This window comes from Schistocerca americana, unplaced genomic scaffold (assembly GCF_021461395.2).
Source record: "Schistocerca americana isolate TAMUIC-IGC-003095 unplaced genomic scaffold, iqSchAmer2.1 HiC_scaffold_16, whole genome shotgun sequence".
Taxonomy (NCBI): domain Eukaryota; kingdom Metazoa; phylum Arthropoda; class Insecta; order Orthoptera; family Acrididae; genus Schistocerca; species Schistocerca americana.
This window is the reverse complement of record NW_025725687.1, coordinates 403,427-475,515: the sequence shown is the minus strand read 5'-3', so window position 1 is coordinate 475,515 and position 72,089 is coordinate 403,427.

Here is a 72,089-nt window from a genome sequence, read left to right as displayed (position 1 = left end):
ACTAAACACAGAAATTGCATCCGAATTTAGTACAATTGGCACAATGCCGACTTAAGTACAAGAGGACTGACACTCTAACTTTCTATGATTTGAACCTCTCCAGCGAGTCCAGTTTTAGATTCCAATGCTTCACTTCAGGTTTACTGTATCCCTTGGACCTTCTTATTGACGATGAAACACAGATATTGCATCCAAATTTAATAGAAAAGGCACAATGCCGACTTAAGTACAAGAGGATTGACACTCTAACTTTCTATGAGTTGAACCTCTCCAGTGAGACCAGTTATAGGTTCCGATGCTTCACTTCAGGTTTACTGTATACCTTAGACCTTCTTATTGTCTTTAATACAAAAGGCACAATGCTGACTTAAGTACAAGGGGACTGACACTCTAACTTTGTATGAGTTGAACCTCTCCTGTGAGTCCAGTATTAGATTCCGATCCTTCACTTCAGGTTTACTGTATCTCTTATACCTTCTTATTGACGATGAAACACAGAAATTGCATCCGAATTTAATACAAAAGGTACAATGCCGACTTAAGTACAAGAGGACTGTCACACTAATTTTCTATGATTTGAAACTCTCCAGAGAGTCCAGTTTTAGATTCCGATGCTTCACTTCAGGTTTACTCAATACCTTGGACCTTCTATTTGACTTTAATACAAGAGGCACAATGCCGACTTAAGTACAAGAGGACTGACACTCTAACATTCTATGAGTTGAACCTCTCCTGTGAGTCCAGTTTTAGATTCCGATGCTTCACTTCACGTTTACTGTATACCTTGGACCTTCTTATTGACGATGAAACACAGAAATTGATTCCGAATTTAATACAAAAGGCACAATGCCGACTTAAGTAAAAGAGAACTGACACCCTAACTTTCTATGATTTTAAACTCTCATGTGAGTCCAGTTTTGCATTCCAATGCTATACTTCAGGTTTACTGTATACCTTGGACCTTCTAACTGACGTTGAAACCCAGAAATTGCATCCGAATTCAATACAAAAGGCACAATGCCGACTTAAGTACAAGAGGACTGACACTCTAACTTTCTATGATTTGAACCTCTCCTTTGAGTCCAGTTTTAGAATCCGATGCTTTACTTCAGGTTTACTGTATCCTTTGGACCATCTTATTGACGATGAAACACAGAAATTGCATAAGAATTTAATAGAAAAGGCACAATGCCGACTTAAGTACAAGAGGACTGACACTCTAACCTTCTATGAGTTGAATCTCTCCTGTGAGTCCAGTTTTAGATTCCGATGCTTCACTTCAGGTTTACTGTATCCCTTGGACCTTCTTATTGACGATGAAACACAGAAATTGCATTCGAATTTAATACAAAAGGCTTAATGCCGACTTAAGTACAAGAGGACTGACACTCAAACTTTCTATGATTAGACCCACTCCTGTGAGTCCAATATCATATTCTGATGCTTCAACCTTGGTTTACTGGATCCCTTGGACCTTCTTATTGACGATGAAACAAAGATATTGCATCCGAATTTAATACAAAAGGCACAAAGCCGACATAAGTACAAGAGGACTGACACTGTAACTTTCTATGATTTGAACCGCTCCTGCGAGTGAAGTTTTAGATTCCGATGCTTTACTTCAGGTTTACTGTATACCTTGGACATTCTTACTGACGATGAAACAGAGAATTTGCATCCGAATTTAATACAAAGGGCACAATGCCGACTTAAGTACAAGAGGACTGACACTCTAACATTCAATGAGTTGAACCTCTCCTGTTAGTCCAGTTTGTATTCCGATCTTTCACCTTAGGTTCACTGTGTACCTTGGACCTTCTTATTGACGATGAAACACAGAAAATTCATCCGAATTTAATACAAAAGGCACAATGCCGACTTAAGTACAAGAGGACTGACACTCTAACTTTCTATGATTTGACCTCTCCTTTGAGTCCAGTTTTAGATTCCGATGCTTTACTTCAGGTTTACTGTATCCCTTGGACCTTCTTATTGACGATGAAACACAGAAATAGCATCCGAATTGAATACAAAAGGCACAATGCCGACTTAAGTACAGGAGGACTGACACTCTAACTTTCTATGATTTGAACCTCTCCTTTGAGTCCAGTTTTAGATTCCGATGCTTTACTTCAGGTTTACTGTATCCCTTGGACCTTCTTATTGACGATGAAACACAGAAAATGCATCCGAATTTAATACAAAAGGCACAATGCCGACTTAAGTACAAGAGGACTGACACTCTAACATTCAATGAGTTGAACCTCTCCTGTGAGTCCAGTTTATATTCCGATCTTTCACCTTAGGTTTACTGTGTACCTTGGACCTTCTTGTTGACGATGAAACACAGAAAATTCATCCGAATTTAATACAAAAGGCACAATGCCGACTTAAGTACAAGAGGACTGACACTCTAACTTTCTATGATTTGAACCTCTCCTTTGAGTCCAGTTTTAGATTCCGATGCTTTACTTCAGGTTTACTGTATCCCTTGGACCTTCTTATTGACGATGAAACACAGAAAATGCATCCGAATTTAAGACAAAAGGCACAATGCGGACTTAAGTACAAGAGTACTGACACTCTAACCTTCTATGAGTTGAACCTCTCCTGTGAGTCCAGTTTTAGATTCCGATGCTTCACTTCAGGTTTACTGTATCCCTTGGACCTTCTTATTGACGATGAAACACAGAAATTGCATTCGAATTTAATACAAAAGGCTTAATGCCGGCTTAAGTACAAGTGGACTGACACTCTAACTTTCTATGAGTTGAACATCTCCTGTGAGTCCAGTTTTAGATTCCGATGCTTCACTTCAGATTTACGTTCTACCTTGGTCCTTCTTATTGCCGATGAAACACAGAAATTGCATCCGTATTTAATACAAAAGGCACAATGCCGACTTAAGTACAAGCGGACTGACACTCAAACTTTCTATGATTAGAACCACTCCTGTGAGTCCAATTTTATATTGTGATGCTTTAACCTTGGTTTACTGGATCCCTTGGACCTTCTTATTGACGATGAAACACAGAAATTGCATCCGAATTTAATACAAAAGGCACAAAGCCGACATAAGTACAAGAGGACTGACACTGTAACATTCTATGATTTGAACCGCTCCAGTGAGTCCAGTTATAGATTCCCATGCTTCACTTCAGGTTTACTGTATACCTTGGACCTTCTTACTGACGATGAAACACAGAAATTGCATCCGAATCAATACAAAAGTCACAATGCCGACTTAAGTACAAGAGGACTGAGACTCTATCTTTCTAAGATTTGAACCTCTCCTGTGAGTCCAGTTTTAGATTCCGATGCTTTACTTCAGGTATACTGTATACCTTGGACCTTCTTACTGACGATGAAACAGAGAATTTGCATCCGAATTTAATACAAAGGGCACAATGCCGACTTAAGTACAAGAGGACTGACACTCTAACATTCAATGAGTTGAACCTCTCCTGTCAGTCCAGTTTATATTCCGATCTTTCACCTTAGGTTCACTGTATACCTTGGACCTTCTTATTGACAAATAAACACAGAATATTCATCCGTATTTAATACAAAAGGCACAATGCCGACTTAAGTACAAGAGGACTGACACTCTAACTTTCTATGATTTGAACCTCTCCTTTGAGTCCAGTTTTAGATTCCGATGCTTTACTTCAGGTTTACTGTATCCCTTGGACCTTCTTATTGACGATGAAACACAGAAATAGCATCCGAATTGAATACAAAAGGCACAATGCCGACTTAAGTACAGGAGGACTGACACTCTAACTTTCTATGAGTTGAACCTCTCCTGGCAGTCTAGTTTTAGATTTCGATGCTTCACTTCAGGTTTACTGTATCCCTTGGACCTTCTTATTGACGATGAAACACAGAAATTGCATCCGAATTTAATACAAAAGGCATAATGCCGACTTAAGTACAAGAGGACTGACACTCTAACTTTCTATGATTTGAACCTCAAAAGTAAGTCCAGTTTTAGATTCCGATGCTTCACGTCAGGTTTACTCTATCCCTTGGACCATCTTATTGACAATGAAACACAGAAATTGCATCCCAAATTAATACAGAAGTCACAATGCCGACCTAAGTACAAGAGGACTGACACTCTAACTTTCTATGAGTTCAACCTCTCCTGTGAGTCCAGTTTTAGATTCCTATGCTTCACTTCACGTTTACTGTATACCTTGGACCTTCTTATTGACGATGAAACACAGAAATTGATTCCGAATTTAATACAAAAGGCACAATGCCGACTTAAGTACAAGAGTACTGACACCCTAACTTTCCATGACTTTAAACTCTCCAGTGAGTCCAGTTTTAGATTCCAATGCTATACTTCAGGTTTACTGTATACCTTGGACCTTCCTATTGACGATGAAACACAGAAATTGCATCCAAACTTAATACAAAAGGCACAATGCCAACATAAGTACAAGAGGACTGACACTGTACCTTTCTATGATTTGAACCGCTCTTGTGAGTCCAGTTTTAGATTCCGATGCTTCACTTCAGGTTTACTGTATACCTTGGACCTTCTTACTGACGATGAAACACAGAAATTGGATCCGAATTCAATACAAAAGGGACAATGCCGACTTAAGTACAAGAGGACTGAGACTCTAACTTTCTATGATTTGAACCTCTCCTGTGAGTCCAGTTTTAGATTTCGATGCTTTACTTCAGGTTTACTGTATACCTTGGGCCTTCTTACTAACGATGAAACAGAATAATTGCTTCCGAATTGAATACAAAAGGCACAATGCCGACTTAAGTACAAGAGGACTGACACTCTAACATTCAATGAGTTGAATCTCTCCTGTGAGTCTAGTTTTAGATTTCTATGCTTCACTTCAGGTTTACTGTATCCCTTGGACCTTCTGATTGACGATGAAACACAGAAATTGCATCCGAATTTAATACAAAAGGTATAATGCCGATTGAGTACAAGAGGACTGACACTCTAACTTTCTATGATTTGAACCTCACCAGTGAGTCCAGTTTTAGATTCCGATGCTTCACTTCAGGTTTACTGTATACCATGGACCTTCTTATTGTCTTTAATACAAAAGGCACAATGCTGACTTAAGTACAAGGGGACTGACACTCTAACTTTGTATGAGTTGAACCTCTCCTGTGAGTCCAGTTTTAGATTCCGATCCTTCACTTCAGGTTTACTGTATCTCTTGTACCTTCTTATTGTCGATGAAACACAGAAATTGCATCCGAATTTAATACAAAAGGCACAATGCCGACTTAAGTACAAGAGGACTGACACAGTAATTTTCTATGATTTGAAACTCTCCAGTGAGTCCAGTTTTAGATTCCGATGCTTCACTTTAGGTTTACTCTATACCATGGACCTTCTTTTTGTCTTTAATACAAAAGGCACAATGCCGACTTAAGTACAAGAGGACTGACACTCTAACTTTCTATGAGTTGAACCTCTCCTGTGACTCTAGTTTTAGATTCCGATGCTTCACTTCAGGTTTACTGTATCCCTTGGACCTTCTTATTGACGATGAAACACAGAAATTGCATCCGAATTTAATACAAAAGGCATAATGCCGACTTAAGTACAAGAGGACTGACACTCCAACTTTCTACGATTTGAACCTCACCAGTGAGTCCAGTTTTAGATTCCGATGCTTCACGTCAGATTTACTGTATCCCTTGGACCTTCTTATTGACAATGAAACACAGACATTGCATCCAAAATTAATACAAAAGGCACAATGCCGACTTAAGTACAAGAGGACTGACACTCTAACTTTCTATGTTTTGAACCTCTCTTGTGAGTCCAGTTTTAGATTCCGATCCTTCACTTCAGGTTTACTGTATCTCTTATACCTTCTTATTGACGATGAAACACAGTAATTGCATCCGAACTTAATACAAAAGGCAGAATGCCGTCTTAGGTACAAGAGGACTGACACTCTCACTTTGTATGATTTGAACCTCTCACGTGAGTTGAGTTTTAGATTCCGATGCTTTACTTCAGGTTTACTGTATACCTTGGACCTTCTTATTGACGATTAAACACAGAAATTGCATCCGAATTTAATACAAAAGGCACAATGCCGACTTAAGTACAAGAGGACTGACACTCTAACTTTCTATGATTTGAACCTCTCCAGTGAGTCCAGTTTTAGATCCCGATGCTTCACTTCAGGTTTACTGTATCCCTTGGACCTTCTTATTGACGATGAAACACAGAAATTGCATCCAAATTTAATAGAAAAGGCACAATGCCGACATAAGTACAAGAGGACTGACACTCTAACTATCTATGAGTTGAACCTCTCCTGTGTGTCCAGTTTTAGGTTCCGATGCTTCGCTTCAGGTTTACTGTATACCTTGGACCTTCTTATTGTCTTAAATACAAAATTCACAGTGCTGACTTAAGTACAAGGGGACTGTCACTCTAACTTGTTATGAGTTGAACCACTCCTGTGAGTCCAGTTTTAGATTCCAATCATTCACTTCAGGTTTACTGTATCTCTTATATCTTCTTATTGACGATGAAACACAGAAATTGCATCCGAATTTAATACAAAAGGCGCAATGCCGACTTAAGTACAAGAGGACTGACACACTAATTTTCTATGATTTGAAACTCTCCAGTGAGTCCAGTTTTAGATTCCGATGCTTCACTTCAGGTGTTCTCTATACCTTGGACCTTCTTTTTGTCTTTAATACAAGAGGCACACTGCCGACTTAAGTACAAGAGGACTGACACTCTAACTTTCAATGAGTTGAACCTCTCCTGTGAGTCCAGTTTTAGATTCCGATGCTTTACTTCAGGTTTACTGTATCCCTTGGACCTTCTTAATGACGATGAAACACAGAAATTGCATCCGAATTTAATACAAAAGGCACAATGCAGACTTAAGTACAAGAGGACTGACACTCTAACTTTCTATGAGTTGAACCTCTCCTGTTAGTCCAGTTTTAGATTCCGATCTTTCACCGTAGGTTTACTGTGTACCTTGGACCTTCTTATTGACAATGAAACACAGAAATTGCATCCAAATTTAATACGAAAGGCATAATGCCGACTTAAGTACAAGAGGACTGGCACTCTAAATTTCTATGATTTGAACCTCACCAGTGAGTCCAGTTTTAGATTCCGATGCTTCACTTCAGGTTTACTGTATCCCTTGGACCTTCTTATTGACAATGAAACACAGAAATTGCATCCAAATTTAATACGAAAGTCATAATGCCGACTTAAGTACAAGAGGACTGGCACTCTAAATTTCTATGATTTGAACCTCACCAGTGAGTCCAGTTTTAGATTCCGATGCTTCACTTCAGGTTTACTGTATCCCTTGGACCGTCTTATTGACAATGAAACACAGAAATTGCATCAGAATTTAATACAAAAGGCACAATGCCGACTTCAGTACAAGAGAACTGACACTCTAACTTTCTATGATTTGAAACTCTCTTGTGAGTCCAGTTTTAGACTCCGAACCTTCACTTCAGGATTACTGTATCTCTTATACCTTCGTATTGACGATGAAACACAGTAACTTTATCCAAATTTGATACAAAAGGCACAATGCAGACTTAGGTACAAGAGGACTGACACTCTCACTTTCTATGATTTGAACCTCTCACGTGAGTTGAGTTTTAGATTCCGATGCTTTACTTCAGGTTTACTGTATACCTCGGACCTTCTTATTGACGATTAAACACAGAAATTGCATCTGAATTTAATACAAAAGGCACAATGCCGACTTAAGTACATAAGGACTGACACTCTAACTTTGTATGATTTGAACCTCTCCAGTGAGTCCAGTTTTAGATTCCGATGCTTCACTTCAGGTTTACTGTATCCCTTGGACCTTCTTATTGACGATGAAACACAGAAATTGCATCCGAATTTAATACAAAAGGCATAATGCCGACTTAAGTACAAGAGGACTGACACTCTAACTTTCTATGATTTGAACCTCAAAAGTAAGTCCAGTTTTAGATTCCGATGCTTCACGTCAGGTTTACTCTATCCCTTGGACCATCTTATTGACAATGAAACACAGAAATTGCATCCCAAATTAATACAAAAGTCACAATGCCGACTTAAGTACAAGAGGACTGACACTCTAACTTTCTATGAGATCAACCTCTCCTGTGAGTCCAGTTTTAGATTCCTATGCTTCACTTCACGTTTACTGTATACCTTGGACCTTCTTATTGACGATGAAACACAGAAATTGATTCCGAATTTAATACAAAAGGCACAATGCCGACTTAAGTACAAGAGTACTGACACCCTAACTTTCCATGACTTTAAACTCTCCAGTGAGTCCAGTTTTAGATTCCAATGCTATACTTCAGGTTTACTGTATACCTTGGACCTTCCTATTGACGATGAAACACAGAAATTGCATCCAAACTTAATACAAAAGGCACAATGCCAACATAAGTACAAGAGGACTGACACTGTACCTTTCTATGATTTGAACTGCTCTTGTGAGTCCAGTTTTAGATTCCGATGCTTCACTTCAGGTTTACTGTATACCTTGGACCTTCTTACTGACGATGAAACACAGAAATTGGATCCGAATTCAATACAAAAGGGACAATGCCGACTTAAGTACAAGAGGACTGAGACTCTAACTTTCTGTGATTTGAACCTCTCCTGTGAGTCCAGTTTTAGATTTCGATGCTTTACTTCAGGTTTACTGTATACCTTGGGCCTTCTTACTAACGATGAAACAGAATAATTGCATCCGAATTGAATACAAAAGGCACAATGCCGACTTAAGTACAAGAGGACTGACACTCTAACATTCAATGAGTTGAATCTCTCCTGTGAGTCTAGTTTTAGATTTCGATGCTTCACTTCAGGTTTACTGTATCCCTTGGACCTTCTTATTGACGATGAAACACAGAAATTGCATCCGAATTTAATACAAAAGGTATAGTGCCGATTGAGTACAAGAGGACTGACACTCTAACTTTCTATGATTTGAACCTCACCAGTGAGTCCAGTTTTAGATTCCGATGCTTCACTTCAGGTTTACTGTATACCTTGGACCTTCTTATTGTCTTTAATACAAAAGGCACAATGCTGACTTAAGTACAAGGGGACTGACACTCTAACTTTGTATGAGTTGAACCTCTCCTGTGAGTCCAGTTTTAGATTCCGATCCTTCACTTCAGGTTTACTGTATCTCTTATACCTTCTTATTGACGATGAAACACAGAAATTGCATCCGAATTTAATACAAAAGGCACAATGCCGACTTAAGTACAAGAGGACTGACACAGTAATTTTCTATGATTTGAAACTCTCCAGTGAGTCCAGTTTTAGATTCCGATGCTTCACTTTAGGTTTACTCTATACCATGGACCTTCTTTTTGTCTTTAATACAAAAGGCACAATGCCGACTTAAGGACAAGAGGACTGACACTCTAACTTTCTATGAGTTGAACCTCTCCTGTGAGTCTAGTTTTAGATTCCGATGCTTCACTTCAGGTTTACTGTATCCCTTGGACCTTCTTATTGACGATGAAACACAGAAATTGCATCCGAATTTAATACAAAAGGCATAATGCCGACTTAAGTACAAGAGGACTGACACTCCAACTTTCTACGATTTGAACCTCACCAGTGAGTCCAGTTTTAGATTCCGATGCTGCACGTCAGATTTACTGTATACCTTGGACCTTCTTATTGACAATGAAACACAGACATTGCACCCAAAATTAATACAAAAGGCACAATGCCGACTTAAGTACAAGAGGACTGACACTCTAACTTTCTATGTTTTGAACCTCTCTTGTGAGTCCAGTTTTAGATTCCGATCCTTCACTTCAGGTTTACTGTATCTCTTATACCTTCTTATTGACGATGAAACACAGTAATTGCATCCGAACTTAATACAAAAGGCAGAATGCCGACTTAGGTACAAGAGGACTGACACTCTCACTTTGTATGATTTGAACCTCTCACGTGAGTTGAGTTTTAGATTCCGATGCTTTACTTCAGGTTTACTGTATACCTTGGACCTTCTTATTGACAATGAAACACAGACATTGCACCCAAAATTAATACAAAAGGCACAATGCCGACTTAAGTACAAAGGACAGACACTCTAACATTCTATGATTTGAACCTCTTAAGTGAGTCCAGTTTTTGATTCCGATGCTTCACTTCAGGTTTACTGTATACCTTGGACATTGTTATTGACGATGAAACACAGTTGTTGCATCCGAATTTAAAACAAAAGGCACAATGCCGACTAAAGTGCAAGAGGAATGACACTCCAACTCTCTATGATTTGAATCTCTACTGTGAGTACGGTTGTAGATTCCGATGCTTCACTTCAGGTTTACTGTATCCCTTGGACCTTCTTATTGACGATGAAACACAGAAATTGCATCCAAATTTAATAGAAAAGGCACAATGCCGACATAAGTACAAGAGGACTGACACTCTAACTATCTATGAGTTGAACCTCTCCTGTGTGTCCAGTTTTAGGTTCCGATGCTTCGCTTCAGGTTTACTGTATACCTTGGACCTTCTTATTGTCTTAAATACAAAATTCACAGTGCTGACTTAAGTACAAGGGGACTGTCACTCTAACTTGGTATGAGTTGAACCTCTCCTGTGAGTCCAGTTTTATTTTCCAATCATTCACTTCAGGTTTACTGTATCTCTTATACCTTCTTATTGACGATGAAACACAGAAATTGCATCCGAATTTAATACAAAAGGCACAATGCCGACTAAAGTACAAGAGGACTGACACACTAATTTTCTATGATTTGAAACTCTCCAGTGAGTCCAGTTTTAGATTCCGATGCTTCACTTCAGGTGTTCTCTATACCTTGGACCTTCTTTTTGTCTTTAATACAAGAGGCACACTGCCGACTTAAGTACAAGAGGACTGACACTCTAACTTTCAATGAGTTGAACCTCTCCTGTGAGTCCAGTTTTAGATTCCGATGCTTTACTTCAGGTTTACAGTATCCCTTGGACCTTCTTATTGACGATGAAACACAGAAATTGCATCCGAATTTAATACAAAAGGCACAATGCAGACTTAAGTACAAGAGGACTGACACTCTAACTTTCTATGAGTTGAACCTCTCCTGTTAGTCCAGTTTTAGATTCCGATCTTTCACCGTAGGTTTACTGTGTACCTTGGACCTTCTTATTGACGATGAAACACAGAAATTGCATCCAAATTTAATACGAAAGGCATAATGCCGACTTAAGTACAAGAGGACTGGCACTCTAAATTTCTATGATTTGAACCTCACCAGTGAGTCCAGTTTTAGATTCCGATGCTTCACTTCAGGTTTACTGTATCCCTTGGACCGTCTTATTGACAATGAAACACAGAAATTGCATCAGAATTTAATACAAAAGGCACAATGCCGACTTCAGTACAAGAGAACTGACACTCTAACTTTCTATGATTTGAACCTCTCTTGTGAGTCCAGTTTTAGACTCCGAACCTTCACTTCAGGTTTACTGTATCTCTTATACCTTCGTATTGACGATGAAACACAGTAATTTCATCCAAATTTGATACAAAATGCACAATGCAGACTTAGGTACAAGAGGACTGACACTCTCACTTTCTATGATTTGAACCTCTCACGTGAGTTGAGTTTTAGATTCCGATGCTTTACTTCAGGTTTACTGTATACCTTGGACCTTCTTATTGACGATTAAACACAGATATTGCATCTGAATTTAATACAAATGTCACAATGCCGACTTAAGTACATAAGGACTGACACTCTAACTTTGTATGATTTGAACCTCTCCAGTGAGTCCAGTTTTAGATTCCGATGCTTCACTTCAGGTTTACTGTATCCCTTGGACCTTCTTATTGACGATGAAACACAGAAATTGCATCCGAATTTAATACAAAAGGCACAATGCCGACTTAAGTACAAGAGGACTGACACACCAAATTTTCTATGATTTGAAACTCTCCAGTGAGTCCAGTTTTAGATTCCGATGCTTCACTTCAGGTGTTCTCTATACCTTGGACCTTCTTTTTGTCTTTAATACAAGAGGCACAAAGCCGACTTAAGAACAAGAGGACTGACACTCTAACTTTCAGTGAGTTGAACCTCTCCTGTTAGTCCAGTTTTAGATTCCGATCTTTCACCGTAGGTTTACTGTGTACCTTGGACCTTCTTATTGACGATGAAACACAGAAATTGCATCCGAATTTAATACAAAAGGCACAATGCCGACTTAAGTACAAGAGGACTGACACTCTAACTTTCTATGAGTTGAACCTCTCCTGTGAGTCCAGTTTTAGATTCCGATGCCTCACTTCAGGTTTACTGTATCCCTTGGACCTTCTTATTAACGATGAAACACAGAAATTGCATCCGAATTTAATACAAAAGGCATAATGCCGACATAAGTACAAGAGGACTGACACTCTAACTTTCTATGATACGAACCTCACCAGTGAGACCAGTTTTAGATTCCGATGCTTCACTTCAGGTTAACTGTATCCCTTGGACCTTCTTATTGACAATGAAACAAAGAAATTGCATCCAAATTTAATACGAAAGGCATAATGCCGACTTAAGTACAAGAGGACTGGCACTCTAACTTTCTATGATTTGAACCTCACCAGTGAGTCCAGTTTTAGATTCCGATGCTTCACTTCAGGTTTACTGTATCCCTTGGACCGTCTTATTGACAATGAAACCCAGAAATTGCATCCAAATTTAATACAAAAGGCACAATGATGACTTCAGTACAAGAGGACTGGCAATCTAACTTTCTCTGATTTGAACCTCTCTTGTGAGTCCAGTTTTAGGCTCCGAACCTTCACTTCAGGTTTACTGTATCTCTTATTCCTTCGTATTGACGATGAAACACAGTAATTTCATCCGAATTTAATACAAAAGGCACAATGCAGACTTAGGCACAAGAGGACTGATACTCTCACTTTCTATGATTTGAACCTCTCACGTGAGTTGAGTTTTAGATTCCGATGCTTTACTTCAGGTTTACTGTATACCTTGGACCTTCTTATTGACGATTAAACACAGAAATTGCATCTGAATTTAATACAAAAGGCACAATGCCGACTTAAGTACATATGGACTGACACTCTAACTTTGTACGATTTGAACCTCTCCAGTGAGTCCAGTTTTAGATTCCGATGCTTCACTTCAGGTTTACTGTATCCCTTGGACCTTCTTAATGACGATGAAACACAGAAAATGCATCCAAATTTAATAGAAAAGGCACAATGCCGACTTAAGTACAAGAGGACTGACACTCTAACTTTCTATGAGTTGAACCTCTCCTGTGAGTCCAGTTTTAGGTTCCGATGCTTCACTTCAGGTTTACTGTATACCTTGGACCTTCTTATTGCCTTTAATACAAAGGGCACAATGCTGACTTAAGTACAAGGTGACTGACACTCTAACTTTGTATGAGTTGAACTTATCCTGTGAGTCCAGTTTTAGATTCCGATCCTTCACTTCAGGTTTACTGTATCTCTTATACCTTCTTATTGACGATGAAAGACAGAAATTGCATCCGAATTTAATACAAAAGGCACAATGAAGACTTAAGTACAAGAGGACTGACACACTAATTTTCTATGATTTGAAACTCTCCTGTGAGTACAGTTTTAGATTCCGATGCTTTACTTCTGGTTTACTGTATACCTTGGACCTTCTTACTGACGATGAAACACAGAAATTGCATCCGAATTTAATACAAAAGGCATACTGCCGAATAAGTACAAGAGGACTGACACTCAATAACTTTCTATGATTTGAACCTCTCTTGTGAGTCCAGTTTTAGATTCCGATCCTTCTGTTCAGGTTTACTGTATCTCTTATACCTTCTTATTGACGATGAAACACAGTAATTGCATCCGAATTTAATACAAAAGGCACAATGCCGACTTAGGTACAAGAGGACTGACGCTCTCACTTTCTATTATTTGAACCGCTCACGTGAGTTGAGTTTTAGATTCTGATGCTTTACCTCATGTTTACTGTATACCTTGGACCTTCTTATTGACGACTAAACACAGAAATTGCATCCGAATTTAGTACAATAGGCACAAAGCCGACTTAAGTACAAGAGGACTGACACTCTAACTTTCTATGATTTGAACCTCTCCAGCGAATCCAGTTTTAGATTCCAATGCTTCACTTCAGGTTTACTGTATACCTTACACCTTCTTATTGTCTTTATTACAAAAGGCACAATGCTGACTTAAGTACAAGGGGACTGACACTCTAACTTTGTATGAGCTGAACCTCTCCTGTGAGTCCAGTTTTAGATTCCGATCCTTCACTTCACGTTTACTGTATCTCTTATACCTTTTTATTGACGATGAAACACGGAAATTGCATCCGAATTTAATACAAAAGGCACAATGCTGACTTAAGTACAAGGGGAATGACACTCTAACTTTCTATGAGTTGAACCTCTCCTGTGAGTCCAGTTTTAGATTCCGATACTTCACTTCACGTTTACTGTATACCTTGGACCTTCTTATTGACGATGAAACACAGAAATTGATTCCGAATTTAATACAAAAGGCACAATGCCGACATAAGTACAAGAGAACTGACAATCTAACGTTCCATGATTTTAAACTCTCCTGTGAGTCCAGTTTTAGATTCCGATGCTTTACTTCAGGTTTACTGTATCCCTTGGACCTTCCTATTGACGATGAAACACAGAAATAGCATCCGAATTTAATACAAACCTCACAATGCCGACTTAAGTACAAGAGGACTGACACTCTAACTTTCCATGAGTTGAACCTCTCGTGTGAGTCCGGTTTTAGATTCCGATGCTTCACTTCAGGTTTACTGTATCCCTTGGACGTTCTTATTGACGATGAAACACAGAAATTGCATCCGAATTTAATACAAAAGGCATACTGCCGAATAAGTACCAGAGGACTGACACTCAATAACTTTCTATGATTTGAACCTCTCCAGCGAGTCCAGTTTTAGATTCCAATGCTTCACTTCAGGTTTACTGTATACCTTAGACCTTCTTATTGTCTTTATTACAAAAGGCACAATGCTGACTTAAGTACAAGGGGAATGACACACTAACTTTCTATGAGTTGAACCTCTCCTGTGAGTCCAGTTTTAGATTCCGATACTTCACTTCACGTTTACTGTATACCTTGGACCTTCTTATTGACGATGAAACACAGAAATTGATTCCCAATTTAATACAAAAGTCACAATGCCGACTTAAGTACAAGAGAACTGACACCCTAACTTTCCATGATTTTAAACTCTCCTGTGAGTCCAGTTTTAGATTCCAATGCTATACTTCAGGTTTACTGTATACCTTGGACCTTCCTATTGACGATGAAACACAGAAATTGCATCCAAATTAAATACAAAAGGCACAATGCCAACATAAGTACAAGTGGACTGACACTGTACCTTTCTATGATTTGAACCGCTCTTGTGAGTCCAGTTTTAGATTCCGATGCTTCACTTCAGGTTTACTGTATACCTTGGACCTTCTTACTGACGATGAGACACAGAAATTGGATCCGAATTCAATACAAAAGGGACAATGCCGACTTCAGTACAAGAGGACTGAGACTCTATCTTTCTATGATTTGAACCTCTCCTGTGAGTCCAGTTTTAGATTTCGATGCTTTACTTCAGGTTTACTGTATACCTTGGACCTTCTTACTAACGATGAAACACAGTAATTGCATCCGAACTTAATACAAAAGGCAGAATGCCGTCTTAGGTACAAGAGGACTGACACTCTCACTTTGTATGATTTGAACCTCTCACGTGAGTTGAGTTTTAGATTCCGATGCTTTACTTTAGGTTTACTCTATACCATGGACCTTCTTTTTGTCTTTAATACAAAAGGCACAATGCCGACTTAAGTACAAGAGGACTGACACTCTAACTTTCTATGAGTTGAACCTCTCCTGTGACTCTAGTTTTAGATTCCGATGCTTCACTTCAGGTTTACTGTATCCCTTGGACCTTCTTATTGACGATGAAACACAGAAATTGCATCCGAATTTAATACAAAAGGCATAATGCCGACTTAAGTACAAGAGGACTGACACTCCAACTTTCTACGATTTGAACCTCACCAGTGAGTCCAGTTTTAGATTCCGATGCTTCACGTCAGATTTACTGTATCCCTTGGACCTTCTTATTGACAATGAAACACAGACATTGCATCCAAAATTAATACAAAAGGCACAATGCCGACTTAGGTACAAGAGGACTGACACAGTAATTTTCTATGATTTGAAACTCTCCAGTGAGTCCAGTTTTAGATTCCGATGCTTCACTTTAGGTTTACTCTATACCATGGACCTTCTTTTTGTCTTTAATACAAAAGGCACAATGCCGACTTAAGTACAAGAGGACTGACACTCTAACTTTCTATGAGTTGAACCTCTCCTGTGACTCTAGTTTTAGATTCCGATGCTTCACTTCAGGTTTACTGTATCTCTTGGACCTTCTTATTGACGATGAAACACAGAAATTGCATCCGAATTTAATACAAAAGGCATAATGCCGACTTAAGTACAAGAGGACTGACACTCCAACTTTCTACGATTTGAACCTCACCAGTGAGTCCAGTTTTAGATTCCGATGCTTCACGTCAGATTTACTGTATCCCTTGGACCTTCTTATTGACAATGAAACACAGACATTGCATCCAAAATTAATACAAAAGGCACAATGCCGACTTAAGTACAAGAGGACTGACACTCTAACTTTCTATGTTTTGAACCTCTCTTGTGAGTCCAGTTTTAGATTCCGATCCTTCACTTCAGGTTTACTGAATCTCTTATACCTTCTTATTGACGATGAAACACAGTAATTGCATCCGAACTTAATACAAAAGGCAGAATGCCGTCTTAGGTACAAGAGGACTGACACTCTCACTTTGTATGATTTGAACCTCTCACGTGAGTTGAGTTTTAGATTCCGATGCTTTACTTCAGGTTTACTGTATACCTTGGACCTTCTTATTGACGATTAAACACAGAAATTGCATCCGAATTTAATACAAAAGGCACAATGCCGACTTAAGTACAAGAGGACTGACACTCTAACTTTCTATGATTTGAACCTCTCCAGTGAGTCCAGTTTTAGATCCCGATGCTTCACTTCAGGTTTACTGTATCCCTTGGACCTTCTTATTGACGATGAAACACAGAAATTGCATCCAAATTTAATAGAAAAGGCACAATGCCGACATAAGTACAAGAGGACTGACACTCTAACTATCTATGAGTTGAACCTCTCCTGTGTGTCCAGTTTTAGGTTCCGATGCTTCGCTTCAGGTTTACTGTATACCTTGGACCTTCTTATTGTCTTAAATACAAAATTCACAGTGCTGACTTAAGTACAAGGGGACTGTCACTCTAACTTGTTATGAGTTGAACCTCTCCTGTGAGTCCAGTTTTAGATTCCAATCATTCACTTCAGGTTTACTGTATCTCTTATACCTTCTTATTGACGATGAAACACAGAAATTGCATCCGAATTTAATACAAAAGGCACAATGCCGACTTAAGTACAAGAGGACTGACACACTAATTTTCTATGATTTGAAACTCTCCAGTGAGTCCAGTTTTAGATTCCGATGCTTCACTTCAGGTGTTCTCTATACCTTGGACCTTCTTTTTGTCTTTAATACAAGAGGCACACTGCCGACTTAAGTACAAGAGGACTGACACTCTAACTTTCAATGAGTTGAACCTCTCCTGTGAGTCCAGTTTTAGATTCCGATGCTTTACTTCAGGTTTACTGTATCCCTTGGACCTTCTTAATGACGATGAAACACAGAAATTGCATCCGAATTTAATACAAAAGGCACAATGCCAACATAAGTACAAGAGGACTGACACTGTACCTTTCTATGATTTGAACCGCTCTTGTGAGTCCAGTTTTAGATTCCGATGCTTCACTTCAGGTTTACTGTATACCTTGGACCTTCTTGCTGACGATGAGACACAGAAATTGGATCCGAATTCAATACAAAAGGAACAATGCCGACTTCAGTACAAGAGGACTGAGACTCTATCTTTCTATGATTTGAACCTCTCCTGTGAGTCCAGTTTTAGATTTCGATGCTTTACTTCAGGTTTACTGTATACCTTGGACCTTCTTACTAACGATGAAACACAGTAATTGCATCCGAACTTAATACAAAAGGCAGAATGCCGTCTTAGGTACAAGAGGACTGACACTCTCACTTTGTATGATTTGAACCTCTCACGTGAGTTGAGTTTTAGATTCCGATGCTTTACTTTAGGTTTACTCTATACCATGGACCTTCTTTTTGTCTTTAATACAAAAGGCACAATGCCGACTTAAGTACAAGAGGACTGACACTCTAACTTTCTATGAGTTGAACCTCTCCTGTGACTCTAGTTTTAGATTCCGATGCTTCACTTCAGGTTTACTGTATCCCTTGGACCTTCTTATTGACGATGAAACACAGAAATTGCATCCGAATTTAATACAAAAGGCATAATGCCGACTTAAGTACAAGAGGACTGACACTCCAACTTTCTACGATTTGAACCTCACCAGTGAGTCCAGTTTTAGATTCCGATGCTTCACGTCAGATTTACTGTATCCCTTGGACCTTCTTATTGACAATGAAACACAGACATTGCATCCAAAATTAATACAAAAGGCACAATGCCGACTTAAGTACAAGAGGACTGACACAGTAATTTTCTATGATTTGAAACTCTCCAGTGAGTCCAGTTTTAGATTCCGATGCTTCACTTTAGGTTTACTCTATACCATGGACCTTCTTTTTGTCTTTAATACAAAAGGCACAATGCCGACTTAAGTACAAGAGGACTGACACTCTAACTTTCTATGAGTTGAACCTCTCCTGTGACTCTAGTTTTAGATTCCGATGCTTCACTTCAGGTTTACTGTATCCCTTGGACCTTCTTATTGACGATGAAACACAGAAATTGCATCCGAATTTAATACAAAAGGCATAATGCCGACTTAAGTACAAGAGGACTGACACTCCAACTTTCTACGATTTGAACCTCACCAGTGAGTCCAGTTTTAGATTCCGATGCTTCACGTCAGATTTACTGTATCCCTTGGACCTTCTTATTGACAATGAAACACAGACATTGCATCCAAAATTAATACAAAAGGCACAATGCCGACTTAAGTACAAGAGGACTGACACTCTAACTTTCTATGTTTTGAACCTCTCTTGTGAGTCCAGTTTTAGATTCCGATCCTTCACTTCAGGTTTACTGTATCTCTTATACCTTCTTATTGACGATGAAACACAGTAATTGCATCCGAACTTAATACAAAAGGCAGAATGCCGTCTTAGGTACAAGAGGACTGACACTCTCACTTTGTATGATTTGAACCTCTCACGTGAGTTGAGTTTTAGATTCCGATGCTTTACTTCAGGTTTACTGTATACCTTGGACCTTCTTATTGACGATTAAACACAGAAATTGCATCCAAATTTAATACAAAAGGCACAATGCCGACTTAAGTACAAGAGGACTGACACTCTAACTTTCTATGATTTGAACCTCTCCAGTGAGTCCAGTTTTAGATCCCGATGCTTCACTTCAGGTTTACTGTATCCCTTGGACCTTCTTATTGACGATGAAACACAGAAATTGCATCCAAATTTAATAGAAAAGGCACAATGCCGACATAAGTACAAGAGGACTGACACTCTAACTATCTATGAGTTGAACCTCTCCTGTGCGTCCAGTTTTAGGTTCCGATGCTTCGCTTCAGGTTTACTGTATACCTTGGACCTTCTTATTGTCTTAAATACAAAATTCACAGTGCTGACTTAAGTACAAGGGGACTGTCACTCTAACTTGTTATGAGTTGAACCTCTCCTGTGAGTCCAGTTTTAGATTCCAATCATTCACTTCAGGTTTACTGTAACTCTTATACCTTCTTATTGACGATGAAACACAGAAATTGCATCCGAATTTAATACAAAAGGCACAATGCCGACTTAAGTACAAGAGGACTGACACACTAATTTTCTATGATTTGAAACTCTCCAGTGAGTCCAGTTTTAGATTCCGATGCTTCACTTCAGGTGTTCTCTATACCTTGGACCTTCTTTTTGTCTTTAATACAAGAGGCACACTGCCGACTTAAGTACAAGAGGACTGACACTCTAACTTTCAATGAGTTGAACCTCTCCTGTGAGTCCAGTTTTAGATTCCGATGCTTTACTTCAGGTTTACTGTATCCCTTGGACCTTCTTAATGACGATGAAACACAGAAATTGCATCCGAATTTAATACAAAAGGCACAATGCAGACTTAAGTACAAGAGGACTGACACTCTAACTTTCTATGAGTTGAACCTCTCCTGTTAGTCCAGTTTTAGATTCCGATCTTTCACCGTAGGTTTACTGTGTACCTTGGACCTTCTTATTGACAATGAAACACAGAAATTGCATCCAAATTTAATACGAAAGGCATAATGCCGACTTAAGTACAAGAGGACTGGCACTCTAAATTTCTATGATTTGAACCTCACCAGTGAGTCCAGTTTTAGATTCCGATGCTTCACTTCAGGTTTACTGTATCCCTTGGACCTTCTTATTGACAATGAAACACAGAAATTGCATCCAAATTTAATACGAAAGGCATAATGCCGACTTAAGTACAAGAGGACTGGCACTCTAAATTTCTATGATTTGAACCACACCAGTGAGTCCAGTTTTAGATTCCGATGCTTCACTTCAGGTTTACTGTATCCCTTGGACCGTCTTATTGACAATGAAACACAGAAATTGCATCAGAATTTAATACAAAAGGCACAATGCCGACTTCAGTACAAGAGAACTGACACTCTAACTTTCTATGATTTGAAACTCTCTTGTGAGTCCAGTTTTAGACTCCGAACCTTCACTTCAGGATTACTGTATCTCTTATACCTTCGTATTGACGATGAAACACAGTAATTTCATCCAAATTTGATACAAAAGGCACAATGCAGACTTAGGTACAAGAGGACTGACACTCTCACTTTCTATGATTTGAACCTCTCACGTGAGTTGAGTTTTAGATTCCGATGCTTTACTTCAGGTTTACTGTATACCTCGGACCTTCTTATTGACGATTAAACACAGAAATTGCATCTGAATTTAATACAAAAGGCACAATGCCGACTTAAGTACATAAGGACTGACACTCTAACTTTGTATGATTTGAACCTCTCCAGTGAGTCCAGTTTTAGATTCCGATGCTTCACTTCAGGTTTACTGTATCCCTTGGACCTTCTTATTGACGATGAAACACAGAAATTGCATCCGAATTTAATACAAAAGGCATAATGCCGACTTAAGTACAAGAGGACTGACACTCTAACTTTCTATGATTTGAACCTCAAAAGTAAGTCCAGTTTTAGATTCCGATGCTTCACGTCAGGTTTACTCTATCCCTTGGACCATCTTATTGACAATGAAACACAGAAATTGCATCCCAAATTAATACAAAAGTCACAATGCCGACTTAAGTACAAGAGGACTGACACTCTAACTTTCTATGAGATCAACCTCTCCTGTGAGTCCAGTTTTAGATTCCTATGCTTCACTTCACGTTTACTGTATACCTTGGACCTTCTTATTGACGATGAAACACAGAAATTGATTCCGAATTTAATACAAAAGGCACAATGCCCACTTAAGTACAAGAGTACTGACACCCTAACTTTCCATGACTTTAAACTCTCCAGTGAGTCCAGTTTTAGATTCCAATGCTATACTTCAGGTTTACTGTATACCTTGGACCTTCCTATTGACGATGAAACACAGAAATTGCATCCAAACTTAATACAAAAGGCACAATGCCAACATAAGTACAAGAGGACTGACACTGTACCTTTCTATGATTTGAACTGCTCTTGTGAGTCCAGTTTTAGATTCCGATGCTTCACTTCAGGTTTACTGTATACCTTGGACCTTCTTACTGACGATGAAACACAGAAATTGGATCCGAATTCAATACAAAAGGGACAATGCCGACTTAAGTACAAGAGGACTGAGACTCTAACTTTCTGTGATTTGAACCTCTCCTGTGAGTCCAGTTTTAGATTTCGATGCTTTACTTCAGGTTTACTGTATACCTTGGGCCTTCTTACTAACGATGAAACAGAATAATTGCATCCGAATTGAATACAAAAGGCACAATGCCGACTTAAGTACAAGAGGACTGACACTCTAACATTCAATGAGTTGAATCTCTCCTGTGAGTCTAGTTTTAGATTTCGATGCTTCACTTCAGGTTTACTGTATCCCTTGGACCTTCTTATTGACGATGAAACACAGAAATTGCATCCGAATTTAATACAAAAGGTATAGTGCCGATTGAGTACAAGAGGACTGACACTCTAACTTTCTATGATTTGAACCTCACCAGTGAGTCCAGTTTTAGATTCCGATGCTTCACTTCAGGTTTACTGTATACCTTGGACCTTCTTATTGTCTTTAATACAAAAGGCACAATGCTGACTTAAGTACAAGGGGACTGACACTCTAACTTTGTATGAGTTGAACCTCTCCTGTGAGTCCAGTTTTAGATTCCGATCCTTCACTTCAGGTTTACTGTATCTCTTATACCTTCTTATTGACGATGAAACACAGAAATTGCATCCGAATTTAATACAAAAGGCACAATGCCGACTTAAGTACAAGAGGACTGACACAGTAATTTTCTATGATTTGAAACTCTCCAGTGAGTCCAGTTTTAGATTCCGATGCTTCACTTTAGGTTTACTCTATACCATGGACCTTCTTTTTGTCTTTAATACAAAAGGCACAATGCCGACTTAAGTACAAGAGGACTGACACTCTAACTTTCTATGAGTTGAACCTCTCCTGTGAGTCTAGTTTTAGATTCCGATGCTTCACTTCAGGTTTACTGTATCCCTTGGACCTTCTTATTGACGATGAAACACAGAAATTGCATCCGAATTTAATACAAAAGGCATAATGCCGACTTAAGTACAAGAGGACTGACACTCCAACTTTCTACGATTTGAACCTCACCAGTGAGTCCAGTTTTAGATTCCGATGCTGCACGTCAGATTTACTGTATTCCTTGGACCTTCTTATTGACAATGAAACACAGACATTGCACCCAAAATTAATACAAAAGGCACAATGCCGACTTAAGTACAAGAGGACTGACACTCTAACTTTCTATGTTTTGAACCTCTCTTGTGAGTCCAGTTTTAGATTCCGATCCTTCACTTCAGGTTTACTGTATCTCTTATACCTTCTTATTGACGATGAAACACAGTAATTGCATCCGAACTTAATACAAAAGGCAGAATGCCGACTTAGGTACAAGAGGACTGACACTCTCACTTTGTATGATTTGAACCTCTCACGTGAGTTGAGTTTTAGATTCCGATGCTTTACTTCAGGTTTACTGTATACCTTGGACCTTCTTATTGACAATGAAACACAGACATTGCACCCAAAATTAATACAAAAGGCACAATGCCGACTTAAGTACAAAGGACAGACACTCTAACATTCTATGATTTGAACCTCTTAAGTGAGTCCAGTTTTTGATTCCGATGCTTCACTTCAGGTTTACTGTATACCTTGGACATTGTTATTGACGATGAAACACAGTTATTGCATCCGAATTTAAAACAAAAGGCACAATGCCGACTAAAGTGCAAGAGGAATGACACTCCAACTCTCTATGATTTGAATCTCTACTGTGAGTACGGTTGTAGATTCCGATGCTTCACTTCAGGTTTACTGTATCCCTTGGACCTTCTTATTGACGATGAAACACAGAAATTGCATCCAAATTTAATAGAAAAGGCACAATGCCGACATAAGTACAAGAGGACTGACACTCTAACTTTCAATGAGTTGAACCTCTCCTGTGAGTCCAGTTTTAGATTCCGATGCTTTACTTCAGGTTTACAGTATCCCTTGGACCTTCTTATTGACGATGAAACACAGAAATTGCATCCGAATTTAATACAAAAGGCACAATGCAGACTTAAGTACAAGAGGACTGACACTCTAACTTTCTATGAGTTGAACCTCTCCTGTTAGTCCAGTTTTAGATTCCGATCTTTCACCGTAGGTTTACTGTGTACCTTGGACCTTCTTATTGACGATGAAACACAGAAATTGCATCCAAATTTAATACGAAAGGCATAATGCCGACTTAAGTACAAGAGGACTGGCACTCTAAATTTCTATGATTTGAACCTCACCAGTGAGTCCAGTTTTAGATTCCGATGCTTCACTTCAGGTTTACTGTATCCCTTGGACCGTCTTATTGACAATGAAACACAGAAATTGCATCAGAATTTAATACAAAAGGCACAATGCCGACTTCAGTACAAGAGAACTGACACTCTAACTTTCTATGATTTGAACCTCTCTTGTGAGTCCAGTTTTAGACTCCGAACCTTCACTTCAGGTTTACTGTATCTCTTATACCTTCGTATTGACGATGAAACACAGTAATTTCATCCAAATTTGATACAAAATGCACAATGCAGACTTAGGTACAAGAGGACTGACACTCTCACTTTCTATGATTTGAACCTCTCACGTGAGTTGAGTTTTAGATTCCGATGCTTTACTTCAGGTTTACTGTATACCTTGGACCTTCTTATTGACGATTAAACACAGATATTGCATCTGAATTTAATACAAATGTCACAATGCCGACTTAAGTACATAAGGACTGACACTCTAACTTTGTATGATTTGAACCTCTCCAGTGAGTCCAGTTTTAGATTCCGATGCTTCACTTCAGGTTTACTGTATCCCTTGGACCTTCTTATTGACGATGAAACACAGAAATTGCATCCGAATTTAATACAAAAGGCACAATGCCGACTTAAGTACAAGAGGACTGACACACCAAATTTTCTATGATTTGAAACTCTCCAGTGAGTCCAGTTTTAGATTCCGATGCTTCACTTCAGGTGTTCTCTATACCTTGGACCTTCTTTTTGTCTTTAATACAAGAGGCACAAAGCCGACTTAAGAACAAGAGGACTGACACTCTAACTTTCAATGAGTTGAACCTCTCCTGTTAGTCCAGTTTTAGATTCCGATCTTTCACCGTAGGTTTACTGTGTACCTTGGACCTTCTTATTGACGATGAAACACAGAAATTGCATCCGAATTTAATACAAAAGGCACAATGCCGACTTAAGTACAAGAGGACTGACACTCTAACTTTCTATGAGTTGAACCTCTCCTGTGAGTCCAGTTTTAGATTCCGATGCCTCACTTCAGGTTTACTGTATCCCTTGGACCTTCTTATTAACGATGAAACACAGAAATTGCATCCGAATTTAATACAAAAGGCATAATGCCGACATAAGTACAAGAGGACTGACACTCTAACTTTCTATGATACGAACCTCACCAGTGAGACCAGTTTTAGATTCCGATGCTTCACTTCAGGTTAACTGTATCCCTTGGACCTTCTTATTGACAATGAAACAAAGAAATTGCATCCAAATTTAATACGAAAGGCATAATGCCGACTTAAGTACAAGAGGACTGGCACTCTAACTTTCTATGATTTGAACCTCACCAGTGAGTCCAGTTTTAGATTCCGATGCTTCACTTCAGGTTTACTGTATCCCTTGGACCGTCTTATTGACAATGAAACCCAGAAATTGCATCCAAATTTAATACAAAAGGCACAATGATGACTTCAGTACAAGAGGACTGGCAATCTAACTTTCTCTGATTTGAACCTCTCTTGTGAGTCCAGTTTTAGGCTCCGAACCTTCACTTCAGGTTTACTGTATCTCTTATTCCTTCGTATTGACGATGAAACACAGTAATTTCATCCGAATTTAATACAAAAGGCACAATGCAGACTTAGGCACAAGAGGACTGATACTCTCACTTTCTATGATTTGAACCTCTCACGTGAGTTGAGTTTTAGATTCCGATGCTTTACTTCAGGTTTACTGTATACCTTGGACCTTCTTATTGACGATTAAACACAGAAATTGCATCTGAATTTAATACAAAAGGCACAATGCCGACTTAAGTACATATGGACTGACACTCTAACTTTGTACGATTTGAACCTCTCCAGTGAGTCCAGTTTTAGATTCCGATGCTTCACTTCAGGTTTACTGTATCCCTTGGACCTTCTTAATGACGATGAAACACAGAAAATGCATCCAAATTTAATAGAAAAGGCACAATGCCGACTTAAGTACAAGAGGACTGACACTCTAACTTTCTATGAGTTGAACCTCTCCTGTGAGTCCAGTTTTAGGTTCCGATGCTTCACTTCAGGTTTACTGTATACCTTGGACCTTCTTATTGCCTTTAATACAAAGGGCACAATGCTGACTTAAGTACAAGGTGACTGACACTCTAACTTTGTATGAGTTGAACTTATCCTGTGAGTCCAGTTTTAGATTCCGATCCTTCACTTCAGGTTTACTGTATCTCTTATACCTTCTTATTGACGATGAAAGACAGAAATTGCATCCGAATTTAATACAAAAGGCACAATGAAGACTTAAGTACAAGAGGACTGACACACTAATTTTCTATGATTTGAAACTCTCCTGTGAGTACAGTTTTAGATTCCGATGCTTTACTTCTGGTTTACTGTATACCTTGGACCTTCTTACTGACGATGAAACACAGAAATTGCATCCGAATTTAATACAAAAGGCATACTGCCGAATAAGTACAAGAGGACTGACACTCAATAACTTTCTATGATTTGAACCTCTCTTGTGAGTCCAGTTTTAGATTCCGATCCTTCTGTTCAGGTTTACTGTATCTCTTATACCTTCTTATTGACGATGAAACACAGTAATTGCATCCGATTTTAATACAAAAGGCACAATGCCGACTTAGGTACAAGAGGACTGACGCTCTCACTTTCTATTATTTGAACCGCTCACGTGAGTTGAGTTTTAGATTCTGATGCTTTACCTCATGTTTACTGTATACCTTGGACCTTCTTATTGACGACTAAACACAGAAATTGCATCCGAATTTAGTACAATAGGCACAAAGCCGACTTAAGTACAAGAGGACTGACACTCTAACTTTCTATGATTTGAACCTCTCCAGCGAATCCAGTTTTAGATTCCAATGCTTCACTTCAGGTTTACTGTATACCTTAGACCTTCTTATTGTCTTTATTACAAAAGGCACAATGCTGACTTAAGTACAAGGGGACTGACACTCTAACTTTGTATGAGCTGAACCTCTCCTGTGAGTCCAGTTTTAGATTCCGATCCTTCACTTCACGTTTACTGTATCTCTTATACCTTTTTATTGACGATGAAACACAGAAATTGCATCCGAATTTAATACAAAAGGCACAATGCTGACTTAAGTACAAGGGGAATGACACTCTAACTTTCTATGAGTTGAACCTCTCCTGTGAGTCCAGTTTTAGATTCCGATACTTCACTTCACGTTTACTGTATACCTTGGACCATCTTATTGACGATGAAACACAGAAATTGATTCCGAATTTAATACAAAAGGCACAATGCCGACATAAGTACAAGAGAACTGACAATCTAACGTTCCATGATTTTAAACTCTCCTGTGAGTCCAGTTTTAGATTCCGATGCTTTACTTCAGGTTTACTGTATCCCTTGGACCTTCCTATTGACGATGAAACACAGAAATAGCATCCGAATTTAATACAAACCTCACAATGCCGACTTAAGTACAAGAGGACTGACACTCTAACTTTCCATGAGTTGAACCTCTCGTGTGAGTCCGGTTTTAGATTCCGATGCTTCACTTCAGGTTTACTGTATCCCTTGGACGTTCTTATTGACGATGAAACACAGAAATTGCATCCGAATTTAATACAAAAGGCATACTGCCGAATAAGTACCAGAGGACTGACACTCAATAACTTTCTATGATTTGAACCTCTCCAGCGAGTCCAGTTTTAGATTCCAATGCTTCACTTCAGGTTTACTGTATACCTTAGACCTTCTTATTGTCTTTATTACAAAAGGCACAATGCTGACTTAAGTACAAGGGGAATGACACTCTAACTTTCTATGAGTTGAACCCCTCCTGTGAGTCCAGTTTTAGATTCCGATACTTCACTTCACGTTTACTGTATACCTTGGACCTTCTTATTGACGATGAAACACAGAAATTGATTCCCAATTTAATACAAAAGTCACAATGCCGACTTAAGTACAAGAGAACTGACACCCTAACTTTCCATGATTTTAAACTCTCCTGTGAGTCCAGTTTTAGATTCCAATGCTATACTTCAGGTTTACTGTATACCTTGGACCTTCCTATTGACGATGAAACACAGAAATTGCATCCAAATTAAATACAAAAGGCACAATGCCAACATAAGTACAAGAGGACTGACACTGTACCTTTCTATGATTTGAACCGCTCTTGTGAGTCCAGTTTTAGATTCCGATGCTTCACTTCAGGTTTACTGTATACCTTGGACCTTCTTACTGACGATGAGACACAGAAATTGGATCCGAATTCAATACAAAAGGGACAATGCCGACTTCAGTACAAGAGGACTGAGACTCTATCTTTCTATGATTTGAACCTCTCCTGTGAGTCCAGTTTTAGATTTCGATGCTTTACTTCAGGTTTACTGTATACCTTGGACCTTCTTACTAACGATGAAACAGAGAAATTGCATCCGAATTAATACAAAAGGCACAATGCCGACTTAAGTACAAGAGGACTGACACTCTAACTTTCTATGAGTTGAACCTCTCCTGTGAGTCTAGTTTTAGATTCCGATGCTTCACTTCAGGTTTACTGTATCCCTTGGAACTTCTTATTGACGATGAATCACAGAAATTGCATCCGAATTTAATACAAAAGGCACAATGCCGACTTAAGTACAAGAGGACTGACACACTAATTTTCTATGATTTGAAACTCTCCAGTGAGTCCAGTTTTAGATTCCGATGCTTCACTTCAGGTGTTCTCTATACCTTGGACCTTCATTTTGTCTTTAATTCAAGAGGCACAATGCCGACTTAAGTACAAGAGGACTGACACTCTAACTTTCAATGAGTTGAACCTCTCCTGTGAGTCCAGTTTTAGATTCCGATGCTTTACTTCAGGTTTACTGTATCCCTTGGACATTCTTTTTGACGATGAAACACAGAAATTGCATCCGAATTTAATACAAAAGGCACAATGCCGACTTAAGTACAAGAGGACTGACACTCTAACTTTCTATGAGTTGAACCTCTCCTGTTAGTCCAGTTTTAGATTCCGATCTTTCACCGTAGGTTTACTGTGTATCTTGGACCTTCTTATTGACGATGAAACACAGAAATTGCATCCGAATTTAATACAAAAGGCACAATGCCGACTTAAGTACAAGAGGACTGACACTCTAACTTTCTATGAGTTGAACCTCTTCTGTGAGTCCAGTTTAAGATTCCGATGCCTCACTTCAGGTTTACTGTATCCCTTGGACCTTCTTATTAACGATGAAACACAGAAATTGCATCCGAATTTAATACAGAAGGCATAATGCCGACATAAGTACAAGAGGACTGACACTCTAACATTTTATGATATGAACCTCACCAGTGAGACCAGTTTTAGATTCCGATGCTTCACTTCAGGTTAACTGTATCCCTTGGACCTTCTTATTGACAATGAAACACAGAAATTGCATCCAAATTTAATACGAAAGGCATAATGCCGACTTAAGTACAAGAGGACTGGCACTCTAACTTTCTATGATTTGAACCTCACCAGTGAGTCCAGTTTTACATTCCGATGCTTCACTTCAGGTTTACTGTATCCCTTGGACCTTCTTATTGACAATGAAACACAGAAATTGCATCCAAATTTAATACAAAAGGCACAATGCCGACTTCAGTACAAGAGGACTGACACTCTAACTTTCTATGATTTGAACCTCTCTTGTGAGTCCAGTTTTAGACTCCGAACCTTCACTTCAGGTTTACTGTATCTCTTATACCTTCTTATTGACGATGAAACACAGTAATTTCATCCGAATTTAATACAAAAGGCACAATGCAGACTTAGGTACAAGAGGACTGACACTCTCACTTTCTATGATTAGAACCTCTCACGTGAGTTGAGTTTTAGATTCCGAAGCTTTACTTCAGGTTTACTGTATACCTTGGACCTTCTTATTGACGATTAAACACAGATATTGCATCTGAATTTAATACAAAAGGCACAATGCCGACTTAAGTACATAAGGACTGACACTCTAACTTTGTATGATTTGAACCTCTCCAGTGAGTCCAGTTTTAGATTCCGATGCTTCACTTCAGGTTAACTGTATCCCTTGGACCTTCTTAATGACGATGAAACACAGAAAATGCATCCACATTCAATAGAAAAGGCACAATGCCGACTTAAGTACAAGAGGACTGACACTCTAACTTTCTATGAGTTGAACCTCTCCTGTGAGTCCAGTTTTAGGTTCCGATGCTTCACTTCAGGTTTACTGTATACCTTGGACCTTCTTATTGCCTTTAATACAAAAGGCACAATGCTGACTTAAGTACAAGGGGACTGACACTCTAACTTTGTATGAGTTGAACCTCTCCTGTGAGTCCAGTTTTAGATTCCGATCCTTCACTTCAGGTTCACTGTATCTCTTATACCTTCTTATTGACGATGAAAGACAGAAATTGCATCCGAATTTAATACAAAAGGCACAATGCCGACTTAAGTACAACAGGACTGACACACTAATTTTCTATGATTTGAAACTCTCCTGTGAGTACAGTTTTAGATTCCGATGCTTTACTTCAGGTTTACTGTATACCTTGGACCTTCTTACTGACGATGAAACAGAGAAGTTGCATCCGAATGTAATACAAAAGGCACGATGCCGACTTAAGTACAAGAGGACTGACACTCTAACATTCAATGAGTTGAATCTCTCCTGTGAGTCCAGTTTTAGTTTCTGATCTTTCACCTTAGGTTTACTGCGTACCTTGGACCTTCTTATTGACGATGAAACACAGAAAATGCATCCGAATTTAATTCCAAATGCACAATGCCGACTTAGGTACAAGAGGACTGACACTCTAACTTTCTATGATTTGAACCTCTCCTTTGAGTCCAGTTTTAGATTCCGATGCTTTACTTCAGGTTTACAGTATCCCTTGGACCTTCCTATTGACGATGAAACACAGAAATTGCATCCGAATTTAATACAAAAGGCACAATGCCGACTTAAGTACAAGGGGACTGACACTCTAACTTTCTATGAGTTGAACCTCACGTGTGAGTCCAGTTTTAGATTCCGATGCTTCACTTCAGGTTTACTGTATCCCTTGGACCTTCTTATTGACGATGAAACACAGAAATTGCATCCGAATTTAATACAAAAGGCATACTGCCGAATAAGTACAAGAGGACTGACACTCAATAACTTTCTATGATTTGAACCTCTCTTGTGAGTCCAGTTTTAGATTCCGATCCTTCACTTCAGGTTTACTGTATCTCTTATACCTTATTATTGACGATGAAACACAGTAATTGCATCCGAATTTAATACAAAAGGCACAATGCCGACTTAGGTACAAGAGGACTGACGCTCTCACTTTCTATTATTTGAACCGCTCACGTGTGTTGAGTTTTAGATTCCGATGCTTTACCTCAGGTATACTGTATACCTTGGACCTGCTTATTGACGACTAAACACAGAAATTGCATCCGAATTTAATACAATAGGCACAACGCCGACTTAAGTACAAGAGGACTGACACTCTAACTTTCTATGATTTGAACCTCTCCAGCGAGTACAGTTTTAGATTCCAATGCTTCACTTCAGGTTTACTGTATACCTTAGACCTTCTTATTGTCTTTATTACAAAAGGCACAATGCTGACTTAAGTACAAGGGGACTGACACTCTAACTTTGTATGAGCTGAACCTCTCCTGTGAGTCCAGTTTTAGATTCTGATCCTTCACTTCAGGATTACTGTATCTCTTATACCTTCTTATTGATGATGAAACACAGAAATTGCATCCGAATTTAATACAAAAGGTACAATGCCGACCTAAGTACAAGAGGACTGACACACTAATTTTCTATGATTTGAAACTCTCCAGTGAGTCCAGTTTTAGATTCCGATGCTTCACTTCAGGTTTACTCAATACCTTGGACCTTCTTTTTGTCTTTAATACAAGAGGCACAATGCCGACTTAAGTACAAGAGGACTGACACTCTAACATTCTATGAGTTGAACCTCTCCTGTGAGTCCAGCTTTAGATTCCGATGCTTCACTTCACGTTTACTGTATACCTTGGACCTTCTTATTGACGATGAAACACAGAAATTGATTCCGAATTTAATACAAAAGGCACAATGCCGACTTAAGTACAAGAGAACTGACACCCTCACTTTCTATGATTTTAAACTCTCATGTGAGTCCAGTTTTGCATTCCAATGCTATACTTCAGGTTTACTGTATACCTTGGACCTTCTTACTGACGATGAAACCCAGAAATTGCATCCGAATTCAATACAAAAGGCACAATACCGACATAAGTACAAGAGGACTGACACTCTAACTTTCTATGAGTTGAACCTCTCCTGTGAGTCCAGTTTAAGAATCCGATGCCTCACTTCAGGTTTACTGTATCCCTTGGACCTTCTTATTAACGATGAAACACAGAAATTGCATCCGAATTTAATACAAAAGGCATAATGCCGACATAAGTACAAGAGGACTGACACTCTAACTTTCTATGATATGAACCTCACCAGTGAGACCAGTTTTAGATTCCGATGCTTCACTTCAGGTTAACTGTATCCCTTGGACCTTCTTATTGACAATGAAACACAGAAATTGCATCCAAATTTAATACGAAAGGCATAATGCCGGCTTAAGTACAAGAGGACTGGCACTCTAACTTTCTATTATTTGAACCTCACCAGTGAATCCAGTTTTAGATTCCGATGCTTCACTTCAGGTTTACTGTATCCCTTGGACCTTCTTATTGACAATGAAACACAGAAATTGCATCCAAATTTAATACAAAAGGCACAATGCCGACTTCAGTACAAGAGGACTGACACTCTAACTTTCTATGATTTGAACCTCTCTTGTGAGTCCAGTTTTAGACTCCGAACCTTCACTTCAGGTTTACTGTATCTCTTATACCTTCTAATTGACGATGAAACACAGTAATTTCATCCGAATTTAATACAAAAGGCACAATGCAGACTTAGGTAAAAGAGGACTGACACTCTCACTTTCTATGATTTGAACCTCTCACGTGAGTTGAGTTTTAGATTCCGATGCTTTACTTCAGGTTTACTGTATACCTTGGACCTTCTTATTGACGATTAAACACAGAAATAGCATCTGAATTTAATACAAAAGGCACAATGCCGACTTAAGTACATAAGGACTGACACTCTAACTTTGTATGATTTGAAACTCTCCAGTGAGTCCAGTTTTAGATTCCGATGCTTCACTTCAGGTTTACTGTATTCCTAGGACCTTCTTAATGACGATGAAACACAGAAAATGCATTTAAATTTAATAGAAAAGGCACAATGCCGACTTAAGTACAAGAGGACTGACACTCTAACTTTCTATGAGTTGAACTTCTCCTGTGAGTCCAGTTTTAGGTTCCGATGTTTCACTTCAGGTTTACTGTATACCTTGGACCTTCTTATTGCCTTTAATACAAAAGGCACAACGCTGACTTAAGTACAAGGGGACTGACACTCTAACTTTGTATGAGTTGAACCTCTCCTGTGAGTCCAGTTTTAGATTCCGATCCTTCACTTCAGGTTTACTGTATCTCTTATACCTTCTTATTGAAGATGAAAGACAGAAATTGCATCCGAATTTAATACAAAAGGCACAATGCCGACTTAAGTACAAGAGGACTGACACACTAATTTTCTATGATTTGAAACTCTCCTGTGAGTACAGTTTTAGATTCCGATGCTTTACTTCAGGTTTACTGTATACCTTGGACCTTCTTACTGACGATGAAACAGAGAAATTGCATCCGAATTTAATACAAAAGGCACGATGCCGACTTAAGTACAAGAGGACTGACACTCTAACATTCAATGAGTTGAATCTCTCCTGTGAGTCCAGTTTTAGATTCTGATCTTTCACCTTAGGTTTACTGTGTACCTTGGACCTTCTTATTGACGATGAAACACAGAAAATGCATCCGAATTTAATACAAAAGGCACAATGCCAACTTAAGTACAAGAGGATTGACACTCTAACTTTCTATGATTTGAACCTCTCCTTTGAGTCCAGTTTTAGATTCCGATGCTTTACTTCAGGTTTACTGTATCCCTTGGACCTTCCTATTGACGATGAAACACAGAAATTGCATCCGAATTTAATACAAAAGGCACAATGCCGACTTAGGTACAAGAGGACTGACGCTCTCACTTTCTATTATTTGAACCGCTCACGTGAGTTGAGTTTTAGATTCCGATGCTTTACCTCAGGTTTACTGTATACCTTGGACCTTATTATTGAAGATGAAAGACAGAAATTGCATCCGAATTTAATACAAAAGGCACAATGCCGACTTAAGTACAAGAGGACTGACACACTAATTTTCTATGATTTGAAACTCTCCAGTGAGTCCAGTTTTAGATTCCGATGCTTCACTTCAGGTTTACTCAATACCTTGGACCTTCTTTTTGTCTTTGATACAAGAGGCACAATGCTGACTTAAGTACAAGAGGACTGACACTCTAACATTCTATGAGTTGAACCTCTCCTGTGAGTTTAGTTTTAGATTCCGATGCTTCACTTCACGTTTACTGTGTACCTTGGACCTTCTTATTGACGATAAAACACAGAAATTGATTCCGAATTTAATACAAAAGGCACAATGCCGACTTAAGTACAAGAGAACTGGCACCCTAACTTTCTATGATTTTAAACTCTCCTGTGAGTCCAGTTTTGCATTCCAATGCTATACTTCAGGTTTACTGTATACCTTGGACCCTCTTACTGACGATGAAACCCAGAAATTGCATCCGAATTCAATACAAAAGGCACAATGTTGACTTAAATTACAAGAGGACTGAGACTCTAGCTTTCTATGATTTGAACCTCTCCTGTGAGTTCAGTTTTAGATTCCGATGCTTTACTTCAGGTTTACTGTATACCTTGGACCTTCTTACTGACGATGAAACAGAGAAATTGCATTCGAATTTAATACAAAAGGCACAATGCCGACTTAAGTACAAGAGGACTGACACTCTAACATTCAATGAGTTGAATCTCTCCTGTGAGTCCAGTTTTAGATTCCGATCTTTCACCTAAGGTTTACTGTGAACCTTGGACCTTCTTATTGACGATGAAACACAGAAAATGCATCCGAATTCAATACAAAAGGCACAATGCCGACTTAAGTACAAGAGAACTGACACCCTAACTTTCTATGATTTTAAACTGTCCTGTGAGTCCAGTTTTGCATTCCAATGCTATACTTCAGGTTTACTGTATACCTTGGACCCTCTTACTGACGATGAAACCCAGAAATTGCATCCGAATTCAATACAAAAGGCACAATGCCGACTTAAATTACAAGAGGACTGAGACTCTAGCTTTCTATGATTTGAACCTCTCCTGTGAGTTCAGTTTTAGATTCCGATGCTTTACTTCAGGTTTACTGTATACCTTGGACCTTCTTACTGACGATGAAACAGAGAATTTGCATCCGAATTTAATACAAAAGGCACAATGTCGACTTAAGTACAAGAGGACTGACACTCTTACTTTCTATGAATTGAACCTCTCCTTTGAGGTAAGTTTTAGATTCCGATGCTTTACTTCAGGTTTACTGTATCCCTTGGACCTTCTTATTGACGATGAAACACAGAAAATGCATCCGAATTCAATACAAAAGGCACAATGCCGACTTAAGTACAAGAGGACTGACACTCTAACCTTCTATGAGTTGAATCTCTCCTGTGAGTCCAGTTTTAGATTCCGATGCTTCACTTCAGGTTTACTGTATCCCTTGGACCTTCTTATTAACGATGAAACACAGAAATTGCGTCCGTGTTTAATACAAAAGGCACAAGGCCGACTTAAGTACAAGCGGACTGACACTCAAATTTTCTATGATTAGAACCACTCCTGTGAGTCCAATTTTATATTGTGATGCTTCAACCTTGGTTTACTGGATCCCTTCGACCTTCTTATTGACGATGAAACACAGAAATTGCATCCGAATTTAATACAAAAGGCACAAAGCCGACATAAGTACAAGAGCACTGACACTGCAACATTCTATTATTTCAACCGCTCCGGTGAGTCCAGTTTTAGATTCCGATGCTTCACTTCAGGTTTACTGTATACCTTGGACCTCCTTACTGACGATGAAACACAGAAATTGCATCCGAATCAATACAAAAGTCACAATGCCGACTTAAGTACAAGAGGACTGAGACTCTATCTTTCTAAGATTTGAACCTCTCCAGTGAGTCCAGTTTTAGATTCCGATGCATTACTTCAGGTTTACTGTATAACTTGGACCTTCTTACGGACGATGAAACAGAGAGTTTGCATCCGAATTTAATACAAAAGGCACAATGCCGACTTAAGTACAAGAGGACTGACACTCTAACATTCAAAGAGTTGAACCTCTCCTGTGAGTCCAGTTTATATTCCGATCTTTCACCTTAGGTTTACTGTGTACCTTGGACCTTCTTATTCACGATGAAACACAGAAAATTCATCCGAATTTAATACAAAAGGCACAATGCCGACTTAAGTACAAGAGGACTGACACTCTAACTTTCTATGATTTGAACCTCCCCTTTGAGTCCAGTTTTAGATTCCGATGCTTTACGTCAGGTTTACTGTATCCCTTGGACCTTCTTATTGACGATGAAACACAGAAATAGCATCCGAATTGAATTCAAAAGACACAATGCCGAATTAAGTACAGGAGGACTGACACTCTAACTTTCTATGAGTTGAACCTCTCCTGTGGGTCTAGTTTTAGATTTCGATGCTTCACTTCAGGTTTACTGTATCCCTTGGACCTTCTTACTGACGATGAAACACAGAAATTGCGTCCGTATTTAATACAAAAGGCACAATGCCGACTTAAGTACAAGCGGACTGACACTCAAACTTTCTATGATTAGAACCACTCCTGTGAGTCCAATTTTATATTGTGATGCTTCAACCTTGGTTTACTGTATACCTTGGACCTTCTTATTGACGATTAAACACAGAAATTGCATCTGAATTTAATACAAAAGGCACAATGCCGACTTAAGTACATAAGGACTGACACTCTAACTTTGTATGATTTGAACCTCTCCAGTGAGTCCAGTTTTAGATTCCGATGCTTCACTTCAGGTTAACTGTATCCCTTGGACCTTCTTAATGACGATGAAACACAGAAAATGCATCCAAATTTAATAGAAAAGGCACAATGCCGACTTAAGTACAAGAGGACTGACACTCTAACTTTCTATGAGTTGAACCTCTCCTGTGAGTCCAGTTTTAGGTTCCGATGCTTCACTTCAGGTTTACTGTATACCTTGGACCTTCTTATTGCCTTTAATACAAAAGGCACAATGCTGACTTAAGTACAAGGGGACTGGCACTCTAACTTTGTATGAGTTGAACCTCTCCTGTGAGTCCAGTTTTAGATTCCGATCCTTCACTTCAGGTTTACTGTATCTCTTATACCTTCTTATTGACGATGAAAGACGGAAATTGCATCCGAATTTAATACAAAAGGCACAATGCCGACTTAAGTACAAGAGGACTGACACACTAGTTTTCTATGATTTGAAACTCTCCTGTGAGTACAGTTTTAGATTCCGATGCTTTACTTCAGGTTTACTGTATACCTTGGACCTTCTTACTGACGATGAAACAGAGAAATTGCATCCGAATGTAATACAAAAGGCACGATGCCGACTTAAGTACAAGAGGACTGACACTCTAACATTCAATGAGTTGAATCTCTCCTGTGAGTCCAGTTTTAGTTTCTGATCTTTCACCTTAGGTTTACTGTGTACCTTGGACCTTCTTATTGACGATGAAACACAGAAAATGCATCCGAATTTAATACAAAAGGCACAATGCCGACTTAAGTACAAGAGGACTGACACTCTAACTTTCTATGATTTGAACCTCTCCTTTGAGTCCAGTTTTAGATTCCGATGCTTTACTTCAGGTTTACTGTATCCCTTGGACCTTCCTATTGACGATGAAACACAGAAATTGCATCCGAAGTTAATACAAAAGGCACAATGCCGACTTAAGTACAAGGGGACTGACACTCTAACTTTCTATGAGCTGAACCTCTCGTGTGAGTCCAGTTTTAGATTCCGATGCTTCACTTCAGGTTTACTGTATCCCTTGGACCTTCTTATTGACGATGAAACAAAGAAATTGCATCCGAATTTAATACAAAAGGCATACTGCCGAATAAGTACAAGAGGACTGACACTCAATAACTTTCTATGATTTGAACCTCTCTTGTGAGTCCAGTTTTAGATTCCGATCCTTCACTTCAGGTTTACTGTATCTCTTATACCTTATTATTGACGATGAAACACAGTAATTGCATCCGAATTTAATACAAAAGGCACAATGCCGACTTAGGTACAAGAGGACTGACGCTCTCACTTTCTATTATTTGAACCGCTCACGTGAGTTGAGTTTTAGATTCCGATGCTTTACCTCAGGTTTACTGTATACCTTGGACCTTCTTATTGACGACTAAACACAGAAATTGCATCCGAATTTAATACAATAGGCACAATGACGACTTAAGTACAAGAGGTCTGACACTCTAACTTTCTATGATTTGAACCTCTCCAGCGAGTCCAGTTTTAGATTCCAATGCTTCACTTCATGTTTACTGTATACCTTAGACCTTCTTGTTGTCTTTATTACAAAAGGCACAATGCTGACTTAAGTACAAGGGGACAGACACTCTAACTTTGTATGAGCTGAACCTCTCCTGTGAGTCCAGTTTTAGATTCCGATCCTTCACTTCAGGTTTACTGTATCTCTTATACCTTCTTATTGACGATGAAACACAGAAATTGATTCCGAATTTAATACAAAAGGCACAATGCCGACTTAAGTACAAGAGAATTGACACCCTAACTTTCTGTGATTTTAAACTCTCCTGTGAGTCCAGTTTTGCATTCCAATGCTATACTTCAGGTTTACTGTATACCTTGGACCTTCTTACTGACGATGAAACCCAGAAATTGCATCCGAATTCAATACAAAAGGCACAATGCCGACTTAAGTACAAGAGGACAGACACTCTAACTTTCTATGAGTTGAACCTCTCCTGTGAGTCCAGTTTAAGATTCCGATGCCTCACTTCAGGTTTACTGTATCCCTTGGACCTTCTTATTAACGATGAAACACAGAAATTGCATCCGAATTTAATACAAAAGGCATAATGCCGACATAAGTACAAGAGGACTGACACTCTAACTTTCTATAATGTGAACCTCACCAGTGAGACCAGTTTTAGATTCCGATGCTTCACTTCAGGTTAACTGTATCCCTTGGACCTTCTTATTGACAATGAAACACAGAAATTGTATCCAAATTTAATACGAAAGGCATAATGCCGACTTAAGTACAAGAGGACTGGCACTCTAACTTTCTATTATTTGAACCTCACCAGTGAGTCCAGTTTTAGATTCCGATGCTTCACTTCAGGTTTACTGTATCCCTTGGACCTTCTTATTGACAATGAAACACAGAAATTGCATCCAAATTTAATACAAAAGGCACAATGCTGACTTAAGTACAAGAGGACTGACACTCTAACTTTCTATGAGTTGAACCTCTCCTGTGAGTCCAGTTTAAGATTCCGATGCCTCACTTCTTGTTTACTGTATCCCTTGGACCTCCTTATTAACGATGAAACACAGAAATTGCATCCGAATTTAATACAAAAGGCATAATGCCGACATAAGTACAAGAGGACTGACACTCTAACATTCTATGATATGAACCTCACCAGTGAGACCAGTTTTAGATTCCGATGCTTCACTTCAGGTTAACTGTATCCCTTGGACCTTCTTATTGACAATGAAACACAGAAATTGCATCCAAATTTAATACGAAAGGCATAATGCCGACTTAAGTACAAGAGGACTGGCACTCTAACTTTCTATGATTTGAACCTCACCAGTGAGTCCAGTTTTAGATTCCGATGCTTCACTTCAGGTTTACTGTATCCCTTGGACCTTCTTATTGACAATGAAACACAGAAATTGCATCCAAATTTGATACAAAAGGCACAATGCCGACTTCAGTACAAGAGGACTGACACTCTAACTTTCTATGATTTGAACCTCTCTTGTGAGTCCAGTTTTAGACTCCGAACCTTCACTTCAGGTTTACTGTATCTCTTACACCTTCTTATTGACGATGAAACACAGTAATTTCATTCGAATTTAATACAAAAGGCACAATGCAGACTTAGGTAAAAGAGGACAGACACTCTCACTTTCTATGATTTGAACCTCTCCTGTGAGTCCAGTTTTAGGTTCCGATGTTTCACTTCAGGTTTACTGTATACCTTGGACCTTCTTATTGACGATTAAACACAGAAATTGCATCTGAATTTAATACAAAAGGCACAATGCCGACTTAAGTACATAAGGACTGACACTCTAACTTTGTATGATTTGAACCTCCCCAGTGAGTCCAGTTTTAGATTCCGATGCTTCACTTCAGGTTTACTGTATCCCTTGGACCTTCTTAATGACGATGAAACACAGAAAATGCATCCAAATTTAATAGAAAAGGCACAATGCCGACTTAAGTACTAGAGGACTGACACTCTAACTTTCTATGAGTTGAACCTCTCCTGTGAGTCCAGTTTTAGGTTCCGATGTTTCACTTCAGGTTTACTGTATACCTTGGACCTTCTTATTGCCTTTAATACAAAAGGCACAATGCTGACTTAAGTACAAGGGGACTGACACTCTAACTTTGTATGAGTTGAACCTCTCCTGTGAGTCCAGTTTTAGATTCCGATCCTTCACTTCAGGTTTACTGTATCTCTTATACCTTCTTATTGACGATGAAAGACAGAAATTGCATCCGAATTTAATACAAAAGGCACAATGCCGACTTAAGTACAAGAGGACTGACACACTAATTTTCTATGATTTGAAACTCTCCTGTGAGTACAGTTTTAGATTCCGATGCTTTACTTCAGGTTTACTGTATACCTTGGACCTTCTTACTGACGATGAAACAGAGAAATTGCATCCGAATTTAATACAAAAGGCACGATGCCGACTTAAGTACAAGAGGACTGACACTCTAACATTCAATGAGTTGAATCTCTCCTGTGAGTCCAGTTTTAGATTCTGATCTTTCACCTTAGGTTTACTGTGTACCTTGGACCTTCTTATTGACGATGAAACACAGAAAATGCATCCGAATTTAATACAAAAGGCACAATGCCGACTTAAGTACAAGAGGATTGACACTCTAACTTACTATGATTTGAACCTTTCCTTTGAGTCCAGGTTTAGATTCCGATGCTTTACATCAGGTTTACTGTATCCCATGGACCTTCCTATTGACGATGAAACACAGAAATTGCATCCGAATTTAATACAAAAGGCACAATGCCGACTTAGGTACAAGAGGACTGACGCTCACACTTTCTATTATTTGAACCGCTCACGTGAGTTGAGTTTTAGATTCCGATGCTTTACCTCAGGTTTACTGTATACCTTGGACCTTCTTATTGACGACTAAACACAGAAAATGCATCCGAATTTAATACAATAGGCACAATGCCGACTTAAGAACAAGAGGACTGACACTCTAACTTTCTATGATTTGAACCTCTCCAGCGAGTCCAGTTTTAGATTCCGATCCTTCACTTCAGGTTTACTGTATCTCTTATACCTTCTTATTGGCGATCAAACACAGAAATTGCATCCGAATTTAATACAAAATATACAATGCCGACCTAAGTACAAGAGGACTGACACACTAATTTTCTATGATTTGAAACTCTCCAGTGAGTCCAGTTTTAGATTCCGATGCTTCACTTCAGGTTTACTCAATACCTTGGACCTTCTTTTTGTCTTTAATACAAGAGGCACAATGCCGACTTAAGTACAAGAGGACTGACACTCTAACATTCTATGAGTTGAACCTCTCCTGTGAGTCCAGTTTTAGATTCCGATGCTTCACTTCACGTTTACTGTATACCTTGGACCTTCTTATTGACGATAAAACACAGAAATTGATTCCGAATTTAATACAAAAGGCACAATGCCGACTTAAGTACAAGAGAACTGACACCCTAACTTTCTATGATTTTAAACTCTCCTGTGAGTCCAGTTTTGCATTCCAATGCTATACATCAGGTTTACTGTATACCTTGGACCTTCTTACTGACGATGAAACACAGAAATTGCATCCGAATTCAATACAAAAGGCACAATGCCGACTTAAATTACAAGAGGACTGAGACTCTAGCTTTCTATGATTTGAACCTCTCCTGTGAGTTCAGTTTTAGATTCCGATGCTTTACTTCAGGTTTACTGTATACCTTGGACCTTCTTACTGACGATGAAACAGAGAAATTGCATTCGAATTTAATACAAAAGGCACAATGCCGACTTAAGTACAAGAGGACTGACACTCTAACATTCAATGAGTTGAATCTCTCCTGTGAGTCCAGTTTTAGATTCCGATCTTTCACCTAAGGTTTACTGTGAACCTTTGACCTTCTTATTGACAATGAAACACAGAAAATGCATCCGAATTCAATACAAAAGGCACAATGCCGACTTAAGTACAAGAGGACTGACACTCTAAATTTCTATGATTTGAACCTCTCCTTTGAGTCCAGTCTTAGATTCCGATGCTTTACTTCAGGTTTACTGTATACCTTGGTCCTTCTTATTGACGATGAAACACAGAAATTGCATCCGTATTTAATACAAAAGGCACAATGCCGACTTAAGTACAAGCGGACTGACACTCAAACTTTCTATGATTAGACCCACTCCTGTGAGTCCAATATTATATTCTGATGCTTCAACCTTGGTTTACTGGATCCCTTGGACCTTCTTATTGACGATGAAACACAGATATTGCATCCGAATTTAATACAAAAGGCACAAAGCCGACATAAGTACTAGATTACTGACACTGTAACTTTCTATGATTTGAACCGCTCCTGCGAGTCCAGTTTTAGATTCCGATGCTTCACTTCAGGTTTACTATATACCTTGCACCTTCTTACTGACGATGAAACACAGAAATTGCATCCGAATTCAATACAAAAGTCACAATGTCGACTTAAGTACAAGAGGACTGACACTCTTACTTTCTATGATTTGAACCTCTCCTTTGAGTCCAGTTTTAGATTCCGATGCTTTACTTCAGGTTTACTGTATCCCTTGGACCTTCTTATTGACGATGAAACACAGAAAATGCATCCCAATTTAATACAAAAGGCACAATGCCGACTTAAGTACAAGAGGACTGACACTCTAACCTTCTATGAGTTGAATCTCTCCTGTGAGTCCAGTTTTAGATTCCGATGCTTCACTTCAGGTTTACTGTATCCTTTGGACCTTCTTATTGACAATGAAACACAGAAATGGCATTCGAATTTAATACAAAAGGCTTAATGCCGACTTAAGTACAAGAGGACTGACACTCTAACTTTCTATGAGTTGAACATCTCCTGTGCGTCCAGTTTTAGATTCCGATGCTTCACTTCAGATTTACTTTATACCTTGGTCCTTCTTATTGCCGATGAAACATAGAAATTGCGTCCGTATTTAATACAAAAGGCACAATGCCGACTTAAGTACAAGCGGACTGACACTCAAACTTTCTATGATTAGAACCACTCCTGTGAGTCCAATTCTATATTGTGATGCTTCAACCTTGGTTTACTGGATCCCTTGGACCTTCTTATTGACGATGAAACACAGAAATTGCATCCGAATTTAATACAAAAGGCACAAAGCCGACATAAGTACAAGAGGACTGACACTGTAACATTCTATGATTTCAACCGCTCCGGTGAGTCCAGTTTTAGATTCCGATGCTTCACTTCAGGTTTACTGTATACCTTGGACCTTCTTACTGACGATGAAACACAGAAATTGCATCCGAATCAATACAAAAGTCACAATGCCGACTTAAGTACAAGAGGATTGAGACTCTATCTTTCTAAGATTTGAACCTCTCCAGTGAGTCCAGTTTTAGATTCCGATGCATTACTTCAGGTTTACTGTATACCTTGGACCTTCTTACTGACGATGAAACAGAGAATTTGCATCCGAATTTAATACAAAAGGCACAATGCCGACTTAAGTACAAGAGGACGACACTCTAACATTCAATGAGTTGAACCTCTCCTGTGAGTCCAGTTTATATTCCGATCTTTCACCTTAGGTTTACTGTGTACCTTGGACCTTCTTATTCACGATGAAACACAGAAAATTCATCCGAATTTAATACAACATTCACAATGCCGACTTAAGTACAAGAGGACTGACACTCTAACTTTCTATGATTTGAACCTCTCCTTTGAGTCCAGTTTTAGATTCCGATGCTTTACGTCAGGTATACTGTATCCCTTGGACCTTCTTATTGACGATGAAACACAGAAATAGCATCCGAATTGAATACAAATGACACAATGCCGAATTAAGTACAGGAGGACTGACACTCTAACTTTCTATGAGTTGAACCTCTCCTGTGAGTCAAGTTTTAGATCTCGATGCTTCACTTCAGGTTTACTGTATCCCTTGGACCTTCTTACTGACGATGAAACACAGAAATTGCATCCGAATTTAATACAAAAGGCATAATGCCGACTTAAGTACAAGAGGACTGACACTCTAAATTTCTATGATTTGAACCTCACCAGTGAGTCCAGTTTTAGATTCCGATGCTTCACGTCAGGTTTACTGTATCCCTTGGACCATCTTATTGACAATGAAACACAGAAATTGCATCCCAAATTAATACAAATGTCACAATGCCGACTTAGGTACAAGAGGACTGACACTTTCACTTTCTATGATTTGAACCTCTCACGTGAGTTGAGTTTTAGATTCCGATGCTTTACTTCAGGTTTACTGTATTCCTTGGACCTTCTTATTGACGATTAAACACAGAAATTGCATCCGAATTTAATACGAAAGGTAAAATGCCGACTTAAGTACAAGAGGACAGACACTTTAACTTTCTATGATTTGAATCTCTCCAGTGAGTCCAGTTTTAGATTCCGATGCTACACTTCAGGTTTACTGTATCCCTTGGACCATCTTACTGACGATGAAACACAGAAATTGCAGCCAAAATTAATAGAAAAGGCACAATGCCGACTTAAGTGCAAGAGGACTGACACTCTAACTTTCAATGAGTTGAACCTCTCCTGTGAGTCCAGTTTTCGGTTCCGATGCTTCACTTCAGGTTTACTGTATACCTTGGACCTTCTTATTGTCTTTAATACAAAAGGCACAATGCTGACTTAAGTACAAGGGGACTGACACTCTAACTTTGTATGAGTTGAACCTCTCCTGTGATTCCAGTTTTAGATTCCGATCCTTCACTTCAGGTTTACTGTATCTCTTATACCTTCTTATTGACGATGAAACACAGAAATTGCATCCGAATTTAATACAAAAGGCACAATGCCGACTTAAGCACAAGAGGACTGACACACTAATTTTCTATGATTTGAAACTCTCCAGTGAGTCCAGTTTTAGATTCCGATGCTTCACTTTAGGTTTACTCTATACCATGGACCTTCTTTTTGTCTTTAATACAAAAGGCACAATGCCGACTTAAGTACAAGAGGACTGACACTCTAGTTTTCTATGAGTTGAACCTCTCCTGTGAGTCCAGTTTTAGATTCCGATGCTTCACTTCACGTTTACTGTATACCTTGGACCTTCGTATTGACGATGAAACACAGAAATTGCATCCAAATTTAATACAAAAGGCACAATGCCAACATAAGTACAAGAGGACTGACACTGTACCTTTCTATGATTTGAACCGCTCTTGTGAGTCCAGTTTTAGATTCCGATGCTTCACTTCAGGTTTACTGTATACCTTGGACCTTCTTACTGACGATGAAACACAGAAATTGCATCCGAATCAATACAAAAGTCACAATGCCGACTTAAGTACAAGAGGACTGAGACTCTATCTTTCTAAGATTTGAACCTCTCCAGTGAGTCCAGTTTTAGATTCCGATGCATTACTTCAGGTTTACTGTATACCTTGGACCTTCTTACTGACGATGAAACAGAGAATTTGCATCCGAATTTAATACAAAAGGCACAATGCCGACTTAAGTACAAGAGGACTGACACTCTAACATTCAATGAGTTGAACCTCTCCTGTGAGTCCAGTTTATATTCCGATCTTTCACCTTAGGTTTACTGTGTACCTTGGACCTTCTTATTGACAATGAAACACAGAAATTGCATCCCAAATTAATACAAATGTCACAATGCCGACTTAGGTACAAGAGGACTGACACTTTCACTTTCTATGATTTGAACCTCTCACGTGAGTTGAGTTTTAGATTCCGATGCTTTACTTCAGGTTTACTGTATTCCTTGGACCTTCTTATTGACGATTAAACACAGAAATTGCATCCGAATTTAATACGAAAGGTAAAATGCCGACTTAAGTACAAGAGGACAGACACTTTAACTTTCTATGATTTGAACCTCTCCAGTGAGTCCAGTTTCAGATTCCGATGCTTCACTTCAGGTTTACTGTATCCCTTGGACCATCTTACTGACGATGAAACACAGAAATTGATTCCCAATTTAATACAAAAGGCACAATGCCGACTTAAGTACAAGAGAACTGACACCCTAACTTTCCATGATTTTAAACCCTCCTGTGAGTCCGATACTAGATTCCAATGCTATACTTCAGGTTTACTGTATACCTTGGACCTTCCTATTGACGATGAAACACAGAAATTGCAACCAAATTTAATAGAAAAGGCACAATGCCGACATAAGTACAAGAGGACGACACTCTAACATTCAATGAGTTGAACCTCTCCTGTAAGTCCAGTTTATATTCCGATCTTTCACCTTAGGTTTACTGTGTACCTTGGACCTTCTTATTCACGATGAAACACAGAAAATTCATCCGAATTTAATACAACATTCACAATGCCGACTTAAGTACAAGAGGACTGACACTCTAACTTTCTATGATTTGAACCTCTCCTTTGAGTCCAGTTTTAGATTCCGATGCTTTACGTCAGGTATACTGTATCCCTTGGACCTTCTTATTGACGATGAAACACAGAAATAGCATCCGAATTGAATACAAATGACACAATGCCGAATTAAGTACAGGAGGACTGACACTCTAACTTTCTATGAGTTGAACCTCTCCTGTGAGTCAAGTTTTAGATCTCGATGCTTCACTTCAGGTTTACTGTATCCCTTGGACCTTCTTACTGACGATGAAACACAGAAATTGCATCCGAATTTAATACAAAAGGCATAATGCCGACTTAAGTACAAGAGGACTGACACTCTAAATTTCTATGATTTGAACCTCACCAGTGAGTCCAGTTTTAGATTCCGATGCTTCACGTCAGGTTTACTGTATCCCTTGGACCATCTTATTGACAATGAAACACAGAAATTGCATCCCAAATTAATACAAATGTCACAATGCCGACTTAGGTACAAGAGGACTGACACTTTCACTTTCTATGATTTGAACCTCTCACGTGAGTTGAGTTTTAGATTCCGATGCTTTACTTCAGGTTTACTGTATTCCTTGGACCTTCTTATTGACGATTAAACACAGAAATTGCATCCGAATTTAATACGAAAGGTAAAATGCCGACTTAAGTACAAGAGGACAGACACTTTAACTTTCTATGATTTGAACCTCTCCAGTGAGTCCAGTTTTAGATTCCGATGCTACACTTCAGGTTTACTGTATCCCTTGGACCATCTTACTGACGATGAAACACAGAAATTGCAGCCAAAATTAATAGAAAAGGCACAATGCCGACTTAAGTGCAAGAGGACTGACACTCTAACTTTCAATGAGTTGAACCTCTCCTGTGAGTCCAGTTTTCGGTTCCGATGCTTCACTTCAGGTTTACTGTATACCATGGACCTTCTTTTTGTCTTTAATACAAAAGGCACAATGCCGACTTAAGTACAAGAGGACTGACACTCTAGTTTTCTATGAGTTGAACCTCTCCTGTGAGTCCAGTTTTAGATTCCGATGCTTCACTTCACGTTTACTGTATACCTTGGACCTTCGTATTGACGATGAAACACAGAAATTGCATCCAAATTTAATACAAAAGGCACAATGCCAACATAAGTACAAGAGGACTGACACTGTACCTTTCTATGATTTGAACCGCTCTTGTGAGTCCAGTTTTAGATTCCGATGCTTCACTTCAGGTTTACTGTATACCTTGGACCTTCTTACTGACGATGAAACACAGAAATTGCATCCGAATCAATACAAAAGTCACAATGCCGACTTAAGTACAAGAGGACTGAGACTCTATCTTTCTAAGATTTGAACCTCTCCAGTGAGTCCAGTTTTAGATTCCGATGCATTACTTCAGGTTTACTGTATACCTTGGACCTTCTTACTGACGATGAAACAGAGAATTTGCATCCGAATTTAATACAAAAGGCACAATGCCGACTGAAGTACAAGAGGACTGACACTCTAACATTCAGTGAGTTGAACCTCTCCTGTGAGTCCAGTTTATATTCCGATCTTTCACCTTAGGTTTACTGTGTACCTTGGACCTTCTTATTCACGATGAAACACAGAAAATTCATCCGAATTTAATACAAAAGGCACAATGCCGACTTAAGTACAAGGGGACTGACACTCTAACTTTCTATGATTTGAACCTCTCCTTTGAGTCCAGTTTTAGATTCCGATGCTTTACGTCAGGTTTACTGTATCCCTTGGACCTTCTTATTGACGATGAAACACTGAAATAGCATCCGAATTGAATACAAAAGACACAATGCCGAATTAAGTACAGGAGGACTGACACTCTAACTTTCTATGAGTTGAACCTCTCCTGTGAGTCTAGTTTTGGATTTCGATGCTTCACTTCAGGTTTACTGTATCCCTTGGACCTTCTTACTGACGATGAAACACAGAAATTGCATCCGAATTTAATACAAAAGGCATAATGCCGACTTAAGTACAAGAGGACTGACACTCTAAATTTCTATGATTTGAACCTCACCAGTGAGTCCAGTTTTAGATTCCGATGCTTCACGTCAGGTTTACTGTATCCCTTGGACCATCTTATTGACAATGAAACACAGAAATTGCATCCCAAATTAATACAAATGTCACAATGCCGACTTAGGTACAAGAGGACTGACACTTTCACTTTCTATGATTTGAACCTCTCACGTGAGTTGAGTTTTAGATTCCGATGCTTTACTTCAGGTTTACTGTATTCCTTGGACCTTCTTATTGACGATTAAACACAGAAATTGCATCCGAATTTAATACGAAAGGTAAAATGCCGACTTAAGTACAAGAGGACAGACACTTTAACTTTCTATGATTTGAACCTCTCCAGTGAGTCCAGTTTTAGATTCCGATGCTTCACTTCAGGTTTACTGTATCCCTTGGACCATCTTACTGACGATGAAACACAGAAATTGATTCCCAATTTAATACAAAAGGCACAATGCCGACTTAAGTACAAGAGAACTGACACCCTAACTTTCCATGATTTTAAACCCTCCTGTGAGTCCGATACTAGATTCCAATGCTATACTTCAGGTTTACTGTATACCTTGGACCTTCCTATTGACGATGAAACACAGAAATTGCAACCAAATTTAATAGAAAAGGCACAATGCCGACATAAGTACAAGAGGAGTGACACTCTAACTTTCTATGAGTTGAACCTCTCCTGTGAGTCCAGTTTTCGGTTCCGATGCTTCACTTCAGGTTTACTGTATACCTTGGACCTTCTTATTGTCTTTAATACAAAAGGCACAATGCTGACTTAAGTACAAGGGGACTGACTCTCTAACTTTGTATGAGTTGAACCTCTCCTGTGAGTCCAGTTTTAGATTCCGATCCATCACTTCAGGTTTACTGTATCTCTTATACCTTCTTATTGACGATGAAACACAGAAATTGCATCCGAATTTAATACAAAAGGCACAATGCCGACTTAAGTACAAGAGGACTGACACACTAATTTTCTATGATTTGAAACTCTCCAGTGAGTCCAGTTTTAGATTCCGATGCTTCACTTTAGGTTTACTCTATACCATGGACCTTCTTTTTGACTTTAATACAAAATCACAATGCCGACTTAAGTTCAAGAGGACTGACACTCTAACTTTCTATGAGTTGAACCTCTCCTGTGAGTCTAGTTTTGGATTCCGATGCTTCACTTCAGGTTTACTGTATCCCTTGGACCTTCTTATTGACGATGAAACACAGAAATTGCATCCGAATTTAATACAGAATGCATAATGCCGACGTAAGTACAGGAGGACTGACACTCTAACTTTCTATGTTTTGAACCTCTCTTGTGAGTCCAGTTTTAGATTGCGATCCTTCACTTCAGGTTTACTGTATCTCTTATACCTTCTTATTGACGATAAAACACAGTAATTGCATCCGAACTTAATACAAAAGGCACAATGCCGACTTAGGTACAAGAGGTCTGACACTCTCTTTTTCTATGATTTGAACCTCTCACGTGAGTTGAGATTTATATTCCGATGCTTTACTTCAGGTTTACTGTATACCTTGGACCTTCTTATTGACGATTAAACACAGAAATTGCACTCGAATTTAATACAAAAGGCACAATGCCGACTTAAGTACAAGAGGACTGACACTCTAACTTTCTGTGATTTGAACCTCTCCAGTGAGTCCAGTTTTAGATTCCGATGCTTCACTTCAGGTTTACTGTTTCCCTTGGACCTTCTTACTGACGATGAAACACAGAAATTGCATCCAAATTTAATAGAAAAGGCACAATGCCGACTTAAGTACAAGAGGACTGACACTCTAACTTTCTACGAGTTGAATCTCTCCTGTGAGTCCAGTTTTAGGTTCCGATGCTTCACTTCAGGTTTACTGTATACCTTGGACCTCCTTATTGTCTTTAATACAAAAGGAACAATGCTGACTTAAGTACAAGGTTACTGACACTCTAACTTTGTATGAGTTGAACCTCTCCTGTGAGTCCAGTTTTAGATTCCGATCCTTCACTTCAGGTTTACTGTATCTCTTATACCTTGTTATTGACGATGAAACATAGAAATTGCATCCGAATTTAATACAAAATGCACAATGCCGACTTAAGTACAAGAGGAATGACACTCTAACTTTCTATGAGTTGAACCTCTCCTGTGAGTCCAGTTTTAGATTCCGATGCTTCACTTCACGTTTACTGTATACCTTGGACCTTCTTATTGACGATGAAACACAGAAATTGGTCCCGAATTTAATACAAAAGGCACAATGCCGACTTAAGTACAAGAGAACTGACACCCTAACTTCCTATGATTTTAAACTCTCCTGTGAGTCCAGTTTTAGATTCCAATGCTATACTTCAGGTTTACTGTATACCTTGGACCTTCCTATTGACGATGAAACACAGAAATTGCATCCAAATTTAGTACAAAAGGCACAATGCCAACATAAGTACAAGAGGACTGACACTGTACCTTTCTATAATTTGAACCGCACTTGCGAGTCCAGTTTTAGATTCCGATGCTTCACTTCAGGTTTACTGTATACCTTGGACCTTCTTACTGACGATGAAACACAGAAATTGGATCCGAATTCAATACAAAAGGGACAATGCCGACTTAAGTACAAGAGGACTGAGACTTTATTTTTCTACGATTTGAACCTCTCCTGTGAGTCCAGTTTTAGATTTTGATGCTTTACTTCAGGATTACTGTATACCTTGGACCTTCTCACTAACGATGAAACAGAGAAATTGCATCCGAATTTTGTACAAAAGGCACAATGCCGACTTAAGTACATGAGGACTGACACTCTAACATTCAACGAGTTGAATCTCTCCTGTGAGTCCAGTTTTAGATTCCGATCTTTCACCATAGGTTTACTGTGTACCTTGGACCTTCTTATTGACGATGAAACACAGAAAATACATCCGAATTTGATACAAAAGGCACAATGCCGACTTAAGTACAAGAGGACTGCCACTCTAACTTTCTATGATTTGAACCACTCATTTGAGTCCAGTTTTTGATTCCGATGCTTTACTTCAGGTTTACTGTATCCCTTGGACCTTCTTATTGACGATGAAACACAGAAATTGCATCCGAATTTAATACAAAAGGCACAATGCCGACTTAAGTACAAGAGGACTTACACTCTAACTTCCTATGAGTTGAACCTCTCCTGTGAGTCCAGTTTTAGATTCCGATGCTTCACTCCATGTTTACTGTATCCCTTGGACCTTCTTATTGACGATGAAACACAGAAATTGCATCCGAATTTAATACAAAAGGCTTAATGCTGACTTAAGTACAAGAGGACTGACACTCTAACTTTCTATGATTTGAACCTCACCAGTGAGTCCAGTTTTAGATTCCGATGCTTCACTTCAGGTTTACTGTATCCCTTGGACCATCTTATTGAAAATGTAACACAGAAATTGCATCCAAATTTAATACAAAAATCACAATGCCGACATAGGTACAAGAGGACTGACACTCTCACTTTCTATGATTTGAGCCTCTCACGTGAGTTGAGTTTTAGATTCCGATGTTTTACTTCAGGTTTACTGTATACCTTGGACCTTCTTATTGACGATTTAACACAGAAATTGCATCCGAATTTAATACAAAAGGCACAATGCCGACTTAAGTACAAGAGGGTTGACACTCTAACTTTCTATGATTTAAACCTCTCCAGTGAGTCCAGTTTTAGATTCCGATGCTTCACTTCACGTTTACTCTATACCTTGGACCTTCTTTTTGTCTTTAATACAAAAGGCACAATGCCGACTTAAGTACAAGAGGACTGACACTCTAATTTTCTATGAGTTGAATCTCTCCTGTGAGTCCAGTTTTAGATTCCGATGCTTCACTTCAGGTTTACTGTATACCTTGGACCTTCTTATTGACGATGAAACACAGAAATTGATTCCAAATTTAATCCAATGGCACAATGCCGTCTTAAGTACAAGAGGACTGACACACTAACTTTCTATGATTTTAAACTCTCCTGTGTGTCCAGTTTCATATTCCAAGGCTTTACTTCAGGTTTACTGTATACCTTGGACCTTCTTATTGACGATGAAACACAGAAATTGCATCCGAAATTAATACAAAAGGCACAAAGCCGACATAAGTAGAAGATGACTGGCACTCTAACTTTCTATGAGTAGAACCTCTCCTGTGAGTCCAGTTTTAGAGTCCGATGCTTCACTTCAGGTTTACTGTATACCTTGGACCTTCTTATTGACGATGAAACACAGAAATTGCATCCGAATTTAATACAAAAGTCACTAAACCGACTTAAGTACAAGAGGACTGACACTATAACATTCAATGATTTGAACCTCTCCTGTGAGTCCAGTTTTAGATTCCGATGCTTCACTTCAGGTTTACTGTATACCTTGGACCTTCTTATTGACGATGAATCACAGAAATTGATTCCGAATTTAATACAAAAGGCACAATGCCGACTTAAGTACAAGAGAACTGACACCCTAACTTTCTATGATTTTAAACTCTCCTGTGAGTCCAGTTTTACATTCCAATGCTATACTTCAGGTTTACTGTATACCTTGGACCTTCCTGTTGACGATGAAACACAGAAATTGCATCGGAATTTAATACAAAAGGCACAATGCCAACATAAGTGCAAGAGGACTGACACTGTAACTTTTTATGATTTGAACCGCTCTTGTGAGTCCAGTTTTAGATTCCGATGCTTCACTTCAGGTTTACTGTATACCTTGGACCTTCTTACTGACGATGAAACACAGAAATTGCATCCGAATTCAATACAAAAGGCACAATGCCGACTTAAGTACAAGAGGACTGAGACTCTATCTTTCAATGTTTTGAACCACTCCTGTGAGTCCAGTTTTAGATTCCGATGCTTTACTTCAGGTTTACTGTATACCTTGGACCTTCATACTGACGATGAAACAGAGAAATTGCATCCGAATTTAATACAAAAGACGCAATGCCGACTTAAGTACAAGAGGACTGACACTCTAACATCCAATGAGTTGAATCTCTCCTGTGAGTCCAGTTTTAGATTCCGATCTTTCACCTTAGGATTACTGTGTACCTCGGACCTTCTTATTGACGATGAAACACAGAAAATGCATCCGAATTTAATACAAAAGGCACAATGCCGACTTAAGTACAAGAGGACTGACACTCTAACTTTCTATGATTTGATCCTCTCCTTTGAGTCCAGTTTTAGATTCCGATGCTTTACTTCAGGTTTACTGTATCCCTTGGACCTTCTTATTGACGATGAAACACCGAAATTGCATGCGAATTTAATACAAAAGGCTTAATGCCGACTTAAGTTCAAGAGGACTGACACTCTAATTTTCTATGAGTTGAACATCTCCTGTGAGTCCAGATTTAGATTCCGATGCTTCACTTCTGGTTTACTGTATACGTTCGTCCTTCTTATTGACGATGAAACACAGAAAATGCATCCGAATTTAATACAAAAGGCACAATGCCGACTTAAGTACAAGCCGACTGACACTCAAACTTTCTATGATTAGACCCACTCCTGTAAGTCCAATTTTATAATCTGATGCTTCAACCTTGGTTTACTGGATCCCTTTGACCTTCTTATTGACGATGAAACACAGAAATTGCATCCGAATTCAATACAAAAGGCACAATCCCGACGTAAGTACAAGAGGACTGAGACTCTATCTTTCTAAGAATTGAACCTGTCCTGTGAGTGCAGTTTTAGATTCCGATGCTTTACTTCAGGTTTACTGTAGACCTTGGACCTTCTTACTGACGATGAAACAGAGAATTTGCATCCGAATTTAATACAAAAGGCACAATGCCGACTTAAGTACAAGAAAACTGACACTCTAACATTCAATGAGTTGAACCTCTCCTGTGAGTCCAGTTTATATACCGATCTTTCACCTTAGGTTTACTGTGTACCTTGGACCTTCTTATTGACGATGAAACACAGAAAATGCATCCGAATTTAATACAAAAGGCACAATGCCGACTTAGGTACAAGAGGACTGACACTCTCACTTTCTATGATGTGAACCTCTCACGTGAGTTGAGTTTTAGATTCCGATGCTTTACTTCAGGTTTACTGTATACCTTGGACCTTCTTATTGACGATTAAACACAGAAATTGCATCCGAATTTAATACAAAAGGCACAATGCCAACATAAGTACAAGAGGACTAACACTCTAACTTTCTATGATTTGAACCTCTCCAGTGAGTCCAGTTTTAGATTCCGATGCTTCACTTCAGGTTTACTGTATGCCTTGGACCTTCTTATTGACGATGAAACACAGAAATTGCATCCGAATCTAATACAAAACGCACAATGCCGACTTAAGTACAAGAGGACTGACACTCTAACTTTCTATGATTTGAACCTTACCAGTGAGTCCAGTTTTAGATTCCGATGCTTCACTTCAGGTATACTGTATCCCTTGGACCTTCTTATTGACAATGAAACACAGAAATTGCATCCAAATTTAATACAAAAGGCACAATGCCGACTTAAGGACAAGAGGACTGACACACTAACTTTCTGTGATTTGAACCTCTCTTGTGAGTCCAGTTTTAGATTCCGATCCTTCACTTCAGGTTTACTGAATCTCTTATACCTTCTCATTGACGATGAAACACAGTTATTGTATCCGAAATTAATACAAAAGGCACAATGCCGACTTAGGAACAAAAGAACTGACACTCTCACTTTCTATGATTCGAACCTCTCACGTGAGTTGGGTTTTAGATTCCGTGCTTTACTTCAGGTTTACTGTATACCTTGGACCTTCATATTGACGAAGAAACACAGAAATTGCATCCGAATTTAATACAAAAGTCACAATGCCGACTTAAGTACAAGAGGACTGACACTCTAACTTTCTATGATTTGAACCTCTCCAGTGAGTCCAGTTTTAGATTCCGATGCGTCACTTCACGTTTACTCTATACCTTGGACCTTGTTTTTGTCTTTAATACAAAAAACACAATGCCGACTTAAGTACAAGAGGACTGACACTCTAACTTGCTATGAGTTGAACCTCTCCTGTGAGTCCAGTTTTAGATTCCGATGCTTTACTTCAGGTTTATTGGATACCTTGGACCTTCTTATTGCCGATGAAACACAGAAATTCCATCCGAATATAATACAAAAGGCGCAATGCCGACTTAAGTACAAAAGGACTGACACTCCAACTTTCTATGATTTGAAGCTCTCCTGTGAGTCCAGTTTTAGATTCCGATGCTTTACTTCAGGTTTACTGTATACCTTGGACCTTCTTACTGACGATGAAACAGAGAAATTGCATCCAAATTTAATACAAAAGGCACAATGCCGACTTAAGTACAAGAGGACTGACACTCTAACATTCAATGAGTTGAATCTCTCCTGTGAGTCCAGTTTTAGGTTCCGATCTTTCACCTTAGGTTTACTGTGTACCTTGGACCTTCTTATTGACGCTGAAACACAGAAAATGCATCCGAATTTAATACAAAAGGCACAATGCCGACTTAAGTGCAAGAGGACTGACACTCTAACTTTCATTGATTTGAACCTCTCCTTTGAGTCCAGTTTTAGATTCCGATGCTTTACTTCAGGTTTACTGTATACCTTGGACCTTCTTATTGACGATGAAACACAGAAATTGAATCCGAATAGAATACAAAAGGAACAATGCCAACTTAAGTACAAGAGGACTGACACTCTAACTTTCTATGAGTTGAACCTCTCCTGTGAGTCCAGTTTTAGATTCCGATGCTTCACTCCATGTTAACTGTATCCCATGAACCTTCTTATTGACGATGAAACACAGAAATTGCTTCCGAATTTAATACAAAAGGCTTAATGCCGACTTAAGTACAAGACAACTGACACCCTAACTTTCTATGATTTTAAACTCTCCTGTGAGTCCAGTTTTAGATTCCAATGCTATACTTCAGGTTTACTGTATACCTTGGACCTTCCTATTGGCGATGAAACACAGAAATTGCATCCGAATTTAATACAAAAGGAACAATGCCAACATAAGTACAAGAGGACTGACACTGTAACTTTCTATGATTTGAACCGCTCCTGTGAGTCCTGTTTTAGATTCCGATACTTCACCTCAGGTTTACTGTATACCTTGGACCTTCTTATTGACGATGAAACACAGTAATTGCATCCGAATTTAATACAAAAGGCACAATGCCGACTTAAGTACAAGAGCACTGACACTCTAACTCTCTATGACTTGAACCTCTCCTGTGAATCCAGTTATAGATTCCGATGCTTCACTTCAGGCTTACTGTATACCTTGGACCTTCTTATTGTCTTTAATACAAATAGCACAATGCCGACTTAAGTACAAGGGACAGTCACTCTAACTTTCTATGAGTTGAACCTCTCCTGTGAGCCCAGTTTTAAATTCCGATGCTTCACTTCAGGTTTACTGTATAACTTGGACCTTCTTATTGACGATGAAACACAGAAATTGCATCCGAATTTAATACAAAAGGCACAATGCCGACTTAAGTACAAGAGGACTGACGCGCTAACTTTCTATGATTTGAACCGCTCCTGTGAGTCCAGTTTTAGATTCCGATGCTTCACTTCAGGTTCACTGTATCCCTTGGACCTTCTTATTGACGATGAAACACAGAAATTGCATCCGAATTTAATAAAAAAGGCACAATGCCGACTTGAGTACAAAAGGGATTGACACTCTAACTTTCTATGTGTTGAACCTCTCCTGTGAGTCCAGTTTTAGATTCCGATGCTTCACTTCAGGTTTACTGTATACCTTGGACCTTCTTATTGACGATGAAACACAGAAATTGCATCCGAATTTAATACGAAAGTCACAAAACCGACTTAAGTACAAGAGGACTAACACTCTAACATTCAATGATTTGAACCACTCCAGTGAGTCCAGTTTTAGATTCCGATGCTTCACTTCAGGTTTACTGTATCCCTTGGACCTTCTTATTGACAATGAAACACAGAAATTGCATCCAAATTTAATACAAAAGGCACAATGCCGACATAAGTACAAGAGGACTGACACACTAAATTTCTATGATTTGAACCTCTCTTGTGAGTCCAGTTTTAGATTCCGATCCTGCACTTCAGGTTTACTGTATCTCTTATAGCTTCTCATTGACGATGAAACACAGTTATTGCATGCGAATTTAATACAAAAGGCACAATGCCGACTTAGGTACAAGAGGACTGACACTCTCACTTTCTATGGTTTGAACCTCTCACGTGAGTTGAGTTTTAGATTCCGATGCTTTACTTCAGGTTTACTGTATACGTTGGACCTTCTTATTGACGATTAAACACACAAGTTGCATCCGAATTTAATACAAAAGGCACAATGACGACTTAAGTACAAGAGGACTGACTCTCTAACTTTCTATGATTTGAACCTCTCCAGTGAGTCCAGTTTTAGATTCCGATGCTTCACTTCACGTTTACTCTACACCTTGGACCTTCTTATTGTCTTTAATACAAATAGCACAATGCCGACTTAAGTACAAGGGACAGTCACTCTAACTTTCTATGAGTTGAACCTCTCCTGTGAGCCCAGTTTTAAATTCCGATGCTTCACTTCAGGTTTACTGTATCCCTTGGACCTTCTTATTGACGATGAAACACTGAAATTGCATCCGAATTTAATGTAAAAGGCACAATGCCGACTTAAGTGCAAGAGGACCGACACTCTCAATTTCTATGATTTGAACCTCTCCTGTGATTTGAGTTTTAGATTCCGATGCTTCACTTCAGGTTGACTGTATACCTTGGACCTTCTTATTGACGATGAAACACAGAAATTATATCCGAATTTAATACAAAAGGCACAATGCCGACTTAAGTACAAGAGGACTGACACTCTAACTTTCTATGAGTTGAACCTCTCCTGTGGGTCCAGTTTTAGATTCCGATGTTTCACTTCAGGTTTACTGTATACCTTGGACCTTCTTATTGACGATGAAACACAGAAATTTTATCCGAATTTAATACAAAAGGCACAATGCCGACTTAAGTACAAGAGGACAGAAACTCTAACTTTCCATGAGTTAAACCTCTCCTGTGAGTCTAGTTTTATATTCCGATGCTTCACTTCAGGTTTACTGTATACCTTTGACCTTCTTATTGTCTTTAATACAAAAGGCACAATGCCGACTTAAGTACAAGAGGACAGAAACTCTAACTTTCTATGAGTTAAACCTCTCCTGTGAGTCCAGTTTTAGATTCCGATGTTTCACTTCAGGTTTACTGTATACCTTGGTCATTCTTTTTGACGATGAAACACAGAAATTGCATCCGAATTTAATACAAAAGGCACAATGCCGACATAAGTACAAGAGGACTGACTTTCTAACTTTCTATGATTTGAACCGCTCCTGTGAGTCCAGTTTTAGATTCCGATGCTTTACTTCAGGTTTACTGTATACCTAGGACCTTCTTATTGACGATGAAACACAGAAATTGCATCCGAATTTAGTACAAAAGGCACAATTCCGACTTAAGTACAAGAGGACTGACACCCTAATTTTCTATGAGTAGAATCTCTCCAGTGAGTCCAGTTTTAGATTCCGATGCTTCACTTCGGGTTTACTGTATCCCTTGGACCTTCTTATTGACGATGAACCACAGAAATTGCATCCGAATTTAATACGAAAGGCACAATGCCGACCAAAGTACAAGAGGACTGACACTCTAACATTCTATGATTTGAACCTCTCCTGAGAGTCCAGTTTTAGATTCCGATGCCTTACTTCAGGTTTACTGTATACCTTGGACCTTCTTATTGACGACGAAATACAGAAATTGCATCCGAATTTAATACAAAACGCACAATGCCGACTTAAGTACAAGAGGACTGACACTCTAACTTTCAATGAGTTGAACCTCTCCAGTGAGTCGAGTTTTAGATTCCGATCCTTCACTTCATGTTTACTGTATACCTTGGACCTTCTTATTGACGATGAAACACAGAAATTACATCTGAATTTAATACAATGCTGTCATAGGTACATGAGGACTGACACTCTAACTTTCTATGAGTTGAACCTCTCCTGTGAGCCCAGTTTTAGATTCCGATGCTTTACTGCAAGTTTACTGTATCCCTTAGACCTTCTTATTGACGATGAAACACAGAAATTGCATCCGAATTTAATACAAAAGGCACAATGCCGACTAAAGTACAAGAGGACTGACACTCTAACGTTCTATGATTTAAACCTCTCCTGTGAGTCCAGTATTAAATTCCGATGCTTCACTTCAGGTCCACTGTATCCCTTGGACCTTCTTATTGACGATGAAAGACAGAAATTGCATCCGAATTTAATACAAAAGGCACATTGCCGACTGAAGTACAAGAGGACTGACACTCAAACTTTCTATGATTTAAACCTCTCCTGTAAGTCCAGTATTAGATTCCGATGCTTCACTTCAGGTTTACTGTATCCCTTGTACCTTCTTATTGACGATGAAACACAGAAATTGCATCGGAATTTAATACAAAAGGCACAATGCCGACATAAGTACAAGAGTACAGACACTCTAACTTTCTATGATTTGAACCTCTCCTGTGAGTCCAGTTTTAGATTCCGATGATTTACTGCAAGTTTACTGTATCCCTTGGACCTTCTTATTGACGATGAAACACAGAAATTGCATCCGAATCTAATACAAAAGGCACAATGCCGACTTAAGTACAAGAGGACTGACACTCTAACTTTCTATGATTTAAACCTCTCCTGTGAGTCCAGCTTTAGATTCCGATGCTTCACTTCAGGTCCACTGTATCCCTTGGAACTTCTTATTGACGATGAAACACAGAAATTGCATCCGAATTTAATACAAAATGCACAATTCCGACTTAAGTACAAGAGGACTGACATTCTAACTTTCTATGAGTAGAACCTCTCCTGTGAGTACAGTTTTAGATTCCAATGCTTCACTTTAGGTTTACTGTGTCACTTGGACCTTCTTATTGGCGATGAAACACAGAAATTGCATCCGAATTTAATACAAAAGGCACAATGCCGACATAAGTACAAGAGGACAGACACTCTAACTTTCTATGAGTTGAACCTCTCCTGAGAGTCCAGTTTTAGATTCCGATGCCTTACTTCAGGTTTACTGTATCCCTTGGACCTTCTTATTGACGATGAAACACAGAAATTGCATCCAAATTTAATACAGAAGGCACAATGCCGACCTAAGTACAAGAGGACCTACTCTCTAACAATCTATGATTTGAATCTCTCCAGTGAGTCCAGTTTTAGATTCCGATGCTTCACTTCAGGTTTACTGTATCGCTTGGACATTCTTATTCACGATGGAACACAGAAATTGCATCCGAATTTAATACAAATGGCACATTGCCGACTTAAGTACAAGAGGACTGACACTCTAACTTTCTATGATTTGAACATCTCCTGTGAGTCCAGTTTTAGATTCCGATCCTTCACTTTAGGTTTACAGTACCTCTTGGACCTTCTTATTGGCGATGAAACACAGAAATTGCATCCGAATTTAATAAAAAAGGCACAATGCCGACCTAAGTACAAGAGGACTGTCACTCAAACTTTCTATGACTTGACCCACTCCTGTGAGACCAGTTTTAGATTCCGATGCTTCACTTCAGGTTTACTGTATCCCTTGGACCTTCTTATTGACGATGAAACACAAAAATTGCATCCGAATTGAATACAAAAGGCACAATGCCGACTTAAGTACAAGAGGACAGAGACTCGAACTTTCTATGATTTGAACCTGTCCTGTGAGTCCAGTTTTAGATTCCGATAGTTTACTTCAGGTTTACTGTATACCTTGGACCTTCTTATTGACGATGAAACACAGAAATTACATCCGAATTTAATACAAAACTCACAATGTCAAATTAAGTACAAAAGGCACTGACATTCTAACTTTCTATGAGTTGAATCTCTCCTGTGAGTCCAGTTTTAGATTCCAATGCTTTACTTCAGGTTTACTGTATACCTTGGACCTTCTTATTGACGATGAAACACAGAAATTGCATCCGAATTTAATACAAAAGGCACAATGCCGACTTAAGTACAAGAGGACTGACACTCAAACGTTCTATGATTTGACCCACTCCTGTGAGTCCAGGTTTAGATTCCGATGCTTCACTTCAGGTTTACTGTATACCTTGGACCTTCTTATTGACGATGAAACACAGAAATTGCATCCGAATTTAATACAAAAGGGACAATGCCGACTTCAGTGCAAGAGGACAGACACTCTAACATTCTATGAGTTGAACCTCTCCAGTGAGTCCAGTTTAGATTCCGATGCTTCACTTCAGGTTTGCTGTATACCTTGGACCGTCTTATTGACGATAAAACACAGAAATTGCATCCGAATTTAATACAAAAGGCAACAATACCGACTTTAGTACAAGAGGACTGACACTCTAACTTTCTATGAGTTGAACGTCTCCTGTGAGTCCAGTTTTTGATTCCCATGCTTCACTTCAGGTTTACTGTATACCTTGGACCGTCGTATTGTGTTTCATACAAAAGGCACAATGTCGACTTAAGTACAAGGGGACTGACACTCTAACTCTCTATGAGTTGAACCTCTCCGGTGAGTCCAGTTTCAGATTCCGATTCTTCACTTCAGGTTTACTGTATACCTTGGTCCTTCTTGTTGACGATGAAACACAGAAATTGCATCCGAATTTAATACAAAAGGCACAATGCCGACTTAAGTACAAGAGGACTGACACTCAAACGTTCTATGTTTGACCCACTCCTGTGAGTCCAGTTTTAGATTCCGATGCTTGACTTCAGGTTTACTGTATACCTTGGACCTTCTTATTGACGATAAAACACAGAAATTGCACCCGAATTTAATACAAAAGGCACAATGCCGTCTTAAGTACAAAAGGGACTGACACTCTAACTTTCTATGAGTTGAACCTCTCCTGTGATTCTAGTTTTAGATTCCGATGCTTTACTTCAGGTTTACTGTATACCTTGGACCTTCTTATTGACGATGAAACACAGAAATTGCATCCGAATTTAATACAAAAGGCACAATGCCGACTTAAATACAAGAGGACTGACACTCTAACATTCTATGATTTGGACCTCTCCTGTGAGTCCAGTTTTAGATTCCGACGCTTCACTTCAGGTTTACAGTATCTCTTGGACCTTCTTATTGACGATGAAATACAGAAATCCCATCCGAATTTAATACAAAAGGCAAAATGCCGACTTAAGCACAAGTGGACTGACACTCTAACTTTCTATGATTTGAACCTCTCCTGTGAGTCCAGTTTTAGATTCCGATGGTTTACTTCAGGTTTACTGTATACCTTGGACCTTCTTATTGACAATGAAACACAGAAATTGCATCCGAATTTAATACAAAAGGCACAATGCCAACTGAACTACAAGAAGACTGACACTCTAAGTTTTTATGATTTGATCCTCTCCAGTGAGTCCAGTTTTAGATTCCGATGCTTCACTTCAGGTTTACTGTATCCCTTGGACCCTCTTCTTGACGATGAAACACAGAAATTGCATCCGAATTTAATACAAAAGACACAATACCGATTTAAGTACAAGAGGACTGACACTCTAACTTTCTATGATTTAAACCTCTCCTGTGAGTCCAGCTTTAGATTCCGATGCTTCACTTCAGGTCCACTGTATCCCTTGGACCTTCTTATTGACGATGAAACACAGAAATTGCATCCGAATTTAATACAAAATGCACAATTCCGACTTAAGTACAAGAGGACTGACATTCTAACTTTCTATGAGTAGAACCTCTCCTGTGAGTCCAGTTTTAGATTCCAATGCTTCACTTTAGGTTTACTGTGTCACTTGGACCTTCTTATTGGCGATGAAACACAGAAATTGCATCCGAATTTAATACAAAAGGCACAATGCCGACATAAGTACAAGAGGACAGACACTCTAACTTTCTATGAGTTGAACCTCTCCTGAGAGTCCAGTTTTAGATTCCGATGCTTTACTTCAGGTTTACTGTATCCCTTGGACCTTCTTATTGACGATGAAACACAGAAATTGCATCCAAATTTAATACAGAAGGCACAATGCCGACCTAAGTACAAGAGGACCTACTCTCTAACAATCTATTATTTGAATCTCTCCAGTGAGTCCAGTTTTAGATTCCGATGCTTCACTTCAGGTTTACTGTATCGCTTGGACATTCTTATTCACGATGGAACACAGAAATTGCATCCGAATTTAATACAAATGGCACATTGCCGACTTAAGTACAAGAGGACTGACACTCTAACTTTCTATGATTTGAACATCTCCTGTGAGTCCAGTTTTAGATTCCGATCCTTCACTTTAGGTTTACAGTACCTCTTGGACCTTCTTATTGGCGATGAAACACAGAAATTGCATCCGAATATAATACAAAAGGCACATTGCCGACTCAAGTACAAGAGGACTGACACACTAACATTCTATGAATTGAACGTCTCCTGTGAGTCCAGTTAGATTCCGATGCTTCTCTTCAGGTTTACTGTATACCTTGAACCTTCTTATTGACGATGAAACACAGAAATTGCATCCGAATTTAATACAAAAGGCAACAATACCGACTTTAGTACAAGAGGACTGACACTCTAACTTTCTATGAGTTGAACGTCTCCTGTGAGTCCAGTTTTTGATTCCCATGCTTCACTTCAGGTTTACTGTATACCTTGGACCGTCGTATTGTGTTTCATACAAAAGGCACAATGTCGACTTAAGTACAAGGGGACTGACACTCTAACTCTCTATGAGTTGAACCTCTCCGGTGAGTCCAGTTTTAGATTCCGATTCTTCACTTCAGGTTTACTGTATACCTTGGTCCTTCTTGTTGACGATGAAACACAGAAATTGCATCCGAATTTAATACAAAAGGCACAATGCCGACTTAAGTACAAGAGGACTGACACTCAAACGTTCTATGATTTGACCCACTCCTGTGAGTCCAGTTTTAGATTCCGATGCTTGACTTCAGGTTTACTGTATACCTTGGACCTTCTTATTGACGATAAAACACAGAAATGGCACCCGAATTTAATACAAAAGGCACAATGCCGTCTTAAGTACAAAAGGGACTGACACTCTAACTTTCTATGAGTTGAACCTCTCCTGTGATTCTAGTTTTAGATTCCGATGCTTTACTTCAGGTTTACTGCATACCTTGGACCTTCTTATTGACGATGAAACACAGAAATTGCATCCGAATTTAATACAAAAGGCACAATGCCGACTTAAATACAAGAGGACTGACACTCTAACATTCTATGATTTGGACCTCTCCTGTGAGTCCAGTTTTAGATTCCGACGCTTCACTTCAGGTTTACAGTATCTCTTGGACCTTCTTATTGACGATGAAATACAGAAATCCCATCCGAATTTAATACAAAAGGCAAAATGCCGACTTAAGCACAAGTGGACTGACACTCTAACTTTCTATGATTTGTACCTCTCCTGTGAGTCCAGTTTTAGATTCCGATGGTTTACTTCAGGTTTACTGTATACCTTGGACCTTCTTATTGACAATGAAACACAGAAATTGCATCCGAATTTAATACAAAAGGCACAATGCCAACTGAACTACAAGAAGACTGACACTCTAACTTTCTATGATTTGATCCTCTCCAGTGAGTCCAGTTTTAGATTCCGATGCTTCACTTCAGGTTTACTGTATCCCTTGGACCCTCTTCTTGACGATGAAACACAGAAATTGCATCCGAATTTAATACAAAAGACACAATACCGATTTAAGTACAAGAGGACTGACACTCTAACTTTCTATGAGTTGAAAGTCTCCTGTGAGTCCAGTTTTTGATTCCCATGCTTCACTTTAGGTTTACTGTATACCTTGGACTGTCTTATTGTGTTTCATACAAAAGGCACAATGCCGACTTAAGTACAAGGGGACTGACACTCTAACTCTCTATGAGTTGAACCTCTCCTGTCAGTCCAGTTTTAGATTCCGATTCTTCACTTCAGGTTTACTGTATACCTTGGTCCTTCTTATTGACGATGAAACACAGAAATTGCATCCGAATTTAATACAAAAGGCACAATGCCGACTTAAGTACAAGAGGACTGACACTCATACGTTCTATGATTTGACCCACTCCTGTGAGTCCAGTTTTAGATTCCGATGCTTCTCTTCAGGTTTACTGTATACCTTGGACCATCTTATTGACGATGAAACACAGAAATTGCACCCGAATTTAATACAAAAGGCACAATACCGACTTAAGTACAAGAGGACTGACACTCTAACTTTCTATGTGCAGAACCTCTCCTGTGAGTCCAGTTTTAGAGTCCGATGCTTCACTTCAGGTTTACTGTATACCTTGGACCTTCTAATTGACGATGAAACACAGAAATTGGATCCGAGTTTAATACTAAAGGCACAAAACCGACTTAAGTACAAGAGGACTGACACTCTAACATTCTATGATTTGAACCTCTCCTGTGAGTCCAGTTTTAGATTCCGATGGTTCACTTCAGGTTTACTGTATCTCTTGGACCTTCTTATTGACGATGAATTACAGAAATTGCATCCGAATTTAATACAAAAGCAAAATGCCGGCTTAAGTACAAGAGGACTGACACTCAAACGTTCTATGATTTGACCCACTCCTGTGAGTCCAGTTTTAGATTCCGATGCTTCACTTCAGGTTTACTGTATACCTTGGACCATCTTATTGACGATGAAACACAGAAATTGCACCCGAATTTAGTACAAAAGGCACAATGCCGTCTTAAGTACAAAAGGGACTGACACTCTAACTTTCTATGAGTTGAACCTCTCCTGTGATTCCAGTTTTAGATTCCGATGCTTTACTTCAGGTTTACTGTATACCTTGGACCTTCTTATTGACGATGAAACACAGAAATTGCTACCGAATTTAATACAAAAGGCACAATGCAGGCTTAAGTACAAGAGGACTGACACTCTACCGTTCTATGATTTGGACCTCTCCTGTGAGTCCAGTTTTAGATTGCGATGCTTCACTTCAGGTTTACAGAATCTCTTGGACCTTCTTAATGACGATGAAATACAGAAATCGCATCCGAATTTAATACAAAAGGCAAAATGCCGACTTAAGTACAAGTGCACTGACTCTCTAACTTTCTATGAGTTGAACCTCTCCTGTGAGTCCAGTTTTAGATCCCGATTCTTCACTTCAGGTTTACTATATACCTTTGGGCCTTCTTATTGACGATGAAACACAGAAATTGCGTCCGAATTTAATACAAAAGCAAAATGCCGGCTTAAGTACAAGAGGACTGACACTCTAACTTTCTATGAGTTGAAACTCTCCTGTGAGTCCAGTTTTAGATTCCGATGCTTCACTTCAGGTTTACTGTATCCCTTGGACCTTCTTATTGACGAAGAAACACAGAAATTGCATCCAAATTTAATTCAAAAGGCACAATGCCGACTTAAGTACAAGAGGACTGACACTCAAACGTTCTATGATTTGACCCACTCCTGTGTGTCCAGTTTCAGATTCCGATGCTTCACTGCAGGTTTACTGTATCCCTTGGACCATCTTATTGACGATGAAACACAAAAATTGCATCCGAATTGAATACAAAAGGCACAATGCCGACTTAAGTACAAGAGGACTGAGACTCTAACTTTCTATGATTTGAACTTCTCCTGTGAGTCCAGTTTTAGATTCCGATGCTTTACTTACGGTTAACTGTATACCTTGGACCTTCTTATTGACGATGAAACACAGAAATTGCATCCGAATTTAATACAAAAGGCACAATGCCGACTTAAGTACAAGAGGACTGACACTCTAACATTCTATGATTTGAACCTCTCCTGTGAGTCCAGTTTTAGATTCCGATGCTTCACTTCAGGTTTACTGTATCTCTTGGACCTTCTTATTGACGATGAAATACAGAAATTGCATCCGAATTTAATACAAAAGCAAAATGCCGGCTTAAGTACAAGAGGACTGACACTCTAACTTTCTATGAGTTGAAACTCTCCTGTGAGTCCAGTTTTAGATTCCGATGCTTCACTTGAGGTTTACTGTATACCTTGGACCTTCTTATTGACGATGAAACACAGAAATGGCATCCGAATTTAATACTAAAAGCACAATGCCGACTTAAGTACAAGAGGACAGACACTCTAACTTTCTATTGGTTAAACCTCTCCTGTGAGTCTAGTTTTATATTCCGATGCTTCACTTCAGGTATACTGTATACCTTTGACCTTCTTATTGTCTTTAATACAAAAGGCACAATGCCGACTTAAGTACAAGGGGACTGACACTCTAACTTTCTATGAGTTGAACCTCTCCTGTGAGTCCAGCTTTAGATTCCGATGCTTCAATTCAGGTTTACTGTATACCTTGGTCCTTCTTATTGACGATGAAACACAGAAATTGCATCCGAATGTATTACAAAAGGCACAATGCCGACTTATGTACAAGAGGACTGACACTCTAACTTTCTATGATTTGACCCTCTCCTGTGAGTCCAGTTTTAAATTCCAATGCTTCACCTCAGGTTTACTGTATCCCTTGGACCTTCTTATTGACGATGAAACACAGAAATTGCATCCGAATTTAATACAAAAGGCACAAGGCCGACATAAGTACAGGAGGACCGACACTCTAAATTTCTATGATTTGAACCACTCCCATGAGTCCAGTTTCAGTTTCCGATGCTTCACTTCAGGTTTACAGTATCCCTTGGAATTTCTTACTGACGATGAAACACAGAAATTGCTACCGAATTTAATACAAAAGGCACAATGCAGGCTTAAGTACAAGAGGACTGACACTCTACCGTTCTATGATTTGGACCTCTCCTGTGAGTCCAGTTTTAGATTGCGATGCTTCACTTCAGGTTTACAGAATCTCTTGGACCTTCTTAATGACGATGAAATACAGAAATCGCATCCGAATTTAATACAAAAGGCAAAATGCCGACTTAAGTACAAGTGCACTGACTCTCTAACTTTCTATGAGTTGAACCTCTCCTGTGAGTCCAGTTTTAGATCCCGATTCTTCACTTCAGGTTTACTATATACCTTTGGGCCTTCTTATTGACGAGGAAACACAGAAACTGCATCCGAATTTAATACAAAAGGCACAATGACGACTTAAGTACAAGATGACTGACACTCTAACTTTCTATGATTTGAACCTCTCCAGTGAATTCAGTTTTAGATTCCGATGTCTCACTTCAGGTTTACTGTATCCCTTGGACCTTCTTATTGACGAAGAAACACAGAAATTGCATCCAAATTTAATTCAAAAGGCACAATGCCGACTTAAGTACAAGAGGACTGACACTCAAACGTTCTATGATTTGACCCACTCCTGTGTGTCCAGTTTCAGATTCCGATGCTTCACTGCAGGTTTACTGTATCCCTTGGACCATCTTATTGACGATGAAACACAAAAATTGCATCCGAATTGAATACAAAAGGCACAATGCCGACTTAAGTACAAGAGGACTGAGACTCTAACTTTCTATGATTTGAACTTCTCCTGTGAGTCCAGTTTCAGATTCCGATGCTTTACTTACGGTTAACTGTATACCTTGGACCTTCTTATTGACGATGAAACACAGAAATTGCATCCGAATTTAATACAAAAGGCACAATGCCGACTTAAGTACAAGAGGACTGACACTCTAACATTCTATGATTTGAACCTCTCCTGTGAGTCCAGTTTTAGATTCCGATGCTTCACTTCAGGTTTACTGTATCTCTTGGACCTTCTTATTGACGATGAAATACAGAAATTGCATCCGAATTTAATACAAAAGCAAAATGCCGGCTTAAGTACAAGAGGACTGACACTCTAACTTTCTATGAGTTGAAACTCTCCTGTGAGTCCAGTTTTAGATTCCGATGCTTCACTTGAGGTTTACTGTATACCTTGGACCTTCTTATTGACGATGAAACACAGAAATGGCATCCGAATTTAATACTAAAAGCACAATGCCGACTTAAGTACAAGAGGACAGACACTCTAACTTTCTATTGGTTAAACCTCTCCTGTGAGTCTAGTTTTATATTCCGATGCTTCACTTCAGGTATACTGTATACCTTTGACCTTCTTATTGTCTTTAATACAAAAGGCACAATGCCGACTTAAGTACAAGGGGACTGACACTCTAACTTTCTATGAGTTGAACCTCTCCTGTGAGTCCAGCTTTAGATTCCGATGCTTCAATTCAGGTTTACTGTATACCTTGGTCCTTCTTATTGACGATGAAACACAGAAATTGCGTCCGAATGTATTACAAAAGGCACAATGCCGACTTATGTACAAGAGGACTGACACTCTAACTTTCTATGATTTGACCCTCTCCTGTGAGTCCAGTTTTAAATTCCAATGCTTCACCTCAGGTTTACTGTATCCCTTGGACCTTCTTATTGACGATGAAACACAGAAATTGCATCCGAATTTAATACAAAAGGCACAAGGCCGACATAAGTACAGGAGGACCGACACTCTAAATTTCTATGATTTGAACCACTCCCATGAGTCCAGTTTCAGTTTCCGATGCTTCACTTCAGGTTTACAGTATCCCTTGGAATTTCTTACTGACGATGAAACACAGAAATTACATCTGAATTTAATACAAAACGCACAATGCTGACTTAAGTACATGAGGACTGACACTCAAACTTTCTATGAGTTGAACCTCTCCGGTGAGTCCAGTTTTAGATTCCGATGCTTTACTGCAGGTTTACTGTATCCCTTGGAATTTCTTACTGACGATGAAACACAGAAATCGCATCCGAATTTAATACAAAAGGCACAATTCCGACTTAAGTACAAGAGGACTGACACTCTAACAATCTATGAGTAGAACCTTTCCTGTGAGTCTAGTTTTAGATTCCGATGCTTCACTTTAAGTTTACTGTATCACTTGGACCTTCTTATTGACGAGAAACACAGAAATTGCATCCGAATTTAAAACAAAAGGCACAATGCCGACTTAAGAGCTAGAGGACTGACACTCTAACATTCTATGATTTGAACCTCTCCTGTGAGACCAGTTTTAGATTCCGATGCTTTACTTCAGGTTTACTGTATGCCTTGGACCTTCTTATTGATGATGAAACACAGAAATTGCATCCGAATTTATTACAAAAGGCACATTGCCGACTTAAGTACAAGAGGACTGACACTCTAACTTTCTATGTGTTGAACCTCTCCTGTGAGTCCAGTTTTAGATTCCGATCCTTCACTTCAGGATTACTGTATACCTTGGACCTTCCTATTGACGATGAAATAGAGAAATTGCATCCGAATTTAATACAAAAGGCACAATGCCGACTTAAGTACAAGAGGACTGACACTCTAACTTTCTATGAGTTGAACCTCTCCTGTGAGTAGAGTTTTAGATTCCGATGCTTCACTTCAGGTTTACTATATACCTTGGACCTTCTTATTGACGATGAAACACAGAAATTGCATCCGAATTTAATACAAAAATCACAATGCCGACTTAAGAACAAGAGGACTGACACTCAAACGTTCTATGATTTGACCCACTCCTGTGAGTCCAGTTTTAGATTCCGATGCTTCACTTCAGGTTTACTGTATACCTTGGACCATCTTATTGACGATGAAACACAGAAATCGCATCCGAATTTAATACAAAAGGCAAAATGCCGACTTAAGTACAAGTGCACTGACTCTCTAACTTTCTATGAGTTGAACCTCTCATGTGAGTCCAGTTTTAGATTCCGATTCTTCACTTCAGGTTTACTATATACCTTTGGGCC